Source organism: Caretta caretta, chromosome 23 (assembly GCF_965140235.1).
Source record: "Caretta caretta isolate rCarCar2 chromosome 23, rCarCar1.hap1, whole genome shotgun sequence".
NCBI classification, from domain to species: Eukaryota; Metazoa; Chordata; order Testudines; family Cheloniidae; genus Caretta; species Caretta caretta.
The window spans coordinates 8,267,004-8,327,951 of NC_134228.1; the positions used below are offsets into that span (position 1 = coordinate 8,267,004).

General features: G+C 53.6%; 1 protein-coding gene and 1 long non-coding RNA gene across 2 annotated transcripts; both read right to left on the reverse strand.

Annotated features, from left to right (window-relative positions):
- Nucleotides 1-13,131: 13,131 nt before the first annotated feature.
- On the reverse strand, nt 13,132-41,079 carry LOC125629922 (maestro heat-like repeat family member 5). Its single transcript, XM_075122434.1, has 18 exons — nt 40,781-41,079; nt 39,428-39,528; nt 37,655-37,780; nt 36,339-36,418; nt 35,666-35,789; nt 34,955-35,041; nt 32,634-32,738; nt 31,315-31,450; nt 28,550-28,659; nt 27,297-27,446; nt 26,833-26,987; nt 26,305-26,452; nt 23,273-23,449; nt 19,474-19,629; nt 17,771-17,872; nt 17,464-17,566; nt 16,955-17,014; nt 13,132-13,492 (listed from the first exon to the last, which is right to left on the reverse strand). The coding sequence occupies exons 1-18, from the start codon at nt 40,914-40,916 to the stop codon at nt 13,305-13,307; spliced, it is 2,244 nt and encodes a 747-aa protein (XP_074978535.1). The 5' UTR covers nt 40,917-41,079; the 3' UTR covers nt 13,132-13,304.
- A 6,967-nt stretch (nt 41,080-48,046) lies between these two features.
- LOC142069845 (uncharacterized) lies at nt 48,047-54,738 on the reverse strand. Its single transcript, XR_012665810.1, has 2 exons — nt 53,512-54,738; nt 48,047-50,589 (listed from the first exon to the last, which is right to left on the reverse strand). It is a non-coding gene; the product is annotated as an uncharacterized LOC142069845 (long non-coding RNA).
- Nucleotides 54,739-60,948: the final 6,210 nt, after the last annotated feature.

Here is a 60,948-nt window from a genome sequence, read left to right on the forward strand (position 1 = left end):
GTGCTGAGGAGCTACGGCCGGCTGGCCAGCAGGGAGGAGGAGCAGCACCCAGCTGTGGAGGGCCCAGCTGCAGCTCCACACGGGGCGCTGCCAGAGCCTGGCAGGCGGCTGGCTGAAGTGGCACTTTGTGATCTGGCGCAGGCGGGAGCTGGCTCCCCACATCTGAACGCTCTGCAGCACAGGCGGATTCACATCTAAACCCGGATCTGGCTCCCAATTCACAGCTGGCCCCTCCCCCCGATCTGGAGTGGCTGAGACTCCAGCGCTCTGGGGAAGAGGCCAACAAATGCCAGGTCCTGGGGTGGGCTTCCCCCAGAGACAACCCCGTGCTGGGAAGGGAGGTTCCAAGAGCCGGCAGCTCCACCACTCACACTCCCAGCTTCCTGGGAATGAGCCAGGAGCAGAGTCCCAGTCCCCGTCCCCTGGCATTAATCCAGGGACTCCGCACTGGGGATGTGCACCTGGCAGCACGCAGCCTCCTGAGAACACACAGGCCAGGGTGCAGGGCGAGGGCTCCCAGAGAGAAACGGCAGGAGGGCAATGCTGGGAACCCCCAGGCCGTCTTCAGCTCAAGCATGAGGGCACCCCAGCATCCTGGAGAGCATGAATCTAGCTTCAGCTCAGCCTTTATGTCCCCCCATTCTCTGTGCTAGATGGGTTGGTCTCCCGGAGGGACGAAAGTGCCCATCAGGAGTTCCTGGCTTATCCAACGTCAGTTTCCCGCTCTTGTGAAAAAAACGGTGACTTCCCTTACACAGGAGCTGGTGTTCTTCAGGCTGGGCTGGGCCTGTACACGTTCCTCTGTAGGGCTGTGTGCACCCAGGGCCCGTGAGTCGCAGACGTTTGCCAACGAACATTTGCCAACAGACGTTTGCCCCCTGCTCTCCCCGTATGCTCAGGGACCACCATCAAAAGGGCACGTCTGCCACCACCCTCTCAAGTCCTTCGCACCTGCATACTGCCAGGGGAACATCCCCATTTCTACTGAGGCCTCAGGGACAGGGTTTATGATGAACCGGCTGGAGTTGATCTCCCCGCCCGCCCCCTGTGTTGCACCCCAACGGCTAGCTGGAGATCCAAACTGACACTCCCCGGTTTGAGCCCCTGCCTAGCCAGGCCCTGTTCCCTCCCCCAGGCAGTTGTTGGCCCTGAACTCCTGCAGGCAGCTATGACACACAGGTGCTTGGGGGCTTGAGAGAAGGGCTATCACCAGCTGAATGACCCCTGCCTGTATGGTGGGGACTGAGGCCACTTTGCCAGCAGGTGCCCCCCAAGTCCTGTGCTATGCTGAGTCTGGGGAGATGGGCAGGTTCAGGCTCATTAGAAGGGATCGGCCAGACAGAAAGGCAGAATCGGGTCCCCGCACGGAGCCCCTCTACTACCTGCCTGTGTCCTAACCACCAGGACAGTGGCCAATCCCACCTTCAGGTCAGGTTCCAGCATCGGGCCCTGTCCATACCCACAGCGTGTGGCACCCAGCATGCGCTGATAGACTCCGGTACATGCAGTAAGTTCACAGACACTAGAAACTGCCAAACGCCAGGCTGGGGGCTGGGGATGTGTAGGGTACAGAGCACAGCACCCCCTAAGGCCGGGCAGGAGGGCTGGGAAATGCATATGATACAGAGCACAGCGCCCTCTAACACCTGGCAGGGGGGCTGAGAGATGGGGGGTGTAGGGTACAGAGCACAGCGCCCCCTAACGCCGGCCAGGGGGCCTGGAAGCTGGGGGAACATGTAGGATCCGGAGCACAGCATCCCCTGACACCAGGCTGGGGGGCAGGGAGAGGGGGGATACGTGGGGTACAGAGCACAGCGCCCCCTCACACCAGGACATGAGGTCTCGTCCGTCTCAGGGCGGAAATGATCACACCCTTCAAATGGGGGATCTGCCACGGGCACTGGCAGGAGCGCGCTGCTTTACATTAAGGTTCTCTGGCTGACGGGCGAACCTCACCCCGCCCTGCGTTTTGAGTGTGAACAGCTGTGGATGGAAACCCAGATGGCAGAGATGGAGCAGGACTAACCGGGATCACTGGGTCTCGTCCTCACCCCGTGTCTACACTGTACGAGGGTGGGAAATAGCAGGTGCCTTTTCTTGCCCTGATACGATTTTGGAGATGCTGACGCTTGCGACAGCTTTCTCCCTGTGTGGGTTGTGGGATCCAGGGGAGCCGTCTGTGTGCTCTGTACAGGACAAGGCGTGTAGATCGTTTATACCTCAATGTATCACTGTAAATACAGTTATTTAATATATCAAATAAAAGCAGAACAATACATCAAAAAGCATCAAAATGAAACAGAGGATTGCTATGTACAGGGGGGATTGCTATGTACAGAGGGGTTTGCACGTGACTAGTTAACTGCTCGAGAGCTTTCATCACCGTGTACTTTCTGACAGATTTCTGCGCCCTGTGTAGGGTTTACGTCCCGCCCTCCGTCCCCGTTTCCGGTCGTGTATGCTTTTGGCGCCATCGGCCCTTTTGAACATTTCTTTTGTATTGTTTTCTGAGTTTGGCCGGGGGAAGGTTGCGTTCTTGTGTTTTGACATATTTAGAGAAAAAGTATGAACAAGTAGTAAGAAAGGCTGTAAGGGGTTCGCGGCTCCCTCCCCGTCCATCAGGGTGAGAGACCACGCCCCTGGCTACGATACTTCCGGGGTACCTTGGTTCAGAGGAAAATTAGCCCAGTGTTAATGGTTCAGGCCTGCAGTCAGGCCGAGCAATGGTAGAGAGTCTGTTTGCCTGGGGCCCTCATTCAGGGCAGGGCTGCAGTCAAGTAGGGGCTCTGGCCTACAGCCAGGCAGGCAGAGCAGCAGAAGGTCCATTTGCCTGGCCCGTGATCAGGGCGGGGCAGCAATCAAGTAGGGGGGCTCTGGCCTACAGTCCGGCAGAGCCGTCGCCGTCTAGGGGAGGTTAGCTCTCTGGTGGGAGAGTCAGCACAACCGTCTGGCGTCCTGATTCAGGCGGGTGCCAGACCAATGAGGCCTCCTGACAACCAGGTGGGGAACCTGCCACTCCTGACGGTGGCGTGGCGGTGGTAGGGGAACCCAGGCCTTCCCGCTCCACTGCGTCCCCACCCAGGGCCCTAAACAGCAGTGGAGTGGTCCGCCACTGGGTCAGCGGAGAAAATCTGATCACAACACACTGGCCGGCTTGTAGTTAATAATACAGCTGAACCCGATTCGGCTGCCCTGGGCTCCTTCCTACACACCCATTCCGTGTGTACATGGGTCCCAGGGTTGTTGTTCTCTTCGCTGGGGTAGACGGCTAGTGGCAGCCCCACCAGCTCCTTGGAGTCCCTGGCGTCTGGCAGCGCCGGCAGCCCCTCTGGCTCTCTGTCAGGATAGCGCTCTCCATTAGGGGAGCAGGGAAGAGACGTCCTGCTCCTCCAGCAGCTTTCTCCCAACTCAGCTGGAGGGGCGGCCTTTTATAGTTCCGCTTCCTGTCCCGCCCCTCTGCTTCCGGCAGGGTGGCATGCGGTGGGAGACAAGCCTGCTTTCTGCAACCCTCCTGCCCCCAACAACCCACTTCAGCGAGTCCCAAAATCAAATCCACTTACCAGGGGCCTCCTCTCCTCTTTGCGCTTCGCCAACATCCGGGGTAGAAAAGAGCTCCTGGCCGCATGCATCTCTGACCTCCGAGTCATCTTCTGCCTCTGGGTCCCCCTCCACATCCTCGTGCAAGATTTCCTCCTCCTGGCTCGGTCCACTCTCAACTGACATGCGAGCCACCGAAGTATCCACAGTGGTGTTAGCAATGGAGGTGGGGTCGCCGCGGAGTATCATGTCCAGCTCTTTGGAGAACCGGCAGCTCATAGGCGCAGCACCGGAGTGGCGGTTTGCCTCCCGCGCCCTGTGGTCGGTGTTCCGCAGCTCCTTCACTTTGATCCTAAACTGCCGTGTGTCCCGGTCATTGCCCCTTTCTGTCTTGCATCGTGAAATCTGTCCGCAGGTGTAATGATGCTGGTTCTGGCGGGACCCAACTGAGAGTGCCAGTTCAGGACAAACTGCTTCAAGCAGGGCAGTTACAGCCGAAGGCTGGGGCTTTTCCACCTCTAAGGCAAACCAAACCAGCCAAACAGAGCAGACTTTGGTCTCACCCCACTGGCTCACCACAAGTCACACAAGCAATTCCCTTAGACACTCCAGTTTCCCAGTATCACCAATTGTTATGGGGACAAATGGTTATGAAAACCAATACCCCAGGAAAAGAAAAAAGGCTCTCTTGATCCCAAAGGACCAAGCCCCAGACCCAGGTCAATATACAAATCAGATCTTGTCCCAAATCACGCTCTTGCCAATCCTTTAGAATCTAAAATCTAAAGGTTTGTTCATAAAAGGAAAAAGCTATAGATGAGAGCTAGAATTGGTGAAATGGAATCAATGACATACAGTCATGGCCAAGTTCTTGGTTCAGGCTTGTGGCAGCGACAGAATAAACTGCAGGTTCAAATTAAGTCTCTGGAGAACATCCACAGCTGGGATGCGTCTTTCAGTTCTTGGTTCAAAGCTTCAGTGTAGCAAAGTCCCTCCAGAGGGATGAAGCAGGACTGAAGACAAGATGGAGGAGCTGCAGCAGCTTTTTATATTCTCTTGCCATGTGGTCTTTCTTTCTTTGTCCCAAAACAAGCTGTCCATCACGTGGCCTGGAAAAACCTCCGAGTTCTGTCCATAGGCAGGTCCCTGCACACCGTGCTGAGTCCCAAGGCTTGTCTGCCTTCTCTCAATGGGTCAATTGTGTAGCTGATGGTCCTTAATCGGTTATCAAGCAGGCTAGGCATTGCATCCGATGAAGTGAGCTGTAGCTCACGAAAGCTTATGCTCAAATAAATTTGTTAGTCTTTAAGGGCCACAAGTCCTCCTTTTGAACTTGTCTGGGGTGTCACCCAGAAGCATAGTACAAGTTTGAACCACAGACAGTATCGAGTCAATACTTATAACTTAAAATACAAAAATGACACAAACATATAGAGAGCATAATCATAACCAGCAAACCACAACCTTGCCTTAGACACCTTATTGGACCCCCCTTTATACAAGATTTGGTGCCACTACAGGACCTTGGTTGCAACAATGATCTATATGGTCCCAGTTCAAGTCAATAACGTCACAGTAGGTATCATAATTGCTACGTCCAGAGTGCAGCTGGGACTGTACAGCCTCCTCTCCCCAAATGCTGATGAGGTCCAGCAGCTCGGCATAGCTCCAAGCAGGGGGATCGCCTGGTGCGTGGAGCAGGCCTGGCCACCTGGAAAGATGCGCTGCACTCATCACCGAGCAAACAGGAAGGGGACTTTCAAAATGGCAAAGGAGTTTATGGAGTGGGGATGATGGATGGTCACCTGAGGGCCGGGCAGTAGAGTGCAAACCGATGACCAGAGAGGCGAGAGCAGGCATTGTGGGACACCTCCCGGAGGCCAATCGCAGCGCCGTAATCGACCTCGGTGTCTACACTGGCACCGCAGCCTGTAGCCCCGGCGCAGAAAGTTTTTTAAACTGTGCAGTGCTTTTTTTAAAGCGCTGCAACTGCCCTGTTTCCGCGCCCTGAGTGGCGTGGCCGTGCGTACACCTCACCAGTTGCAGCGCAGAAAGCTGCTTTACCGCGCTGCAACTTGCCAGCGTAGACAGGACCTAAGGAAACAGTGCCATGACTTTAAACCTCCTGTTTACCGGAAAAAAACAAGGCTGTGTTTTGGAATGGAATAAAAATGCACCTTTTAAAAATGCAGTAACAGTTTTAACACATGATGAAAGTTATATTAAGCTTATTAAACATTTTAGATTTTTGTTGCATTATCAGACTGCTTTTGTTCTTAAATGTTTGCAGCCCAAGGGCTGAGACATAGATACATGCTTCTGTGTTTGTTTTGGGTCTAGAGGCTGTATTAAAAGTAATGCTTTATAAAAGCAAAAAGGCTTTTTCATTTGTACTTTGTGTTTCTAAGAAGACAAAAAGCATTTTAGTAATAAGTTTAACAGGGGCATTTTTGAATTAGCCAGTTTGTTTTCCAAAGATGTCTAGTTACCATTAAGCAAAAGCCAGGGCCGTAAAGTTAATTAAAGGAAATGTAGATTTCAAAGCCTCCTGGTTACAGAAATGGGAATGGCTATATTACCATTTACAAAATCTTTTTCTTAACTGTTTAAATAAACTTACTATATAAAAGAATACAAAAAGAGACCCAAACCAAAACAGCTTTACCTTTAAATTGTAAAGAAAGCTTTAAAAATCAGGGTGCAGTTAAAACCCTCATGTTTTTAAGGTTTGGATTCAGACAAAAAAGAAGAAAAAGCAGCTGATGTGAAAAAGTTCTGACAGAGATAAGGGGCTTGTTCTGTTCCCAACATACACACACATACGTTCTCCTTTTCTCATGTTTTTCTGAAATGTAAACCAGGACACACAAGTTTGCTTTAGGCCTGTCATAGAAAATCTGCATGAAGCAGGATTTAAAAATAACTCCCTTCCCCTGTTTAGCTCGCATGTCCTGTGACCAAAGTTGTTTCACTGTAAAGATGGCCAGAACATGTATGAATTTAAAACAAACAAGAACCCACAGCAGATTCCTTTTCAAAAGACACCCTTTGAACTTATTAAGAGTGTGAAATAAAGAAGCACTTCGGGGTTAAAACCACAGGCAGTTTACAAAAGTAATTTGTTAAAGTTAAATTAAGTTTTTATTGACTTAGGGATTTTAGTATGATTTTTTGTTGCATGATCAGACTGTCTTTGTTTCTAAATGTTTGCAGTCCGTGTGCTGAGACCCAGGTACAAGCTCTTTTTTAACTGTTTAAATGGACTTAATATATCAAAGAATGCAAAAAGAGAAAGTTGTTTTTTTTTTTTTTTGGTTACCTTGAAATTGTAAAGAAAGCTTTAAAAATCAGGGTACAGTTAAAAACCTCATGTTTTGAAAGTATGGATTTCTACAAAACACGAGAAAAAGCAACGTATGTGAACCAGTTAGCTTTTTTTTTTTAAACGAGAGATAAGGTATTGGTCGCCCCCCTTCCCCCCCGCCACATTTTTCTTTTCTAGTGATTTTTTAAGTGTAAACCAAAGGCCAAATTTGATCTATTTGAAGCAGGCCCTTCTGCTTTTAAATTTCTTTTGCAGGAAAGGCAGAGGATTAAAACTAAATGTAAACCTAAGGGGCTGCCAAGTTTTACTGAACACTAGTAAGATCAACACCTGTTTACAGGAACGTTAATGGTAAAGAGAAAGCAATATTACCATTCACAATCTATTTAACACATTTGTAACCCTTGAAATGAACTCCCTTGTTCTGTAGTGAAATAAAGAGGCCCCTTTGTAACACGAACTGGTTTAAACTCTTAAGAAGGTGTCTACACTGCCCACGTGAAATCGCTGCCGCGACAACGCTTTAAGGTGGCAGTGTCCTCGCGGCTCCAGCTGAGGAGGGTGTTTTTTCACACCCCTGAGCGGGGCAAGTTTCAGCGCTGTAAGTGGCAGTGTAGACAAGCCCTAATTGAACAGTGACATTTTAAAACAGGGAACACTCTCTAAAAACCCCGAAAATTATTTTTGTTGTTTGTCAGCCCCAGTGGGAAAAGTCCCATAAAATTTAAAAGGCCTTAAAGCCAATGGGATTATCTATCTATCTATCTATCTATCTATCTATCTATCTATCTATCTGTCTAGTGGGAAAGGTGCTTGGGGCCTGTTTTTTTAGATAAGAATGAGGCAGTTAAAGGGGGTGGGTAGTGAGGGGAGGGGCGGGGAGGGGAGGGAGAGGGCTCTTGTTTAAAAATCTTGGGTTGATAGGATTGGTTCAGGAAAATGCATTCTATGATGCAGCTGTAGAACAGTTTCTGATTGGTCCGCCCGAGAGGCAGAGATAACCATGCTGGGGGCTGTGAGCCTTGGGAGCTCCCTCTTTTCCCCGGGGGCAGCCGCAAGGGAAGAATTAGTAGGGGAAGCAAAAGTGGATGGGAACCTGGGAGGCAGTGACCATGAGATGGTCGAGTTCAGGATCCTGACACAAGGAAGAAAGGAAAGCAGCAGAATACGGACCCTGGACTTGAGAAAAGCAGACTTTGACTCCCTCAGGGAACTGGTGGGCAAGATCCCCTGGAAGAATAACATGAGGGGGAAAGGAGTCCAGGAGCGCTGGCTGTATTTTAAAGAATCCTTATTGAGGCTACAGGGACAAACCGTCCCGATGTGTAGAAAGAATAGTAAATATGGCAGGCGACCAGCTTGGCTTCACAGTGAAATCCTTGCTAATCTTAAATACAAAAAAGAAGCTTACAAGAAGTGGAAGATTGGACAAATGACCAGGGAGGAGACAAAAATATTGCTCGGGCATGCAGGAGTGAAATCAGGAAGGCCAAATCACACCTGGAGTTGCAGCTAGCAAGAGATGTTAAGAGTAACAAGAAGGGTTTCTTCAGGTATGTTAGCAACAAGAAGAAAGTCAAGGAAAGTGTTGGCCCCTTACTGAATGAGGGAGGCAACCTAGTGAGAGAGGATGTGGAAAAAGCTAATGTACTCAATGCTTTTTTTGCCTCTGTCTTCACGAACAAGGTCAGCTCCTAGACTACTGCACTGGGCAACACAGCATGGGGAGGAGGTGACCAGCCCTCTGTGGAGAAAGAAGTGGTTCGGGACTATTTAGCAAAGCTGGACGAGCACAAGTCCATGGGGCCGGATGCGTTGCATCCGAGAGTCCTAAAGGAGTTGGTGGATGTGATTGCAGAGCCATTGGCCATTATCTTTGAAAACTCATGGCAATCGGGGGAAGTCCCCGACGACTGGAAAAAGGCTAATGTAGTGCCCATCTTTAAAAAAGGGAAGAAGGAGGATCCTGGGAACTACAGGCCGGTCAGCCTCACCTCAGTCCCTAGAAAAATCGTGGAGCAGGTCCTCAAGGAATCAATTCTGAAGCACTTTGAGGAGAGGAAAGTGATCAGGAACAGTCAGCATGGATTCACCAAGGGCAAGTCATGCCTGACTAATCTAATTGCCCTCTATGACAAGATAACTGGCTCTGTGGATGAGGGGAAAGCGGTGGATGTGTTGTTCCTTGACTTTAGCAAAGCTTTTGACACTGTCTCCCACAGTATTCTTGCCAGCAAGTTAAAGAAGTATGGGCTGGATGAATGGACTATAAGGTGGATAGAAAGTTGGCTAGATTGTCGGGCTCAACGGGTAGTGCTCAGTGGCTCCATGTCTAGTTGGCAGCTGGTATCAAGTGGAGTTCCCCAAGGGTCGGTCCTGGGGCCGGTTTTGTTCAATGTCTTCATAAATGATCTGGAGGATGGTGTGGATTGCACCCTCAGCAAGTCTGCAGATGACACTAAACTGGGAGGAGAGGTAGATATGCTGGAGGGTAGGGATAGGCTACAGAAGGCCCTAGACAAATTGGAGGATTGGGCCAAAAGAACTCTGATGAGGTTCAGCAAGGACAAGTGCAGAGTCCTGCACTTAGGATGGAAGAACCCAATGCACAGCTACAGATTAGAGACCGAATGGCTCGGCAGGAGTTCTGCAGAAAAGGACCTAGGGGTGACAGTGGACGAGAAGCTGGATATGAGTCAACAGTGTGCCCTTGTTGCCAAGAAGGCCAATGGCATTTTGGGATGTATAAGTAGGAGCATTGCCAGCAGATCGAGGGACGTGATCGTTCCCCTCTATTCTACACTGGTGAGGCCTCATCTGGAGTACTGTGTTCAGTTTTGGGCCCCACACTACAAGAAGGATGTGGAAAAATTGGAAAGAGTCCAGCGGAGGGCAACAAAAATGATTAGGGGACTGGAACACATGACTTTTGAGGAGAGGCTGAGGGAACTTGGGATGTTTAGTCTACGGAAGAGAAGAATGAGGGGGATTTGATAGCTGCTTTCAACTACGTGAAAGGGGGTTCCAAAGAGGATGGCTCTAGACTGTTCTCAGTGGTAGCAGATGACAGAACAAGGAGTAATGGTCTCAAGTTGCAGTGGGGGAGATTTAGGTTGGATATTAGGAAAAACTTTTTCGCTAGGAGGGTGGTGAAACACTGGAATGTGTTACCTAGGGAGGTGGTGGAATCTCCTTCCTTAGAAGTTTTTAAGGTCAGGCTTGACAAAGCCCTGCTGGGATGATTTAGTCAGGGATCGGTCCTGCTTTGAGCAGGGGGTTGGACTAGATGACCTCCTGAGGTCCCTTCCAACCCTGATATTCTATGATTCTATGATTCTATGAAGGGTAAGTTCTCTTCCCCTTCCCCCTCCCCCCCCTGCAGCTTGCTATACTTTCCTTGTATAATGACAGGTTTCAGAGTAGCAGCCGTGTTAATCTGTATTCGCAAAAAGAAAAGGAGGACTTGTGGCACCTTAGAGACCAACGCATTGGATGCTCATGAAAGCTTATGCTCAGATAAATTTGTTAGTCTCTAAGGTGCCATAAGGACTCCTTTTCTTTATACTTTCCTTGTCTCACTAACCAAAAAGGATCTCTTCCTGTTTTCTATATTCTCCTTCTCCCACTAACCAAAAAAAAAGGATCTTTCTCTCTTTTACACAGCTCTGTGTTCTGCTTAGTAACAAAAAAGGATCTTTCTCTCTCTTTCTGTTTTCTGTACTTTACACAGCCCTGTGTCACTGACACAGGATCTCTAGCTCATTTTTCGGCCTTGTGATTTCTTTCACCTGACCTTCTCAACCTTCCTTTAGAGTTTCCTCTTTTCTTTAATGAGCCTTTGCTTTTTAAAATTGATTTCAATTTTTTTACTCTTATTATTTTTTAGTCCCAACAACAATAATCTTTTACCACGTTCTTACTAATCTATAAAACACACTCCTCTCTCTTGTTGCTTTCTATAGTTTCCCCTCTTCCTTCTATTTAAAATCACCTTTCTTTCCTTTTTTCTTCTAAGGCTAAGCAATCTTTCTTTTTTTAAAACTCCTTTCCTTTAAAACTCCTTTAAGGCCTCTGTCATGAGGGGGCGTGGTCTCCTGCCCTGGCAGCCTGGGAGGGAGCTGCGAACACCCCCTGGTGGGCAGAACCGGGACACCCATGGCAGCAGAGGGGCGGGGCAGGAAGCGGCACTATAAAAGGCTGGGCCTCCAGCTCAGATGGGAGAGAGCTGCCAGATGAGCAGCACCTCTCTTCTGCGCTGTGGAAGCACGGACTGAACAGAGAGCGCTATCCTGACAGAGACCCAGAGGGGCTGCCAGATGCCAGGGACACTGAGAAGCTGGTGGGGCTGCCACTCACTGTCCTCCCCCAGAGCTCGCTGTTGCCGGCAGGGAAAGGGCTGGGGGGAGTCCTCCTCTCTGGCCCCTATCCCAGAGCAGCCTGCCTGCACCCCAAACTCATCCCCAGCCCTGCCCCACCCCAGAGCCCACACCCCCAGCCAGAGCTTTCACCTCTCCACCACACCCTTAACCCTCGCCCTGAGCCCCTCCAACACCCCAAACATCTTATCCCCAGTCCTAGCCAGAGCCCTCATCCCCCCCATACCCCAACCCTCTGCCCCAGCCCTGAGCCCCCTCCAACACCACAAACCCCTCACCTCCAGCCCTAGACAGAGCCCTCATCTCCCCACACCCCAACCCTCTGCCCCAGCCCTGAGCCCCCTCCAACACTACAAACCCCTCATCTCCAGCCCTAGACAGAGCCCTCATCCCCCCACACCCCAACCCTCTGCCCCAGCCCTGTGCCCCTTCCAACACCACAAACCCCTGATCTCCAGCCCTAGACAGAGCCCTCATCCCCCCATACCCAACCCTCTGCCCCAGCCCTGAGCCCCCTCCAACACTACAAACCCCTCATCTCCAGCCCTAGACAGAGCCCTCATCTCCCTACATTCCAATCCTCTGCCCCAGCCTTGAGCCTCTCTAACCCCCCAAACCTCCCAGCCCCAAACAGAACCCTCACCCCCTACACCCTGACTCTTGCCCTGAGCCCCTCCCAAACCCCTCAGCCCTGCACCCCCTCCCTCTGCACCCCCTCCCATCCCCAAACTCCCTCCCAGAGCCTGCAGCCTGCACCCCAATACTCTGCCTAAGCCTAGGGCCTGCACCCCAGGCGTCCTTCCTCACCCAAACTCCCTCCCGGAGCCTTGGGCAGGTGGGGGGCGAAGTAGGGGCGGGTTCTGGGCACCACCAAAATTTCTACAAACCTGCCACCCCTGAACCCATGTACACACGCAATGGGCGTGTAGCAAGGAGCCCAGGGCAGCCGAATTGGGTTCAGCTGTGTTATTGACTACAAGCCGGCCAGTGTGTTGCTGTCGGATTTTCCCCACTGACGCAGTGGCGGACCGCTCCACGGCTACTAGGGCCCTGGGCTGGGACGCAGTGGAGCGAGAGGGCCTGGGTTCCCCTACCACCGCCAACCCACCGTCAGGAGTAGCAGCCTCCCCACTTGGTTGTCAGGAGGCCTGATTGGTCTGGCACCCGCCTGAATCAGGACGCCAGACGGTTGTGCTGACTCTCCCACCAGAGAGCTAACCTCCCCCAGACTGCGACGGCTCTGCCGGACTGTAGGCCAGAGCCCCCCTACTTGATTGCTGCCCCGCCCTGATCAAGGGCGAGGCAAATGGACCTTCTGCTGCTCTGCCTGCCTGACTGTAGGCCAGAGCCCCTACTCGACAGCAGCCCTGCCCTGAATGAGGGCCCGGGGCAAACAGACTCTCTACCGTTGGTCGGCCTGACTGCAGGCCAGAACCATGAACACTGAGCTATTTCCCCTGAACCAAGGTACCCCAGAAGTATCGTAGCGAGGGGCGTGGTCTCCCGCCCAGACGGATGGGGAGGGAGCCGCGAACCCCCTACAGCCTCTCTTTCTACTCGTTCATACTTTTTCTCTAAATATGTCAAAACACAGCACGCTGTTAGGGGCCTGGGCGGGGACGCAGTGGAGCGGGAGGACCTGGGTTCCCCTATCCCCGCCACCCCACCGTCAGGAGTGGCAGCCTACTTGGTTGCTGCCCCGCCCTGATCAAGGGCCAGGCAAATGGACCTTCTGCTGCTCTGCCTGCCTGACTGTAGCACAAGCACGCAACCTTCCCCTGGCCAAACACAGAAAAATAATACAAAAGAAATGTTCAAAAGGGCCGATGGTGCCAAAAATGTACACGACCGGAAACGGGGATGGAGGGCGGGATGTAAACTCTACACGGGGCATGGAAACCTGTCAAAAAGTACATGGTGATAAAAGCTATTGAGCGGTTAACTACTCACGTGGCTGGGCAGGGCAGGCGGCCAATGGGGAGAAAGCCATGGTGCGGCATGATGTGTTCCACCCTACTCCAGGCGGGCTCTGGTGCACCAAACCCCCAGAGTAGGGAGGCTGGCTTTTACTGGGGCAGCTGGGCAACTTCAATGTCTGGGTTCTCCCTTGTATGCGTCAGTCTCATCCTGTGCAAGAGTGTCCGTAGGCTGGCGCGGGCTGGACGGTGTTTCTTGCAGGCCTTGAGGATCAGCATGGTCTGCAAAGCCAGGCAACTGACAGAGGACTTGCTGTCCTGCTGGAAGCCTTTGAGGACTAAGATTGAAAGGAAGGAAATGGAGGTCAGAGCCATGGTGCTCTGGAAAGCCCTGGCAGAGCAAGCCAGCGCTGTACCTCTCAGCCCGTGACAAGAAGGCAGCAGGCTGGGAGGCGGGAGGCAGGGGACTAGCAGGAACAACCACCAACCCTCACTAAACATCCCCACTGCCCTTCATAGCTGGGGGAGCCCCCAGACACAGGCAAGAAGTCACAATGAACCCCATTCACTCAAAAAGAAAAGGAGTACTTGTGGCACCTTAGAGACTAACCAATTTATTTGAGCATAAGCTTTCATGAGCTACAGCTCACTTCATCGGATGCATACTGTGGAAACTGCAGAAGACATTATATACACAGAGACCATGAAACAATACCTCCTCCCATCCCACTCTCCTGCTGGTAATAGCTTATCTAAAGTGATCACTCTCCTTACAATGTGTAAGCCCTCTACACCAACATTCCACACAAAGATGGACTACAAGCCGTCAAGAACACTATCCCCGATAATGTCACGGCTAACCTGGTGGCTGAACTTTGTGACTTTGTCCTTACCTATAACTATTTCACATTTGGGGACAATGTATACCTTCAGATCAGCGGCACTGCTATGGGTACCCGCATGGCCCCACAGTATGCCAACATTTTTATGGCTGATTTAGAACAACGCTTCCTCAGCTCTTGTCCCCGAACACCCCTACTCTACTTGTGCTATATTGATGACATCTTCATCATCTGGATCCATGGAAAAGAAGCCCTTGGGGAATTCCACCATGATTTCAACAATTTCCATCCCACCATCAACCTCAGCCTGGTCCAGTCCACACAAGAGATCCACTTCCTGGACACTACCGTGCTAATAAACAATGGTCACATAAACACCAACCTATACCGGAAACCTACTCACCGCTATTCCTACCTACATGCCTCCAGCTTTCACCCTGACCACACCACACGATCCATCGTCTACAGCCAAGCTCTGCGATACAACCGCATTTGCTCCAACCCCTCAGACAGAGACAAACACCTACAAGATCTCTATCAAGCATTCTTACAACTACAATACCCACCTGCGGAAATGAAGAAACAGATTGATAGAACCAGAAGAGTTCCCAGAAGTCACCTACTACAGGACAGGCCTAACAAAGAAAATAACAGAACGCCACTAGCCGTCACCTTCAGCCCCACAACTAAAACCCCTCCAACGCATTATTAAGGATCTACAACCTACCCTGAAGGATGACCCAACACTCTCACAAATCTTGGGAGACAGGCCAGTCCTTGCCTACAGACAGCCCCCCAACCTGAAGCAAATACTCACCAACAACCACATACCACACAACAGAACCACTAACCCAGGAACCTATCCTTGCAACAAAGCCTGTTGCCAACTGTGCCCACATGTCTATTCAGGGGACACCATCACAGGGCCTAATAACATCAGCCACACTATCAGAGGCTCATTCACCTGCACATCCACCAATGTGATATATGCCATCATGTGCCAGCAATGCCCCTCTGCCATGTACATTGGTCAAACTGGACAGTCTCTACGTAAAAGAATAAATGGACACAAATCAGATGTCAAGAATTATAACATTCATAAACCAGTCGGAGAACACTTCAATCTCTCTGGTCACGCAATTACAGACATGAAGGTCGCTATCTTACAACAAAAAAACTTCAAATCCAGAGTCCAGCGAGAAACTGCTGAATTGGAATTCATTTGCAAATTGGATACTATTAATTTAGGCTTAAATAGAGACTGGGAGTGGCTAAGTCATTATGCAAGGTAGCCTATTTCCCCTTGTTTTTTCCTACTTCCCCACCCTCAGACGTTCTGCTTAATTTTGGATTAATGCTGGAAATGGCCCACCTTGATAATCATACACATTGTAAGGAGAGTGGTCAGTTTGGATGAGCTATTACCAGCAGGAGAGTGAGTTTGTGTATGTATGGGGGTGGGGGGGTGAGAAAACCTGGATTTGTGCTGGAAATGGCCCACCTTGATTATCATGCACATTGTAGGGAGAGTGGTCACTTTGGATAAGCTATTACCAGCAGGAGAGTGAGTTTGTGTGTGTGTGTTTTTTTTGGGGGGGGGGGGGGGTTAGAAAACCTGGATTTGTGCTGGAAATGGCCCACCTTGATTTTCATACACATTCTAAGGAAAGTGGTCACTTTGGATAAGCTATTACCAGCAGGAGAGTGAGTTTGTGTGTGTGTGGTTTTTGGAGGTGGGGTGGGGGGTGAGAAAACCTGGATTTGTGCTGGAAATGGCCCAACTTGATTATCATACACATTGTAAAGAGAGTGGTCACTTTGGATGGGCTATTACCAGCAGGAGAGTGAGTTTGTGTGTCGGGGGGCGGAGGGTGAGAAAACCTGGATTTGTGCTGGAAATGGCCCAACTTTATTATCATACACATTGTAAGGAGAGTGATCACTTTAGATAAGCTATTACCAGCAGGAGAGTGGGGTGGGAGGAAGTATTATTTCATGGTCTCTGTGTATATAATGTCTTCTGCAGTTTCCACAGTATGCATCCGATGAAGTGAGCTGTAGCTCACGAAAGCTTATGCTCAAATAAATTGGTTAGTCTCTAAGGTGCCACAAGTACTCCTTTTCTTTTTGCGAATACAGACTAACACGGCTGTTACTCTGAAACCCATTCACTCACTATTTCTAGGACTGCCCCGTCCCTGCAGTATCTGATGGCCTCATCCCTGCCTGTATTTACGGTCCCCCTTTCCCCCAGTGCACAGATGGGCACTCAAGCCCAGAGAGGGGGAGATTCACAAAGGGGGCTTGGGCATTGTTAGGCTACGCCTAACTTCCGGTGCCCTGCTGCCCTCCAGCAAATGCCGAGGAGGGAGCTCAGCCATTCTCTAGCTCTGGTTGGGGCCCAGCTATGAACCTGCTCTGGGAGTGAGGAGCCTGAGCTATGTCACCCCCCCATCCCCCTTCTCCCCAACAAATGTGGAGGAGACGCTGCCCTGCCCTGCACTGGCCCAGGGTTCCGGGCACGCAGCAGGGAGGTAGATGACCGGACGTCACCTCAGTCTCCTTTGGAGCAGTGGCTTGACACCAGGCACCCCACTTGGAGGTGACTGCAACAAACCCTGGGCTAGTGAGTGCAAGGGGGGGAGGCAGGACCCCAACTTTGCTGTGTTGCGGGGGCGGGGAGGGGACAATCGTCTGCGAAGGCCAGCCAGCTCAGGCCCAGTTTGGGGATTTGCCAGGCCACAGCTCTGAGGTCAGGGCTAAGTGCCTGGGCACATGCCAACCAGCAGACACCACAGGGTGAGGGGGAAGCTGATCAGGGGTTTGGGGATCTACAGTTTGCCACCCTTTGTGGCTCTCGCCCAAGATCATATTGCTGGCGTTGGAGATTGAACCCAGCTCGCAGCCCTGGGCCATTCGTCCCTCTAGTGCTCAGTGCTCAAAGCAGATACCACTCACCCTTGCAGATGGCATCCAAATTCTCCTGGCTCTGCTGGTCCAGCTGCCGGGCAGTGAGCCCTACACACACAAACAGCTCGTCACATCCCCGCGTCCCCAGCGAGGGTATCAAAGCGTCTGTCACCCTCCAAGCAGTGGGGCTTTCCCCTGCCCCTCGCTGTCCAGGACGCACTCCTGAGTCCCCAGGGGAAAGGGTGAGTCCCCAGGGATGGCTGTGGGGCTGGTTGCCAAAGGAGAGCATAGCGCCTTGAGGTTCCACTACCAAGAGCCCATGGTGGGGTGGGGGTGTGGGGGATGGGGACTGCATGAGGAGCAGTGGGGTTCGAGGGGGCCCATCAGCCGATCAGGGCAGTTTGGGGTGAGCTTGCTCCTGCGGGTTTCTGACACCCCTGAGCCTTCATTCGGCAATCAGGAGCCCAGGGGTTACTTCTCGCTGCCGGCAGGGACTGAGGAGAGCCTGGGACTGGATCCAGCCCCCTGCTTAAGGGACCTCTCTGCTCTGTGGTTACCTAGAAACCTGATGGCCGCTTCTCTAATGGGAGCCTGCGGGTTTTCCACAAAGGCCATGGCCTGGCAGAGGAAGGTTTCTGCCCTCCCCTTGTAGCACGCCACCTAGGAGCCAGAACAAGGGAGCACAAGGTTATTAAAGGCCTTTCCATCCTGCAGGCCAGGTTCCAGATCTGTGGAGTTTCCTGCTTTCAGCCCTCCTTCCTGTGCCGGGGGGATCACGCAGAGGGACTACAGCCAGGGCCAGGTGTGGTCCCGGGGCTGGGGCTCGGTGTGGGAATGGAGCCAGGCAATGGAGGGCTCACTCACCAGGCAGTCACAGCCTCGCCAAAGCTCCTTTTTCTGGATGAGAGCACTGAGCTGGCTCCACCTTAGAAATTCCACCGCACTCCTGAGGGTATCCCAACACACCTGCAAAACAAGAGGGACAATGGTTACAGGAGCTGGAAGCCAGGGCCGTCCCTCGGCATACACGCCTGCGTAGGGCACCATGAAATTTGGGGCTCCAAATTGCCCCAAATTTCATGGTGCCACTAGGCGGCTGCATGCTGCACATGCAGCAGCCCCAGCCCCAGTGACCCGCCCTATACCTCAGCCAGCCCCGCCGCAGGCTGCACCCACTACAAAGGGCAGGGCCGTCCCTGGGGGGGGCCCAGACAACTCCCTCCGCCCTGCCTCTTCCCCTTCCCCCCTGCTCCATCCCCAGCCCGCCCCCATTCCACCTCTTCTCCGCAAGCCTCTTCCCCCAGCGACCCCACACTCACTGGCAGTGGCAGGAAGTGGAGTAACCTGGTCCCAGCCCGCTCTCCTCCAAAAGGATTGCCCCCCGCACTCACCGGCGGTGGGAAGCGGAGTGCTGCGGCTGGGAGCTGGCAGAGTAGAGCGGGCTGGGGCCAGGCTGCTCCGCTTCCCGCTGCTGTCAGTGAGTGTGTGTGTGGGAGGGATCCCTTTCCCCAAACCCCCTCCTTCGAGCCACACGGCTGGAGCCGGGGCGAGGGAAGCAGAGCGGGCTACTCCCAGCTCTCCGCTAATCCTCCAGGCCACTCTGGGCCTGTGGGCCCCCCAAAAGTGGCCCCACACAGCTCCTACCTCCCAGACCCTGGTGGGGAGGAGGGGGAGGCCTGGGACCCCACACAGCCCCACTGTGGGGGGGCTGGATAAGGCACCCAAATGGCTAGGGACAGCCCAGCTGGAAGCCACTAACATAGTTACTGGAGGCCTTGTGTGCTGAACGGTTCCCGGCCCGCGGCTGCTCGCGGAAGGGCGGAGGTTTGGCTAAGGCAATGGCTGGAGACCTGACTCAATTCCCAGCTCTTCCTGCAGGAACTCAGGCAAGTTTCTTCGGCCCAGGGCTACAAAGGGATTTAGGTGCCTAATGCCCATGGGCATTCAATACTTTTGAGGCACTAGGCCTCATGCTGTGCCTTAGTTCCCCACCTCATGGGGGGTAGGAGGGTGAATTCATTACTGCCGGGGGCATTTGGCTCCCAAGTGATGGGGGCCATGAGAGCGAGCGTGTGCACAGGCACCTGGGGCGGGGCGGAGGGGGGGCTTGGGCATGTCATGGCTAGTAAGAGCTGTCCGGGCTGCTTGGCCAAGGGCACATTGGGTCTTGGGCACCATCCGGAGGCTGGGTAGCTCTGCTCCTGGTAGGGACCATGGCCAGGGTTGTGCTCTTCCCACCAGCACAGCCAGGGGAATGTGCGGAGGCCAGTGGCTGTAGGAGTGGTGAGCTGACCCCTCCGCCCACCCATTCTCTCAGCCTGGCTGCAGGGGGGGAGTGTTAGGTTCAGAGGAGGCAGGGAAGACTCAGCAGTTGGGTGGGGCGCCATGGTCATGACGCTACTGGACTCAACGTTCAAGTGGTTTTGAGCACGTGATTGTCACAGCACTGAGCACCTGCCCTCTGCCGGCCAGACCTTTTAAAGGGGAGTGTCACATGTTGGCCCCCCCAACAAATTCCTGGTCACTCTGTAACAATCTCAGCTGCAGGCTCCAGCTCGTGGCCTCACCTGGGACACATTGGGACGCTCATCGTGCAGGAGGAGGAGCAGAGGGACCAGGCTGCGGAGGACGTGCTCCTTCATCTTCCTCCTGCTGGGCCCCCTTACAAGCTCCAGCAGGTGTTTAAAGAGGGTGATGGAGAGCACCCGGAGTTTGCTGGACTCCTGCAAGAGAGGATGTGGGGAGGAGACGCTGTGACGGTCGTGCCCACCCAGCTGGGTGAGTGCTCACTGTGACAGAGATGTCTGCCCTGCAGGGGGTATTGCTCACTCACCCCCAGTCATACAGGCACAACTGGGGGCCGCAGTCCCATAGGCATAGCGCCATTGAAGGCAATAGAGATGCAGGTTTCCACCAGCTGAGGGGCTGGCCTGGTAACTTCTTGGCCAGAGAGAGCCGTAAGGTGGGGTGAGACAGCCCCTGGGATCTCACAGCCAGCTCTGGGCACACTGACATCAGCACCCGCCTGTCAAGCCAAGGGGAAACGCTCTGGGCAGAGCAGCATCAGGACAGGGGCGGCAGAGAGGGAGCGATGAGGAAAGATTCAAAGAGCGAAGGGATGTGTGTACTTTGTCCTCCTGCTTTGCGTGCCCGACTCACACTGGAGCTGACCCACAGTGACCCTCGAGCGAGGCCAGGGGGGCCAGGCATGGGGGGCAAATTCCTACACTGGTGTTTGTTCGGGCCACGCACAGGGACCTGGGGGGGATTTAACCAGGAACAAGGGGTGGTAAATGTGCAGGAGCTCCCAGATAGGGGGCCTTGGAAGCCATGACTGGAAACCACCCAGCCTCCAGGGGCTTGGGGTTCGGCAAGGGCTGCCCCACTCCTACACATGGGTTTCTTGTTAACTCAGGGTCAGCCCCACTTGGTCACATGATGCCCCCTCGCTGCATGGCAGCTGGCAGAGCCGGACCAGTCCAGTGACCTGGGAGGCCGGGCGAGCTGTGCCCAGCAGGGAGAACCAGGAGCAATAGCTGGGGGCTGTAGGGAGGGGCCACTGCGTTCTGGGAGATGAGGTTGAGGGTAAGGGGGGGCAGCCTGGGGGGCGGGTTGACTTGAGCTGTTCTGAGAGTGGCTGAACCTTTAAATGGTGCCCCCCCCAATCAGCAGTTACATGTCGCCTCTGGGCACCAGGTTCTAGAGCAGGCAGTTCTCTGAGTGACGTCTGTTGTAAAAGTGTTTCATAATGGTGAAATCCTAGCGGATCTTAAACATAAAAAAGAAGCTTACAAGAAGTGGAAGGTTGGACATATGACCAGGGAAGAGTATAAAAATATTGCTCGGGCATGTAGGAATGATATCAAGAGGGCCAAATCGCACCTGGAGCTGCAGCTAGCGAGAGATGTCAAGAGTAACAAGAAGGGTTTCTTCAGGTATGTTGGCAACAAGAAGAAAGCCAAGGAAAGTGTGGGCCCCTTACTGAATGAGGGAGGCAACCTAGTGACAGAGGATGTGGAAAAAGCTAATGTACTCAATGCTTTTTTTGCCTCTGTCTTCACGAACAAGGTCAGCTCCCAGACTGCTGCGCTGGACATCACAAAATGGGGAAGAGATGGCCAGCCCTCAGTGGAGATAGAGGTGGTTAGGGACTTTTTAGAAAAGCTGGACGTGCACAAGTCCATGGGGCCGGACGAGTTGCATCCGAGAGTGCTGAAGGAATTGGCGGCTGTGATTGCAGAGCCATTGGCCATTATCTTTGAAAACTCGTGGCGAACGGGGGAAGTCCCGGATGACTGGAAAAAGGCTAATGTAGTGCCCATCTTTAAAAAAGGGAAGAAGGAGGATCCTGGGAACTACAGGCCAATCAGCCTCACCTCAGTCCATGGAAAAATCATGGAGCAGGTCTTCAAAGAATCAATCCTGAAGCACTTGCATGAGAGGAAAGTGATCAGGAACAGCCAGCATGGATTCACCAAGGGAAGGTCATGCCTGACTAATCTAATCGCCTTTTATGATGAGATTACTGGTTCTGTGGATGAGGGGAAAGCGGTGGACGTGTTGTTCCTTGACTTTAGCAAAGCTTTTGACACGGTCTCCCACAGTATTCTTGTCAGCAAGTTAAGGAAGTATGGGCTGGATGAATGGACTATAAGGTGGATAGAAAGCTGGCTAGATTGTCGGGCTCAACGGGTAGTGCTCAATGGCTCCATGTCTAGTTGGCAGCCGGTATCAAGTGGAGTGCCCCAAGGGTCGGTCCTGGGGCCGGTTTTGTTCAATATCTTCATAAATGATCTGGAGGATGGTGTGGATTGCACTCTCAGCAAATTTGCGGATGATACTAAACTGGGAGGAGTGGTAGATACGCTGGAGAAGAGGGATAGGATACAGAAGGACCTAGACAAATTGGAGGATTGGGCCAAAAGAAATCTGATGAGGTTCAATAAGGATAAGTGCAGGGTCCTGCACTTAGGATGGAAGAACCCAATGCACCAATACAGACTAGGGACCGAATGGCTAGGCAGCAGTTCTGCGGAAAAGGACCTAGGGGTGACAGTGGACGAGAAGCTGGATATGAGTCAGCAGTGTGCCCTTGTTGCCAAGAAGGCCAATGGCATTTTGGGATGTATAAGTAGGGGCATAGCGAGCAGATCGAGGGACGTGATCGTTCCCCTCTATTCTACACTGGTGAGGCCTCATCTGGAGTACTGTGTCCAGTTTTGGGCCCCACACTACAAGAAGGATGTGGATAAATTGGAGAGAGTCCAGCAAAGGGCAACAAAAATGATTAGGGGTCTAGAACACATGACTTATGAGGAGAGGCTGAGGGAGCTGGGATTGTTTAGCCTGCAGAAGAGAAGAATGAGGGGGGATTTGATAGGCACCACGTTCTAGAGCAGGCAGTTCTCTGAGTGACGTCTGTTGTAAAAGTGTTCATAAGTTCTTTTAGTCTGTTTATCTGATTTGGCTGCGCTCTCCTGTCTGGCCACTTTGGAGACAGGCTCTTGGAACAGTAGTTCTCAGTTGTCTTTCCATCAGGAGCGGGTGCTGGACTAGATGCAGGAGCTGCTCTTGGTGTTGATCTTTAGCTGGGCCTGTGCCACTGCTTAATAAAGAGCGGCCAGGTCCCAGCAGAGTTTGGGAGGGCTGAGGGTAGGATTTAACGTTGTGAGAGCTGGGGAGGTGGGTGGTCCCTCCAGGAGCCCCCACTGGGGCGTTACCCCTGGAAGGCAGTAATGGATGGGTCCCTTTCTCCCGCCCATTTTGCTGGCTCTCGCCGTGCAGTGGGGGACTGAACATCAGTCTGGTGAACACGCTGGCAGGGGCTCGTTTGTGGTTAGAAAAGGCCTGGGGAGAACTAGCCCCTCCTTTGATGCTGCCCTGCCATGAGAACGAAGGGGAGAGGAAAGGGCGGTAGCTGCAGAACCTACAGACGGAGCCGTTTCCTTATGGAGCTGACAGGCCAGCTGTGGGATTCCTGGCCAGGGAGGGGAGGGGCAGGATTTTCACCAGGGTACCATCACTTGTTACCCTGGAAGGCAGCAGGAGCATTGCGGCACCCTGTGCTGCAGAGGCCCCCTCGCTCCATGCAGGCTCAGGAATGCATGGCCTTCCCTCAAGGGGAGCCTCGTCCCCAGGCTGCCCTGATCCTTGTCAGCAGGCCTGCAGGACACCAGGGTTCCCACCCTTACTGCCATATGCTCTGATGGAGAAGGGGGTAGCAGAAGAAGGCGGGAATGGGTTCATGTCATTTACGACAATCCTTTTTCTGGCTAGGACCATAGCATAGGTCCCGCTAGCCCACCCGCCAGCCCCCATTCACACGTCTGTGGCTTGAAGGGTCTCCCGCGGGCCCCCAGGCCTTACATCATGAAAGAACGGCAGGAGTTTCTCAGCCACTCGCACAGCCACGGGGCTGGCGCTCTGCCTGTCCATGCCGGCGAGGATGTCTCTCAGCACGGTGATGGCGTTGGAGATGACGTCCCTGTCTGCCTCGTGTAGCTGCTCCACGACGACTGGCAGTTGATGCTGGAGTTTCCCCACCTGTGTGAAAGGAGGAGCTGCTTTACGAAACACCCTCCGGTGACCCAACAAGCCATTTCCAAAACAACGTCTGCCTCCCCTGCAGACAGAGCCACGGGGACTAGGAGTGCAGGGGGTGCTGCAGCACTCCAAGGTTTTTCGCGGGGCTCTGCTCCTGGCCCCATACACAAGGTCCCAGCTGCCGGCCCTGCGCCAACTCCCAGCTGTGGCCCCAGCCTCGGCCCCCTTGCCCCATCCATCTCCCGCCCCCCTGGAGCCATGGCCCTGCTCCTGACCCCAGCTCTAGGGGGGGTGGGGTGTGTGGACAGGTGTAAGGGGGTGCTCAGCACCTCCACTATAAAAAGTCTTCTAGCGCCCCGCCTCCAGATGACATGTTAGAGCCTCAAAGCCCTTGCACAGCCCCAGCTAGGATCGCAGGCAGCGGGGCCGGCTACCTGCAACATAAGCAGCTGCTTCGTTGTACCCCCGATCGCAGGGGGTGGTATTTATTAGCAGGTATCATCTGTGGAAACTTCTCTGCACAACACCTTGACCCCGAACAAATCAAGTGTATTATTGTTAGAAGGGTTAGAATAGCACCTCCAGCACCTATCTGCAATCAAGGCGTGTGCTGGGGGCTTTCCAGGCACAGAAAGAGACATTCCCTAGCCTAGAGCTTACAGGCTAGATACACAAAGGAAGGATTTCTATCCCCGTTGTACAGACATGGAACTCAGGCACAGAGAGGCGACGTGACTCACCCATGGTCACCCAGGGAGTCTGGCAGAGCCCGAAACTGAACTTGGGTTCTCCTGAGTCCCGGGCCTTACAGCCCAGCCTCGGCGAGGGAGCCGATTTTGTACATGAGTTCTAGGGTTGGTCTGTTACTAAAAGCCAGATTCAATCATTTCTGTATTTGGCTGTTCAAAGACAGCCCCACAAAACCTCGGCGAGGGAGCCGATTTTGTACATGAGTTCTAGGGTTGGTCTGTTACTAAAAGCCAGATTCAATCATTTCTGTATTTGGCTGTTCAAAGACAGCCCCACAAAACCTCAACCGGGATGAGGGGAAAAAGTGTCCAATACAGGCTTACCGGTTCCAGAAGGAAAAATAAAACACAAGCAAGTGAAAACCAGGCTGAGGACATGGAACAATGGGAATGGTGGATAACAAAGAGAATTACAGTCATGCCCTCTCCATGTCTGATCGATTCATCGTCCGCCTTTAATAAACCGGACTGACCTGCTATTCTCAGGGTAAGTAAATTATCATTAGGGAGAGTTGCCTTCAGATGGTCTCCTCTTTGACCAGGCAGCCAGATCTGTGTATTTAAGTCCCAAGGGTTTTCTCTGCCTTCACTATACCGTGTCTATCACACTTGGTATGAGGTCTGAGCAGCAAAAGGCCTTTCTCGAGCTCTTCAGAGGAGCGAGTGCTGCGGGACAGAGCTGTGACATCAATAGTTAAAACCTACGAGGCTCAAAAAGGGGATTCGTAGAAAAAAATGGTTCCAATTGAAGCAAAATGGCTCTGTCCGGGCGTCCCGGATCACTGGTGTCACCAGCATACCCTGGAGGTCTAGAGTCCACAGCTCTGCTGCTACTCTAGTGCTAGGGTTCCTTGGATCACACACCCAGAGACGCCCCCTGCAGGAGCCAGGCCCTGCCCTGCAGAACAACAGACAAAAGCCAGGCAGGGACTTGCCCAAGGTCACCCAGCAGGTCAGTGGCAGAGCCAGGAAGAGAAACCAGGGCTCCTGACTCCAGGCCAGGGCCAGGTCCCCTGGGAAGCTTTCAATGACCCCTGCCCTGTATCAGCTCCCTGATGAAGGAGTTGCCAAGACTTTGAAGGAAAGAGCTCAAATTCAGAGGGATCATGGTAAATTGGAGGACTGGGCTATAGACAACAAAAGGAAACTCACCAAAGACAAAAGTGAGGTGCTACATTTAGAGAAGAAAAAGCAAATGCACAGAAACAGAATGGGGGATAACCGGTTGTACTGCTGAGAAGGATCTGGGAGCTGCAGTGGATCACAGCCTCAGCATGAGGCAGCAAAGCGATGCTGTTGCAAAAAAAAAAAAAAAAAGCAAATGCAATCTTCGGTTGCATTAACAGAGGTATAGCCTGCAAGTCATGGGAGGTGATAGTACCACTCAACTCAGTGCTGGTTAGGCCTCAGCTGGAGTACAGTGTCCAGTTTTGGAGTTTTGGTCACCAATGTCTACAAAAGATGTGGAGAAACTGTAATGGATCCAGAGGCGAGTGACAAAGATGATCAGAGGGATGGAACACAAGCCATACGAGCAAAGGTTGAAGGAACTGGCTATGTTTAGTTTGGAAAAGAGGAGATTAAGGGGGGACGTGCTAATGGTCTTCAGATTCTTCAAAGGCTGCCAAAAAAAAAGATGGCGAAAAGTTGTTCTCTCTTGCCACAGAGGGCAGGACAAGAGGGGATGGGTTCAAACGACAGCACTGCAGATTTAGATTAAATCTCAGGAAAACCTTCCTAACTGTAAGAAGAGTAGGACAATGGGACAGACAACTAGGGAGCTTGTGGAAGCCCCTTTGCTGGAGGTTTATAGAAGGAGGCTGGAGCCATCTGTCTGGGCTGGGATAGACACAACAAATCCTGCATCTTGGCAGGGGGCTGGACGAGCTGACCTTGCGATCCCTTCTCACCCTGCGGTTCTATGAGAGGTGTCCCAGAGCACCAGGAGAGGGTTTCGGCGTGTTCTGCCTCCACTATAGCGCTGGCTAGAGTCACGCTCTCTCTCTTCGGCCCAATGGCGATACCCGGTGGGAGACTGAGAGACACCCTCAGGCCATGGTGGGGACACACGGCGCTCCTTCCCTTGCTGCAGGGGCTGGAACTTACGGCCAAGGGGGCGACGCCAGCCTCTTGCTGAGAGACGTCGTGATGCTGGCGCAGCGGCCGCTCCTGCAGCCTGTCGAGCAGCTCCCGTAGGACCTTTCCTGCGGTCTTGGGGTGGGATGTCAGCACCCTCCACATCTCCACAGCAACGCTGCAAAGGGAGAGAGCCGATTTCACCTGGCCAGAGCCCTGCCAGCCTCCAGCACCCACCGCCACCCGCACCCGGCTGAGTCTCCCGCCCACGGCCGGCCCTTTGTTGCCCTCCTGCTGCAGCAAGGGCCCCCACTGCCTGGCGCAGGCTGCATGGGGGCCGGGTCTGAGTGTCAGCCCCGGGGGAGGCCGAGGGCTGCCATATGGGGTTTTGCAGGCTGGCCTGTCTCCACGGCATGTCAGCCTGCAAAACCCTCCAGAACAAGCAGCAGCTCTGCAGGGAGCAGGAGGTCTCTGGAAGGTTCTGCACGCCCCTGTCCCTGGCAGCGGGACCAGTCTGGGGGACCCGGAGCGCAAGCGGCAGCAGCCCCAGCCCCGTACCTGTCACATGACAGCGAGCAGCCCAGCAGGGTTGTGACCACCTCCTTGCTGTCCTGGTTGCCCAGCACGACAAGGGCCTTGAGCAGCTGCTGCTGGGCCAGCGGCTCGCTGATGGAGTCCAGGTTGTGGTACACGCTCATCACAGCCTCCGACACCTGGAAGGGAAGTGGGGAGATGGGAGCCTTGGCTTCCTCGCACTGCTATTGATCTGGGGTGTCAGGGACCTGCCCTACCTGACAGCCATCTGCCCTCCCACATCCTCTTCTCCAGCTCCAGGCCTAGAACACGGGGCCAATTCCCGGCCTATCGATTCATAGACTGCAAGACCACAAGCGGCCATGGAGATCACCTAGACTGACCCCCCGCATTGCACAGGACCTGCCCCCCAGTAATGCCGAGCGCCCAGAGACAGAGTCTCCCACGGATGGGCTCCCCCAGCAGCCTGTTCTCACTGCAGCTCTTACCCTCTCCAAGCTTGGGCTGGGGACCCACAGGATCACATGCAGCATGTGCCTGGCCGCCACCGAGTCATGGACGCTGGTGTCTCTCATTCCCTCGATAGCAGTGAGGAGGAAGTCCATGCGCTCGGATGGGTTGAAGTACTTCCCAAACATCTGAAACAAACCTGCCAGTGAAACCCCTTTTGCTGCCCAGTGCGGTTCCAGTCGGACCGAGCAGCCAGGACTGGCCCAGCCAGGAGTGCAGGCAAAGCCCGCTCTGCCGGGACAGGGCTGGGTTACTGCACCTGGGACGCACAGTACCCAGCCAGCAATCAGGAGCTGTCGTGCACGGCACAGGCCAGCGTGGCAGTGCACGGGGGCACAATACTGCACAGCACGGATACACTCTCTAGTGCTCAGCAGGGGCTGGCACTGGTGTGTGGACGCAATGATGCCTTGGAGAGCATTAATCTCTGGGGAAGCTGCCACCACACCTGACAAGGAGCTGGGATCAGGTTTGGATGAGACCCAGTGCATCTTGGGATGTGGCATGGAGGGAGGCATATTGGCCCGCAATAGTAGAAGCCTTGCCAGCAGATTGAGGGAAGTGATTATTCCCCTCTATTCGGCACTGGTGAGGTCACATCTGGCCCCCCACAAGAGAAAGGATGTGGACAAATCGGAGAGAGTCCAGCAGAGGGTAACGAAAATGATTAGCGGGCTGAAGCACATGAATTATGAGGAGAGACTGAGGGAAGTGGGCTTACTTAGTCTGCAGAAGAGCAGAGTGAGGGGGGATTTGATAGCAGCCTTCAACTACCTGTAGGGGGGCTCCAAAGAGGATGGAGCTCGGCTGTTCTCAGTGGTGGCATGTGACAGAACAAGCATCAGTGGTCTCAAGTTGCAGTGGGAGAGGTCCAGATTGGATATGAGGAAACACTATTTCACTAGGAGGGTGGTGAAGCACTGGAAAGGGTTACCTAGGGAGGTGGGGAATCTCCATCCTTCGAGATTTTTAAGGTCAGGCTTGACAAAGCCCTGGCTGGGATGATTTAGTTGGGGTTGGTCCTGCTATGAGAAGGGGATTGGATTAGATCTGAGGTCTATGATTCTATGAGGTGGAGTGGGCCATAGGCAGGGCTCCGGCCCAGCTGGATGGGGTCAGTCACACGCCTGGGTCTGTCCCTTCCCCCTGACTCCTAGGGTGTTAGGGTGTAGGGTTCTCTCTCCTGATAACTCTGGGCACAACAATCGCAGGAAGCATTGAAAGTAGTTACCATGGCGATATTGCTGGTGTTGGTGAACCAGGTGACCCAGAAGCTGTTCTCCGCTCGCCACTCCCTGAAGACCTGCAGATACTCTGCACTCTGCTTTGCCAGCGTCGTGCCTGAACCAGGGAGGGGAAACAGACAGCAGGCAATATAAATCAGAGGTTAGCTTTGGAAACGGGAATTTTGCAAGGAAGTTTAGAGACAAGTACATCTAAGAAACATACCGTAAATTCAGGCCAATAAACTCCCCCACCCCCCAACAAAACTAAACAAACTAACCCCCCTGGAAGAGTAAAAATAAACCAGGCAGAAGTGCAGCAGCAGTGTGAGGCTCTCCAGTTGATTGCACTGAACGCAGCATGTAGGATTCCCAGCCCTGTGGGCGGGAAGCACATCTGGGCATTTGGCCCAAGGAGCTACTGCCCTCGGAGACCAGGAGGCCAGAGGATCTGAACTGGTGGAGCCAAGGGAGACAGCGAGGTACATAGAGGAGACTTTTAGGGATGCAGTAGAGTGGTCCCACCCCCAGTCTGACAGCCTCTGTGCTGCTGAGGAGGGTGAAAGTTTCTGGGAAGGAGAACATCGAGCTGGAGCAGAGGGAGACGATCCCATAGTTGGGACCCACCTGCCAGATGAAGTCAGGATATCTTCTCACACTGAGGCTGCCCCTCCTGAGGCGGGAAGCCCAGTTACAAAGAAAAGCCAGGTAATAGTAATGGGGGATTCAATCAATAGACATATAAGAAGGTGGATTTGTGATGAGTGGGAGAACCGCATGGTAAATTGCCTGCCTGGTGCAAAGGTTGCAGCTCTCACGAGACATCCAAACAAACTTACGTGCAGTGCTGTGGTATGTAAGCTAATGTTTAAATCGGCCTCTGTACGAGATAGTGAATGTGACAGTGAATTTTATAAAAGTTTCCAGATGTGATCCCTGGCAAGCCTGACTTCAGTATCAGGCAAATTGTTGAAATGATAGGAAAGAACAGAATTATCAGACACATAGGTGAACACAATTTGTTGGGGCAGAGTCAACATGGCTTTTGGAAAGGGAAATCATGCCTCACCAATCTACTAGAATTCTCTGAAGGGGGTCAACAAGAATGTGAAGAAGGGTGATCCAGTGGATATAGTGTACTTGGACTTTCAGAAAGCCTTTGACAGGGTCCCTCACCAAAGGCTCTTTACCAAAGTAAGCTGTCATGGGATAAGAGGGAAGGTTCTCTCATGGGTCAGTGGTTAAAAGATAGGAAGCAAACAACAGGACTAAATGGTCAGTTTTCACAGTGGAGAGAGGTAAAGAGCGGGGCACCCCAAGGATCTGTGTTGACACCAGTCTAGTTCAACATAGTCATCAATGATCCAGAAAAAGGGGTAACCAGTGAGGTAGCAAAATTTGCAGATGATACAAAATGACTCAAGATAGTTAAATCCAAAGCAGACTGCGAAGAGCTACAAAGGGACCTCACAAAACTGGGGGACTGGGCAACAAAATGGCAGATGACATTCAATATAGATAAATGCAAACTGGACACCACAATCCCAACTATACATACACAATTATGGGGTTTAAATTACCACTCAAGAAAGAGATTTCGGAGTCATCGTAAAGAGTTCTCCGAAAACATCCACTCACCGTGCAGTGGCAGTTAAAAAAGCCAACAGAATGTTGGGAACCATTAGGAAAGGGATAGATAATAAACCAGAAAAATGTCATAATGCCTCGATACAAATCCAATGTGCGCCCTCACACCTTGAATACCGCGTGTAGTTCTGGTCGCCCCATCTCAAAACAGATGTACCAGAATTGTAAAAGGTGCAGAGAAGGGCGACAAAAATGATGAGGGGTATGGAAGAGCTTCCATATGAGGAAAGATTAAAAAGACTGGGGGCAAGTCTACACTTCAACCACTCTATCGCCATAGCTGCACCGGCGCTGTAGCGTTGAAGAGAAGATGGTCCTCTGCCAACAAGCTCTTAATCCACCTCCCGGAGAGGCGCTAGCTATGTCAGTGGGAGGGGTGCTTCTGCCAACAGGGGTGTGGATTTTTCACAGCCCTGAGCAATGGAGTGATAACAATATAGGTCTACAGTGTAGACCTGGGACCATTTAGTTTAGAAAAGAGCTGACTAAGGGGGGATATGACAGAGGTCTATAAAATCATGACTGGTGTGGAGAAAGTGAATAGGGAAGTGTTATTTACCCCTGCACATAACACGGGAACTAGGGGTCACTTTCTGAAATTAATAGGCAGCAAGTTAAAAGGGATGTTGTGAAGACTAAAAGTATAATTGGGTTCAAGATAATTAGGCCATGCAACCCCAGACTCTGCATGACCCTAAACCTCTGACTACCAGAAGTTGGGACTGGATGAGAGGGGATGGATCACTCAAAATTTCCCTTTTCAGTTCATTCTCTCTGAAGCATGAGGCACTGGCCATTATCAGAAGACACAATACTGGGCTAGATGAACTGATCTGAGTCAGTATGTCCATTCTTATGTGAGTTATGAAGAGTAGAATACGGACAGGGGAAGCTAAAGACATCAGGGGAAACTCCATGGCTTGAAGGACTATGGATACTAAAGAGGTTTTTTTAAAAAAGTGTATTAGGAACAAAAGAAATCCTAGCAACGGTGTAGGCTCATTACTAGATGGAGACTGTTTAAAAGGATGCAGAAAAGGCAGAAGTGTTCAATAAATATGTTTCCCATGTTTGGAAACCCCATGTCAATGTATTTAGGAAGGACAAGGGTCTCCAGTGCTCTTACGTTTTTGCCACAGCATGAAGGCGTAGAGGTGGTGAAGTCCCTCCATAGCCGATCGGCAGATCTCCTGCTCCTGCTCAGCACTGCACAGGGTGAGACAGCCCACCAGCTGGCCCAGGACTCTGAACTCCTCCACTCCCTGACGGAGAGAGGGAGCAAGGGGAGTCACTCGCCCCTGCAGGCCCAGCGCAGCATGTCCCCCTGGCATTGCACTAGCAAGGGTCTAGAACCGGGGGAGGCAGAGCCCAGCGCAGAGAGACTGGGGACAATGAGAGCAGGAGAAGCCATGGGGCCCATCACCAGGGACTGAGGGAAGCTCAGCAGGGACGGGAAGTCTGGGTAGCAAAGTCAGCAAACGTTGCCCTCGAGTGGGGACCTGGGTAAGGAATGAACTAACGTCCAGTCTCCATCTCAAGGGCAAGCTCCTAATCCCAGCCCCTTCTCCCATCCCCCTCCCTCCACTGACCTCAGGTCCAGGAGCGTGAGGTCACCTTGGACTCCTCTTCTCTGCATTCCACCTCTCTCACTCCATCCTGGAGTTCCCCACAACCCCCACTTTCTGCGCCGCACCCAGCCTGCCGGCTCTCTCCTGCCGGCTCTCTCCTGCAGCCTTGTCCTCTAGCCTCCCCCTCCTGCCAGACCTTCCCTTGCCCCTCCTGCAGCCCCTGCGCTTGCTCCCTGCTCTTCCCCACGTCGCACCAAGCCCCTTGCCCTCCTCTCCTGGGGTCTGCACGACCTCCCCTGACCCACTCCCCATTGCTCTGGCTCCTTTGGCCCCTCCCATCCCTTTCACTGTGTCCCCTCCCACCTCCCTCCTTCTATTCTGCTGCCCCAGCCTCTGGGGGCATATAATGCAAGCGCCCCCCTCCAGCTGCTGGCGGGGAGACCCTGCCACAGGGGGGATGGAGCAGCTGGAGCAGCTCAATGGCCCTGAGCACCCAAGGCAGGGGGTGTTCATCTGGCAGCCTGGCAGGAGCTGATGCCAAAGCATCCCGGGGGCAACTGAGAAAGGGGGTGAAGAGACACCTGGGTTCAGATGGTGCTCTCAGGGCGATCCTGTGTAAATCCGCTGACCCTGCAGAGCAGACTTTGGTCCTAGGGGAACAGCGGGGAGAGTCCTTGGAGATAGAATTATGGGGCTCCACCCAAGGCCCACTGGAGTCAGAGGACAGACCTGTCCACATCAGGACTCATTAGGTTGGACTCCAACCGAGGATCTTGCTGAGTCACTATTCCAGGCCCAGGTTTTCCCTGCCAGGGAGCGCTGCACCGTGAGGCTGCTCAGTGCAGTTAGGAGACGGCCAGAGTCACAGGCTGCTCACCTTGAATTTGTGTTGACCGGAGATGAGTTTGGTCAGCCAGGTGATTCTTCCCACTGCCCTCAGCCGCACATGCACCTCCTTGGATGCGGTCCAGGGGAGCAGGACCTGAGAGAAACAGATTGAGACAAATTGAGAAGGAGAAGGACCAAAAAATAGCACAAGCACATAGAGTGAAAATCAGAAAGGCTTTGGCAAAAATGAGTTCTAACTGGCAAGGGACATAAAAGGCAATCAGAAGCAGCTCTGTAAATGCATTAGGAGAAAGACAAAGGAAAGTGTGGGGCCACTACTCAGCAGGGAAGCAGAGCAAATAATGGATGATACAGACAAAGCCAAGGTGTGTAATGCCTTTTTTGCTTCAGTTTTCACTAAAAAGGTTAATGGTGACTAGATGATGAACACAATATTAACAACAGGGGGGAAGAAATACAGGCCAGAGTAGGAAGAGAACAGATAAAAGACAATTTAGGTCAGTTAGATGTATTCAAGTTGGCAGAGCCTCATGATATTCACAGGAGATGGAGCTAGACAAAGCAATCTCTGAACCTTTAGGAGGGCTGAAGGTCCCAGAGGACTGGAGAAGGGCAGCCACAGAGCCTATCTTCAGAAAGGGGAACAAGGAGGCCCCAAGGAATTATCCACCTGTCAGCCTATCTTTGGTACCCAGAAAGATTATTGAACAAATTATTAAAGAGTTTGTAAGAACCTAGAGGAGATAATAGGGTGATAAGGAATAGCACCATGGATTTGTCCACAACAAACCATGCCAAACAAATCTAACTTCCTTCTTTGACCGGGTTACTTGCCTAGTGGATGGAGGGAGGCAGTATATGATGATGTATATGAAGTTTTGTAAGGCTTTTGACACAGTTCCACAAGACATTCTCATAAGCAAACTAAGCCAATATGATCCAGATGAGACTGCTCGAAAGTGGGCGCACAACTGATGTAAAAGCAATCCTCAAAGAGGAGTTATCACTGACTCGCTGGCAACCTGGGAGGGTGTCTGAAGTGGGGTCCCCCAGGGGTGTGCCTGGGTCCAGTACTGCTCAATATTTTCATGAAGAACTTGGTTAACAGAGAGGAGAGTATGCTTGTCAAGATGGCGGATGACACCAAGCTGGGGAGAGTTACATGCACTTTGGAGGACAGATTAGAATTCAGAATGAGCTTGCCAAATTGGAGAGTTGGTCTGAAGTCAACAAGATGAAATTCAGTCAAAACCAATGTGACGTAACGCACTTAGGAAGGAAAAATCAAATGCATAAAAAGAAAGTGGGGGATGACCGGCTAGGTGGCAGGACTGCAGAAAAGGATCTGGGGGTTATCGTGAATCTCACACTGAATAGGAATCAAGAGTGTGATGCTGTTATGAAAGAGGGAAATGTCATTCTGAGGTGTATTAGCTTGGAGCACTGTGTCCAGTTCTTGGCACCCCGCTTTAAGAAAGATGTGAACAAACTGGGGCCCGTCCAGAGGACAGCAACAAAAATGATCAGCGGTTTAGAAAACCTGACCTATGAAGAAAGGGTGAACGACTTGGGCATGTTTCGTCTTGAGAAGACAGAGGGGGCACCTCCTAACACTCTTCAAATATGTTAAGGGCTGTTTCACAGAGGATGGTGACTAATTGTTCTCCACATCCCCTGAAGGTAGGACAAGAAGTAATGGGCTTAATCTGCAGCAAGGGAGATTGAGGTTAAATATTCGGAAAAAGTCTGAGGGTGGCTAAGCACTGGAACAGGTGACCTAGGGCAGTGGTGGACTCCCCATCATGGACGTTTTAAAAAAAACAGGCTGAACAAACACTCCTCAGGGACGGTCGAGGAATGTTTGGCCCTGCCTCAGTGCAGAGGGTGGAGTAGATGACCTCTTGAGATCCCTTCCAGCCCTGCACTTCTGTGATTCCCTCTTCCCAAGCTCTGGGATCGAGAAGACCGAATATCTGCCGAGGACATTTCCCTCTTTTTGGAGCACAAACCACCCACAGAATCGACTTCCTGTGGCCCCAGAACTAGAACGTTGGGGGAATCTAGCTCTGGGCTCTGGCCAGTATGGTGAACACAGATGAATCCCGGGGTCAGATGAGGCTCAGTGGAGAACACGGCAGATCCCACACTCCTGCACCCCCACCCAATGCAGAGGTTTTTCATATATAGCGGGGGCACTTGGTCCTCCAGCCCAAGAACCTTTATATAGAACGTACTCTGAGGAGCAGAAGGCACGGGGGTGTCCCATGCTTGGGATTAAATGAAGCCTTGGTCCCAGAGCCCCACCCCCGCTACAGGACTCATCCCCTTCCTGCCCCCATGCCTCCACACCTCCATGATGTTTTGCAGCACCCCAAGGTTGGGCTTCTCATCCTCGCACACCAAGGCCTTCAGCAGCTCATCCATGGTGTTCAGAGTCTGCGTGCAGAGCAGAGGAGAAACCACAGCAAGTGGCGTTACCCAGCCAGGCGACGAACCAATGCCCTGGCATGTGACACGCCCCAGGCCATGGCAGCCCCTGCTATTCCAGCTCACCCACTCACTTGTACCCGCAGGGGACCGACTGCAAACTCCTCCTGGCAACAGGACCCCACCTGCTTTTGTTGTCCCCAGGGAGGCCACTGCACACAGTCGAACGCATTAGAAGAGTCAGGAAGGACTCCGCATTTGAGGGGGAGGGGAGATTTCCAGCCAAGCTTCACTTCCCCTGGCCTGTGTGCATCTCAAGCAGCCGATCTCAGGCCTGTGCTCCCAGCCATGCACTGGGGATGAATGTGCTTGTGAAGGGAGTGTCTGTTCCCCACTAATTGCCGGTGAAGGATAAATGCCTACTACTGCTACCCTATGAGGGAGTTACTCCTTTATCTGTGGCGGTGGGCCTTGTGCTTTGGTACTGCAGGTCCTGAGCTGAAGCACTGCCAAGGAGCTGTGATCATTACACTCTTATGCCAGCGCCAGGTAACCCAGGGGGCAGGGACATGAGCGACTTGCAGGATTCCCCCTCGGTTTGGGGCAGCTCCTCATGGCTAGTTTGGGGCTTACGTTGTTGTATAGAGCAGCCTCCACGCCCTGGTTGGTCTCTGCTGGAGGCAGGGAGAAGACGCTGGAGAAGCAGACGGTGAGCATGCTGGATAGTTCCATTCCCCGCAGCAGTGGCTTCACTTTGCTAAGAGAAGAGACACGCGCGGATTGGAGGGCTGAGGCGAGACTGATGCACTGATGTTGGCCTCAGGCTCCCAGGACATGATGGGCAGGCTTCTGGGAAGCTGAGAGCAGGGCGCCAGCGGCACTGAGAGAGAGCCCCCCCTGGCGCAGGCTGTGCCACGTGCCAGGGCTCAGCCTGCCCAGCCTCTGAGCCACAGGGAGTCGCTGAGCTGCCGGTGGGATGCAGCTGGCACAGCTGGCGGTGACTCCGGTGGCTCCGCTCCGGCAGTGCCCAACTGCCCCTCTCCCCCCGGAGCCATCGCCTGCGGGTCCCAGAGGGGACCGGTCCAACCCCCTCGCTCCCTCCCCACATCTTCACACGGCCACTTGGAGAGGTCGCCAGGCACCGAAGGATCCTCCACCACCAACCCACGGGTGCCACGTGCCCGGGGGAATGGGAAGACGGGGGAGGAGCAGAGGGGGCAATGCCCTGGAGAACTGGCCACGCCAAGAGGCTGGCGTGTCTGGCTGCACACAGCACTAGCTGGGGCTGCGCGGGCAGGCCGGGTACCTCAGCTCCATGATGGCGAGCATCGCTTGCTGACGCACCCCGCTGGTCAGGGAGTCGACGGACTCAAGATCAATCAGCTCCTGGGGAGACAATGTGGGGAAGTGCCAGCCGGGCTCCGAGCTCCCGTAAGGCTCCGACTGGGGAGCAAAGCGCAGGGCCTGCAACACGTGGCCTCGGCAGACAGGTCGTCCTGCTGTGGGCTTGACGGTGTGCAGGGCTCCAGCTGGGGAGCGCAGTGCAGGGCCTGTGGTCACTGCCCCAGCGTCACGCACCAGTGCACTGCAAAGGCTCCATCAGCATTAGCACCCAGGGACTCCACCTGAGATCAGGCTCCTTGTGCCAGGTGCTGCACACACATGGTGAGAGCCAGTCCCTGCCCCAGAGAACTCACGAGCTAACTGGACGAGACAAGGCATGGGAGGGAAACTGAGGCACAGAGGGGGAAGTGATTTGCCCAAAGGTCTCACTGAGGAACTGAGCCCCAGCCCACTGGACCACCCACCAGCACACGTTGTCCCACGTTCAGGGAAGGGAGGTAAGCTCCGGAAAGCTTTCTGCAGCGCCGCAGAGCAAAGACTTTCCAAATCTACGGAGCAGATTTGTTGCTAGTTCCCTAGTGGGCACTGACTGCGGAGTGTTGGGGCTCTGTGCAGGGAGACTGGTGTATACAGAGCGACCTGGTGACTTGGGAAGCTGGGTGCAAGGGAAATACCTATGTTTCAATACAGTGACATGTTCAGGAACAAAGAACGCAGGCCACACTCACAGCATGGGGTCTCTAACCTGGGAAACGGTGACTCTGGAAAAGACTTGGCAGTCATGGTAATCAGGTGCACAGGAGCGCCCAGTGCGAGGCTGGGGCCAAAAGGGCTTATGCCATCCTGGGCTGTGCAAACAGGGCAATCTCCAGTTGTTAGAGAGGTTATTTTCCCTCGGTATTTGGCAGTGGTGCGACCTCTGCTGGGATCCTCTGTCCAGGTCTGGTGCCCACAATTCAAGGAGAATGTTGATAAATTGGAGAGGGGTCAGAGAAGAGCCACAAGAGTGACTGAAGGACTGGGAAACATGCCTTATAGTGAGAGACTCCAGAAATCAATCAGTTCAGCTTCACAAAGAGAAGGTTACAGGGTGCCTTGATGATAGTCTGTAAGTACCTACACAGGGAGCAAATGCTTGATAATGGGCTCTTCAGTCTAACAGACAAACGTCCAACACGATCCAGCGATTGGCAGTTGAAGGTAGACAAATCTGCAGAGCTCTCCAGGCCAATCACTAAACCCGCCAAGTAACATAGCCCGAGTGTGTGTTTTACTCACCTTTATCTTCTCCACAAGGAGGGCTTTGCAGAGAAAAGCTGCCAGGTTTTGTTCTGGGTGCCTCGTGAGGGCGGCCCTGCTGATGGTGATGACACGATCCAAGAATTCAAGTTTCTTGGCCTCCTCCTATGCCCCGCAGAGATTAGACAAAAACAGGAAGGTTAGTGTGGAAAGGAGCTGCCAGTGGGAGAGATGTCAGAAAGCTTCCCCCCAGCGCTGCTCAGGCTTTGATATGCTGAAGGCCAGAAGGCCATTCATCTCCCAACAGGAGAGACTATGTGGGGAGGGCAGGGCAGCTCTGTGTGAAACCAGACCAGAGAGGGAGCAGATCTCACGGGGTAGGTGTCCAAAGAGGAACTGCAACATGGGGGCTAAGCATCCAGACAGTCTTACTGGGGGGCTTGCTAGAGTGGGAGGAACATCTGGGTGTGACACCCTGATACCCCAATATTCACCACGGTCATATAATTAGGATATGTTTGGTACCAAGTATGTCTTGTAAGGTATCAGTCTAAAAGTCTTTATCTGCTAGACATTACTGTCTCATTGGATTGCATGTGCTATTGTTGTATGTGACGTTCTGAAGTTCAGCTGTGTATGTGTTCCTGAAAAACACTGTGAGGTTCAAAACAGCCTTTCAGGTAGAACAGCAAAAAAGCCAAACACTGGCTCCTGGAGGAAATGCACAAGCATTAGGGCTACCCCAGGAACTGTGTGCAACAGAAACCTCCCCGAGATAACGTGACAGAACGGGACCTGTTGGATCCAGGTCACAGCAAAAGAGTTATCCAGCAGGTGGGAAGAGAAGATAAAAGAGGAACAATAAAATCGCAGGGGAGACGGGACGGGACCTCAGACTCCCTGCAATAAGATACCTGGAAACACCTGAGAGACAAAGATTGAACCATGAGAAGTGATGGTCCTAGGCTAGAGAGAGAAACCTGGGAAATCCAAGCTGCAAAACCAAGGCAGCTTCTGCCTTAAGAATCTGCCAACCTGTTTGTCACTCGGGGAGAATTTGCTAATGGATATCCTATCTATCTGGTGTATAAAGCTTCGTTTGTGTGTTTTCTTTATTTACTAGGGTAATCTGCTTTGTTCTGTTTGCTATCTCTTCTAACCGCTTAAAATCTACCTCTTGTAGTTAATCATCTTGTTTCTTGTTTATACCACAACCCAGTTTGTAGTATAAATTAGTAACTGGGAGGAGGGGCAAAGAGTTGTTCATACCTCTCTCGACATCGAGGGAGGGGGCGAATGTCATAAAACCTTTGGGTCCGTACTCCAAAGGAGGTGGGCACCAGAGAACTGGGACAAGGCCCTTCAGCTGAGTCTTCCCAGAGCTGATCTCAGTGTCTGTGTCTTTCTGCAGCTGGGTGTGGCCCTGCCTGTGTGTATGGCTGGAAGAGGCTTGTGAGCCGAACCCAACAAGACAAGGTAACGGGGGCCCAGGCTGGCAGAACAGGCGGGCTCAGTGATAAGCCAGTACATCAGATGGCACCTCAAAGGGGGGCAACCCATCATGCTGGGGACTGGCCAAATCCAGTGGGCAAGGGGCATGGTGGGTGCCTTTTGTAACTCAAGAGAGGATGTTTTTAAGATGCTCTAGTTTAAACAGGAATTATTTGGGGGCAGGTCTCTGGCCTGTGTTATACAGGAGGTCACAGTGGGGAGGTCCCGTCTGGCCTTAGAATCCATGCCTCATCCGGAGAAGGACGGATACTGCATGTGGACAGGGCAGTAGCTGAGAGATCAGAGGAGGGCTCTTGGTACCTGTTCATTGCCCTTGAGAAAGGTGTTGATGTAGTCTAGGGTCTCTTTCTCCTGCGAGTCTGGCCCCATAAAAAAGGAGGCATTCCCAGGTGATGGTGAATCTGATCAAAGACAGAGCAGTGGTCATACCTGGGGCTGCCAAGCTGCAGGCTGGGTGACAGAGATCTTAGCAGAAACCCTTGCCCCCCGCTCCCACCCCAGCTGGGTAGCAGCCCCGATGCACAACAGGGTCTGGCACAGCCATCCTTGGTTTCCCCAACTCTTTGCTGCTCAGCCCAGCAAAGATCCAGTCAGAGCCCTGGTTCCCAGCGGCCACCCCACTTCCCTGCCCGCACCCAGCATGCAGGCTGAGCCTGGGGATTTGGGGAGCGCCACACCTGGAAGGAGGCATGATGTCAGGCTCTGAGTGGTGTCCCCGCTCTCCGGGCCATTGCTGGAGGGGGCACAGGGACTGGCAGTGAATCGCTCTCCTCCGTGCTGCGGGAGAGGGAGGAGCTACCCAGTCTGCGTGGGATACGGGGACCCAGGGCCTGCCCGTTCTGCTTCCTCTGACTGCCTCTCCTGCCATCGACAGTCACGGGGTGTAACCTGGGCAAGCCCTGGGCTCCCATCATCAACCCCCACACCCAAATGCCCTGTGCTGTGCCATGCGTAACCCCCCTGCAAAGGAGCCAGCAGATGGGGCTGCAACATCAGGGGACATCTCATGCTTTGGCCGGCGCCCTGCAATCCTAGGCTTAGAATCATAGAATATCAGGGTTGGAAGGGACCCCTGAAGGTCATCTAGTCCAACCCCCTGCTCGAAGAAGGACCAATTCCCAGTTAAATCATCCCAGGCAGGGCTTTGTCAAGCCTGACCTTAAAAACCTCTAAGGAAGGAGATTCTACCACCTCCCTAGGTAACGCATTCCAGTGTTTCACCACCCTCTTAGTGAAAAAGTTTTTCCTAATATCCAATCTAAACCTCCCCCACTGCAACTTGAAAACCCACCGTGCACAAAGCATCCCCTTCGACTGGTGGAAAACATCTTCCGACCCTGTGTGTGACGGATCGGGGTGGGCAATTCAGTCAGTCTCCACCTGATGCTTCTGCTGCCGCCCCTAATGCCCCGATCAGATGTAGGGGCTGCAGCTGCTGCCAGCAGGAGGGGCCATTCCCCCCTGCCTGGGTTTTCCTGTCTCTCCATCTCATGGCAGCCCAGAGTTGTACAAAGGTGATAGAGTCTTCTCCCGCCACTGACACCCTGGTCCTGCAACCCCAACCCCCAGAGGGGCAAGCCCCACCGCAATGCAGGGCCATGGCCCCTGCCATTTTTGCAGCCCCTTCCGCCCACCCAGGTGGCACCCACTCACCAGCATGGAAGGGCTGAGGCACACACAGCTCCTGCTGCTGCTGTGGGCTCTTCTGCGGACTCTTCCTTCGAGGAGGTCTCGTCTCCTCCCAGGCAAGGATGGGCTTCAAGGGGACCTTGGGGACTTCCTCAGCCATCCTGCAAGAAGCCAGGACAAGGCATTGCTTGTGAGAGATGAGAGGCGACTGCCCCGTTCAGCATCAGAGCCAGTCCACGTATTGCTATTCCACCAGTGCCTACAGCTGCCAGCAGGGAAACAAGCCAATGGATGTGCTCAAAGTCACCCAGGCAGTCAGCAGTACAGGCAGGATTAGAACCCAGGTCTCCGGACTCCCAGGCCCATCCCGCAGGCCAAACGGGTCACTCCCGCCTCTCCTTCTGCTGGTTCACAAACTGCCCAGCAGACAGGCTGCATCCAACCACTCAGGATTCTTCCTTCCCAGGGAAATTACCCTGATCCCTTCCCCCAGGAATATTGGGGCTGTGGCAGGTCCCAGGTGGGGGAGGGAAGCGGGGTGGGGTGTGGGGGGCGAGCTGGTGAGCAGCAGGAGTTGCTCTGACCCCACCGTGAAGGGGAAGGAGCAGAAGGCGGGAGAGCAGCGGGCAGGCAGGCTGTGCCGGGGCAGAGCTTTGTGGCAATTTCGCAGCTCGTCTCTCCAAGGCCTGTGTGGCAGCAGCCGCTGCAGAGAATCCCAGGCCTGATTCCCCCCACGCTGGGTCTCCTGAATGGCCCCTGCCCTGGGGGGCTCCATTCCTCACCCAGTGTCAACTGCTGACTCTGCAGCAGCTGCACGGCAGGCGTCCTAAGGCACCTCTAGTCCTCTCCAGAGCTCAGGGGGACTGTCCTGGCATCGGACTGTCCTGGTGAATGGAACAATGGCTCCGGGCAGTCGGAGAATGCCTGTTCCCCCGGCAACCTCAGTGCCATTCCCTCTGGAAGTGATGGTGTCAGCAAAGGTGCTGGAGGTGGTCAGGCCTCGTGGTTGGAGCTGGACTCAGGAGGCCGGGGCGTGGGTGGAGCGAGGCTGGAGCGAGAGCAGGGCTGGAGTAGGACGAGGGGCAGGGCCACCAGCTACCTCCCGGTCTGGGCACTTACCTGGCCCCACCATGCCAGTGGCTGAGCACACGGGTATTGTGGTATTTAGGCTCTCAACCCCCCCGCAGAGCAAGGACCTTCTCTCCCTCATTAGCTGAGGCCTAGGGTGGCGGGGACTCATCTGATCTCATGCAGAAGACTTACAGAGGAGCGGGGAACTGAACACAGCTCTCCTGGGTCCCAGCCCAATGCCTCATCTAACCACCTGTGCCCCCTTCCCGTGCCATGCCACCAGCCCTGCCAAACCCTCCTCCTTGTCTCCGTCCCCTCCGGGCTCGACTGGTGCGACCCCTTCTGTCGAGCCGCCCCGGGCTCCCTCCTGTGTGCATGCCGGTGCCCACTTCCTCACTGGCACCAGGCTAGACAGCCGGCACCGGGGCACTTGGCAGACATGCACCGCCCAGCCAGGAGCTCGGGGAAGGCTCGGTGTGGTTGGCGATGCAATGGAAAAGCAGAGGTGGGCAATAGAAGATTCTCCTACCTGGAGTCAGGAGTGGGCAGAAACCTGCGCGTAAATGGGCCACCCACTTTCTGCTGCCGGTGGCGGAGCTGGATCTGCTGGCTCAGCGTTCCCCAGGGGCACCTGCTAGCTCTCGCTCTGCCAGAGCCAAGCCTGGCAGTGAGGGGATGAGGCTGTGCCAGCCAGCAGGGGCGTGTCACAATGGGCAGGCGAGTCACAGACCAGCCAATGTGTGACTCCCCAGCCATGGGATGCCCCAGCCCAGACTTGCTCTGGCCTCGCCAAGGCTTTAGAGCTTGTCCTTCCCCACCGGGGCCATGGCAGGGACCTTCCGCTCCCCACAGTCACAGACGTTAGGCCGGAAGGGACCGCTGGGCTCCTCTAGTCCCAGCTCCTGCAGACCCCAGGCCAGAGCCCCTCCCTGCATCCATGCTATTGGAGCCAGGGGGTCTCTGGATCCCCGAGTGGGAGAATCAATTCCATCCCGGTTCCTCCTTCTCGTAACAGTGCAGAACGGGGATTCATGAACTCTCCCCACCCATAGCTCCCAGCCCACATGGGAGGCTCTTTCCACTTTCCCAAGCTGCCGGGTGCTTTGGCCATAGGGTGTAAAATGGTCCCATCTCTGCCTCCTCTCCCACCGCTGCAACGACGCAGAAACTGCTTTAATAGCAGCCTCCTCCTCCCGCCCAACTGAGTCTCAGACCTTGCTAATGCTCAGTGCCATGACAGCCCCAGGAGATGATTGCTGTGGCATGTGACGAAGTGGGACTGTTCTTAATGTTTCCTCTGAATAGTGTGTGGGTGCCTCAGTTTCCCCTATGCAGTTCTTAAGTATCTAGGTGGTGGGGTAAGGGTGTATGATCATTGCAGAGCCCTAGAGGGCAGGTATGTGCAGGGGTCTGGACACAGAGAATGGCCGACACCCTATTTCCTGGGTGCTGATGGCCTGGCCCTTCCCCCCTACAAGGTGAGAGCTAAAAGGGTTGGAGAAAAAAGGAATCAGGTGACCTCCTGGCCCGGGAAAGGGACAAAGCCCAGAGGAGGAGGGGCTGGAGAGAGTTTCAGTTCAGGCTGGCTGGGGACATGGAGTGAAGTACAGACGTGGTTGTCTGGCTCACTACCTACCAAAATGGACTCAGCTGAGGGGTTCTGTTCTCTGCACCTACATGCTCTGTGTTAGACCATGTTCCTGTCATCTAATAAACCTTCTGTTTTACTGGCTGGCTGAGAGTCACGTCTGACTGCGGAGCTGGGGGGCAGGACCCTCCGGCTTCCCCAGGAGCCTGCCTGGACGGGCTCACTGTGGGAAGCTCACGGAGGGGCAGAGGATGCTGAATGCTCAGAGGTCAGACCCAGGAAGGTGGAAGCTTTGTGAGCTGTTTGCCCTGCAGACAGGCTGTTCACAGAAAGGAGACTTCCCCAGAGTCCTGACTGACTTCGTAGGGAGCAGTTCCAGAGCGTCGCCCGGGGACTCCGTGACACGGGGGTCTCGGCCAGGGGGAGGCAGTGACTCCTAGAAGCAGGGAAAGCAGCAGCACCGTAGATCAGGGAGATCTGGCAATGCCAGTGGCTGTCTGGGGTCTGGCACCCCAGGCACTCAGAGCAGATTGTCAAAGGCCAAACCCCTCTCACCACTGGCTCTGTAGCTCCCCCTTGCTTTCGGTCTGTCTTAGGCACCATCCTGGCCCTCATCCCCCTGGCATCCGAGCACTGCCCAACCTCGATTGCATTTATTCTAACTGCCCCCTTCAGGGCAGGGTCTGGGAGCTACCCCCACTGCACAGACAGGGAACTACAGCACAGAGGGAAGAAGGGACTTGCTCAAAGACAAACAGAGCATCTGTGGCAGAGCTGGGAAATGAACATGGGTCTCCTGGGTTCCAGGATGGCACCTTCTCTTTCAACCTCCTGCCCCCTTCGTCCCTGGTTCAGTGGGAGCTGTGGGAGCTCTCTGGGGCACAGGAGCTGGCTGGTGCCCAGATGGAGCTACGTTGCCTATTGCACAGATCTCGCTTTTCCCCAACATTGAAAATGCTGTTCCAACCATACCAGGGCCCGCCAGGATCCTTGCAGCTGGTCCGTGCTAAATTGTGAACTGTGCTCTGGCCTCCCAGAGCGGGGCAATGGGAGAGGGTGGGGCTGGCGCAAGGCCCTACTAGATTGCGGCTCACGCATACGGGGTCCCAGTGCTACAGAGCTCTGTGCCGGGGCAGCGCTTTCTGGGGCTTTCACAGCTCCTCTCTCCAAGGCCTGTGTGGGATCAGCCGCTGCAGAGAATCCCAGGCCTGATGCCCCCCACGCTGGGTCTCCTGAATGGCCCCTGCCCTGGGGGGCTCCATTCCTCACCCACTGTTTCCTGCTGACTCTGCAGCAGCTGCACGGCAGGCGTCCTAAGGCACCTCTAGTCCTCTCCAGAGCTCAGGGGGACTGTCCTGGCATCGGACTGTCCTGGTGAATGGAACAATGGCTCCAGGCAACCGGAGAATGCCTGTTCCCCCGGCAACCTCAGTGTCTGGGCACTTACCTGGCCCCATCATGCCAGTGGCTTAGCACACGGGTGTTGTGGTATTTAGGCTCTCAACCCCCCCTCCGCAGAGCAGGGACGTGCTCTCCCTTGTTAGCTGAGGCCCAGAGCGGCGGGGACTCACCTGATCTCACGCAGAAGACTTACAGAGGAGCGGGGAACTGAACACAGCTCTCCTGGGTCCCAGCCCAATGCCTCATCTAACCACCTGTGCCGCCTTCCCGTGCCGTGCCACCAGCCCTGATAAACCCTCCTCCTTGTCTCCGTCCCCTCCGGGCTCGACTGGTGCGACCCCTTCTGTCGAGCCGCCCCGGGCTCCCTCCTGTGCGCATGCCGCTGCCCACTTCCTTACTGGCACCAGGCTAGACGGCCGGCACCGGGGCACTTGGCAGACGTGCGCCACCCAGCTTGGGGAAGCCTCGGTGTGGTTGGCGATGCAATGAAAAAGCAGAGGTGGGCAATAGAAGATTCTCCTACCTGGAGTCAGGAGTGGGCAGAAGCCTGCGTGTAAATGGGCCACCCACTTTCTGCTGCCGGTGGCGGAGCTGGAACTGCTGGCTCAGCGTTCCCCAGCGGCACCTACCAGCTCTCGCTCTGCCAGAGCCAAGCCTGGCAGTGAGGGGATGAGGCTGTGCCAGCCAGCAGGGGCGTGTCACAATGGGCAGGCGAGTCACAGACCAGCCAATGTGTGACTCCCCAGCCATAGGATGCCCCAGCCCAGACTTGCTCTGGCCTCGCCAAGGCTTTAGAGCCTGTCCTTCCCCACTGGGGTCATGGGAGGGACATTCCGCTGTTATACCAATAAAATAAAAACCAACAGGATCTCATGAAAGGGAAAAAGGCAAAATACCACATTTATTGTGAATACAGAAAGAATCATAGTTAGCAGTTAGTTATAGCTATAACATTCCATTCAATCTCATATTTAGTCACACATTCATTCATACAAACACACACACACAGGTTCTGCAAGGTTGTTATCATAGTTACCAGCCTTAGAGTTGCTCATGCCAAGCCACTGGCCAGGTGGCCTGGACATGAGGAGAGAGCAGGGCCTTGTCAGATGCTCATGTGATGCTCCTGGAAGTTGGTTTGCAGAATCAGACCCCAAAGTTCTCACTTTTTAGAGTCTATTTTTATAGGAATTTCTTCCTATGCCAGTCTATGGGAATTCCTTCATCATGCTGTTGCTGAATCAATCAGCAGATAGCACATTCCTGAGGGCTCCGAGCTGCTAGATGTTATCTTGTTCTTTGGTTCTCCCATTCTTGAGGCTGTTGGGTGGATTCCAGTCTGCCCTCCGGGGGGTCCTCTGGTTATTTCCACTTGACGCCTTCTTCAGCGGATGGACACTGGATTCTTAAGCTGGCACCTCCCTGATCATTCAGTTATTATCCACACCAAGCATCCATCCACATACATCCTCTATCTCTATTTTAATCACAATTGTTAATACAACAAAAGGGCAGGCAGTCTCTGGGTGCTGTTTCTGTTGTTCGAGTATTGCTTTGAGTCTCTCTCTCTGTGAATTGCTTTGAGAACAGACTCTGTCTTAGAATGTACTAACACAATTAGCAGCTTGCAGGTTTCACACATAGAGGGAGAGAAACAGCACCAAAAACCAAGAGACCTTTTAATTAGTATTACCCTGGACTTTAAACTATTGGGAATCAAACTCATTTGTGATTTTAATACAGAACTTCTTTAATATGATCCAACACCGCTCCCCACAGTCACAGACGTTAGGCCGGAAGGGACATCTGGGCTCCTCTAGTCCCAGCTCCTGCAGACCCCAGGCCAGAGCCGCTCCCTGCGTCCATGCTATTGGAGCCAGGGGGTCTCTGGATCCCCGAGTGGGAGGATCACTTCCATCCCGGCTCCTCCTTCTCGTGACAGTGCAGAACGGGGATTCATGAACTCTCCGCACCCCCGGCTCCCAGCCCACCCGAGTGGTTCTTTCCACTTTCCCAAGCTGCCGGGTGCTTTGGCCACGGGATGGAAAACGGTCCCCTCTCTGCTTCCTCTCCCACCGCTGCAATGACGCAGAAGCTGCTTTAATAGCAGCCCCCCCTCCCCCGCCCCCGTACTCTGTCCCAGGCCTTGCTAACGCTCAGAGCCATGGCAGCCCCAGGAGATGATTGCTGCGGGGTTCTCGGCCCGGGGAGAGGCAGTGACTCCTAGAAGCAGGGAGAGCAGCAGCAGTGTATATCAGGGAGATCTGGCAATGCCAGTGGCTGCCTGGGGTCTGGCAGCCCAGGTACTCAGAGCAGATTGTCAAAGGCCAAACCCCTCTCACCACCGGCTCTATAGCTCCCCCTTGCTTTCGGTCTGTCTTAGGCACCATCCTGGCCCTCATCCCCCTGGCATCCGAGCACTGCCCAACCTCGATTGCTTTTATTCTATCTGCCCTCTTCAGGGCAGGGCCTGGCTGCTACCCCCACTGTACAGAAAGGGAACCACTGCAGAGAGAGAATAAGGGACTTGCTCGAAGACAAACAGAGCATCTGTGGCAGAGCTGGGAAATGAATTTGGGTCTCCTGGGTGCCAGGATGGCACCTTCTCTTTCCACCTCCTGCCCCCTTCGTCCCTGGTTCAGTGGGAGCTCTCTGGGGCACAGGAGCTGGCTGGTGCCCAGATGGAGCTGCGTTGCCTATTGCACAGATCTCGCTTTTCCCCAACATTGAAAATGCTGCTCCAACCATACCAGGGCCCGCCAGGATCCTTGCAGCTGGTCCGTGCTAAATTGTGAACTGTGCTCTGGCCTCCCAGAGCGGGGCAATGGGAGAGGGTGGGGCTGGCCCAAGGCCCTGCTGGATTGCGTCTCACGCGTACGGGGTCCCAGTGCTATAGAGCTCTGTGCCGGGGCAGCGCTTTGTGGGGGTTTCGCAGCTCCTCTCTACAAGGCTGTGTGGGAGCAGCCGCTGCAGAGAATCCCAGGCCTGATTCCCCCCACGCTGGGTCTCCTGAATGGCCTCTGCCCTGGGGGGCTCCAGTCCTCACCCAATGTCTCCTGCTGACTCTCCAGCAGCTGCACGGCAGGTGTCCTAAGGCACCTCTAGTCCTCTCCAGAGCTCAGGGGGACTGTCCTGGCATCAGGCTGTTGCTGGCACCCAGTGCCGAGAGGCTGAACAACAGCTTGAATGGTTCGTTTCCTGGTGTGCTACACCCAGTAATCACAATGGGGTGGAGAAGCAGAAAAGTTCATTTGAAGCTTCAAATAGGTACAGGGAGATTTGAATCTCAAATCCTGTACACAGAGCAGGAAGTTACACAGGCTTTTATACATTCTTTTTCCCAGCATACTTATCGAATAGCAAGCTGCCCCAAGTATCCATATAGCCAGCCAATCCAGTTCCCAGCTAGTTCCCTGATTCTCTGTATCATTTGTTAAACTCTACATAAAGCTGCTTTATTCAGCATTGTTCTTCCATATCTCCCCTGTTTGGCCTTGCTTAGTTTCAGGCAGTCTGACTCTGCAACATACTGTTGCAGATTCTCAGCATAACTGCTGTGTGTGCCTCCAGGCAGGGGGGCCAAGGACACTTGGGCCTAGTACGCAGAGCTGCTGCGAGTGCCTCCAGGTGGGACGGGGGGCCAAGGACACCTGGGCCTAGTGCGAGGGGGCTTCATCGCCACTCGTGGTCTTCCATCCCCTCGAGTTACCTAGCGGCCATACCCCAGTGTCCCCAACAACTCCCCTCTTTGAGAACACTCAACAGCCTTGGCTCTGAGTTTTCTCACTTGGGCTACTTATTTCTTTACAATATGACTTTGCATAAGCACTTTGTGATAGCCCTGAAGAGAATGTGTGAAGCCCTGAAGAGAGTGTGATAGCACTTTGTGATAGCCCTGAAGAGAATGACTTATTAACGTTTGCAAAAGGGCCCTGACACATGATACCGCACAGCATAATACCAGTAATACAAGCAATACAGGAAAGAGAAGTTTCAATAGCAGGCTAAATAAACCACCCAGCCAAGACGACAAACCCCAGCCTGAAAACAAGGTTTGCAACCAATCGTTCTCTGGGGCAGTATCGGCAACCTGTGCTCCGGCTCGGGCATGGGCCTCAGCCTGCACCACCTTTTCATAGATCTCATAACTGCTATCATTTACATATACACACCATCGGGGCGCGACGAGGGCACAAACCCCTCCTTGGGATGCCAAGATAGTCCAAAGCCAGCCTGTTTTGGAGGGAAAACGTCCTGAGCTGCTGTACCTCTTTATTTAATGTTTTTACTGCTGACCCTAAATCACTAATCGAGTCCTCTAACTCTAAGGCCACCTTCTCAAGTACCATCTGCAGCCTTATAGTATAGCGGCCTATGCATGCCATGGCTGGTCCGGTAAACAGTGGCGCTATTCCCAGTACAGAGCACCCTACAAGCTTCTCGGTTGTGAGGGGATTCTTCATCTTGCCCTCCAATGCCTTAGTCAGTCGCCGCAGGGTCTTTTCTCGTGACTCAACAGAGGTGTCTCGGGCATTTCTAATCTTTCCTTTGGGCAGTGTGGCAGTTATGGAAAGATGAGGAACTCCATGAGCTATATAACAGCTACCTGTCCAGTTGGCTGGCAGCACCTTGTAAGCCTTTCGGCCACATACAAAATAGTGACCCTGTAGGGCCCAGTAAGGACTGTTTCTTAAGGGGATTCCTGGGATATTTAAGGCTGCTTTGGCGGCTTTTTTCAACAATTTATATGCCCCTAAGGGGGCATCTTATTTTTTTGATTGGGTACAAATGGGGGCATTTCTAATTGTGCCGTTCAAATTACATTCGCCATAGGGACCACTACAAACCCACCATTGGCTTGCTACATTGGAGATATTAACTGGACGGCAAGTTATATTTCCAAACCTTTCTTTTGTGGTACGATTATTTGTAAGAGTTTCCCTAAAAGGGGAGGAACCATTACACCCACACTGTTGGCTTCCCCTTTTGGTCTTTATCCAATACCCATCAGCCCACTGTGTAATAACACAGGAGCTCTTTCCCACAGGATGCCCATAGGGATCAGATTGGTTTCCGGTAAAACATAACACTCCCTCAGTGAGTACTGCAACTGAATACTCCTGGTCCTGATAGGTGGCTTGCTGTAAAGAGGTCTTGTTCCAGAACGGTGAGTCCGTTCTTTCCTGCTCTTTGGTGGTGGCTAATTCTGCTAGGGTCAAGGGCAGCATGTCAAGGGGCATTCCCGTTTTGTGGGATAGTGGAGTTGGAGCACATACCCAGCAATCAGTCTGGTTTGTTAAAGTAGCAACATGGTGCGCAAGCAAAACAAAGGAGTTATGCTCCCGATATGCACAATTTGGAAATACCAATACAGAGAATAACAATGTTACCCAATTAATTATGACCAGAGTCTTCCCAACCCAGGATCTCCAATACCTGGGTGGGCCCATTTTAGCATTAAGGTGCCCGCTATTTGTGTCTTTTAAACAGTAGCTTTAGCCCGAGATTGTCACTAGATGAAGAGTCAGCAGGTTGGACGGTCCACTGTTCTGCTGACGAGGGGGCAGGTACTGCCTTCAGACGAGAGTGATGGATCCAGTTCTTGTGGCCCTCGATCTTTGCCGCTGTATGGGAGATCAGCAGGACGGTATAGGGTCCTTTCCACTTTTCCTGGAGAGGCTCGTCTTTCCAGGTGCGAAGAAGCACAGAGTTACCGGGCTGTAAGGAGTGGACGGGAGAGTCCAAGCGGAGAGGCTGGGAATCCTTGGTATACCTGTGAAGAGACAAGAGAACAGCAGACAGGAAACACATATACTGTGACAAAAAAAACATTACCCAACTCCCATTCCCCTGACAGAACCGGGGTGCCATTCATAGGCCATGCCCTTCCAAACATAATTTCAAAGGGACTGAGCCCTAATCTACCCTTTGGGAGAACGCGGATACGGAGTAGGATGAGGGGCAAAGCATCAGGCCATCGCAGTGAGGCTTCTTGGCACACTTTTGAGAGATGCCGTTTAAGGGTCTGATTGGTACGCTCCACTACACCACTGGCTTGCGGTCTCCAGGGCGTATGGAGTTGCCAGGGGATCTGTAAGGCATGTGAGATGCTTTGAATGATTTTTGACGTGAAGTGTGTCCCATTGTCAGATTCCATCCACAGGGGGAGTCCAAAGCGAGGAATGATCTCCTTAACAAACTTGAGGGCCACTGTCCTGGCAGTGCAGTTACGGCATGGGAAGGCTTCTGGCCATCTGCTGAACCGATCCACTATAACAAGGAGATATTTGAACCCTTGGGTCCGGGGAAACTCGGTAAAGTCTATTTGCCACACTTGACCAGGGCCCGGAGTGGGTTCTAGGGCAGCTGGTGGCACAGGATGTCCCGGTCGGGGGTTATTCTTTTGGCAGACTAAGCAGTCCGCCTGTACCTGGGCAGCCAGGGGTCAGAGTCCGGAAGTGATAAAGTATTTTCCCATTAGCTGGATAAGTGCTTCCCTGCCAGCATGAGTGGTTTGATGTAGTTTCTGCAGCACTGGCCGGATTAGGCCCTTTAGTAAGAGGATTTTCCCTTCTGGGGAATGGAGCCATCCCTCCTTTTCCCGGAGACCGAGTTTGTCAGTTAGCTGTCTCTCCTCCCCGGAGTACTGAGGGGTTGGAAGCTCCCCTACTGATGGGATAAGGGCATGTATATGGGCGTTCTCAGCCTGAGGGGATGGCAGGGTGGCAGCATGCTTAGCCTCTCTATCTGCCCGGGTGTTACCTCTGGCCACATCTTGATCCTCCCTTTGATGGGCTTTACAGTGTACCACCGCCACTTCTGAGGGGAGTTGTACGGCTTCTAGGAGCCAGAGGATTTGGGCCCCGTACTTGACTGGGGAGCCTTGGGCTGTCAGCATTCCCTTTTGCTTCCATAGGCCAGCATGAGCATGCAGCACACCAAAAGTATACTTTGACTCAGTAAAAATGTTGACCCGCTTTCCTTTTGACAGTTCAAGTGCACGGGTCAGGGCTATTAGTTCGGCAAGCTGGGCAGAGGTCCCAGCAGGCAAACCTTCAGCTTCCACAGTGTCATGGAGGGTCACAACAGCATAACCCGCCCTCCTTTGCCCATCTATTACAGTACTGCTACCATCAGTGTACCACTCATAATCTGCATTTGGGAGGGGTACATCCTTTAAATCCGGATGGCTGGAGAACTGGACATCTATGATCTCTAAACAGTCATGTTTCTGTTCCTCTGTTTCTGGCAAGAGGGTGGCTGGGTTAAGGGAGGGGCAAGGCTGTAGGGTGACTTCAGAGTTCTCTAACAGCTTAGACTGGTACCGAGCAATCTGAGCCTGGGTGAGCCAAAGCCCTCCCTTTGCATCCAGTAAGGCTCAGACCATATGGGGAGTATAGATTTGCATAACCCCTCCCAATGTTAGCTTCTCCGCTTCCTCAAGCACGAGGGCAGTAGCTGCGACCGCCCGTAAACATGCCGGCCAACCCTTTGCAACCTGATCCAATTGCTGAGAAAAATAAGCCACGGGATGTCTCCATGCTCCTAACAGCTGTGTGAGCACTCCTAGGGCCACCCCCCTTCGTTCATGTACATACAACTGAAACGGCTTAGAGAGATCCGGCAGGTCCAGAGCTGGGGCTTCCATCAATTTTCTTTTCAGGATTTTAAATGCCCTGTCAGCCTCTGGAGTCCAATAGAAGGGGTCATGATCCGCTCCTTTTACACTGTCGTACAGGGGTTTAGCCCACAGTCCAAACTCTGGGATCCAGATCCTGCAAAAGCCTGCCATACCCAGAAATGTCCTGAGCCGCTTACAATTACTTGGAGAGGAACTTGACAGATAGCTTCCTTTCTTTTTTTTTTTCGCTTGAACGCTGATGCTCCCCTTGCCTTAGCTGTAACCTGATCCCTCTCCACCTCAGACAACAGGGTTCTCAGGAGGATATTACAGTCGTCTCAATCGGCTTGTGACTATGGAGGCACCCCTCAAAGACTGAAATAAACCTGCTTGCGTTCGTTGAGAATTCCCCAGCCTGTGTTTTAAAAGCTGCTAAGTCTATTGGATTGAATGGCACATGGATGTAAACTTGCATAGTGGTAGCCTGACGTCCGTCTGCCCCTGGGCAAGCCACAACAGTCTCGGTAAGCAAAGGATAGAGTACCACCGAGGGGACAATCTTTGAAACCCGAGGCATCCTACCCTTATAAGGTGGGGATGTGGGGGCCGAAGGGGACACCGGCTCTGCCATTACAGTGGGGGTGGGGGTCTGGGGACTAACATTAGCTACTACCGAACCAGTCGGAGTCAAATTACAACTTTGCAGAATTACAGCTCTTTTCTATTTCTTAAAGCCATAAACGCTTGTGCATACAAATATTCATTCCATTTACCCATTCACTGACAAAACAAAACTAATCGGAGGATCGTGTTGTAATTAATTGACCCTCCTGGTGGCCACCACTCCTGGTCCTCTAGTTGATATTGAGGCCAGTCAACTGTACAGAATCGTTTTAATTGGCTCTTTAGTCATTGGATCTGCACCAAATATCTTCCAGTTTGCTAGAATGCACTCTAGGGGCGTACACCGTGCCCTAACCTCTGAGCTCTGTCCCTGTCCCATACCTACAGGGTAACTCTGGGCGTCCCCAGGTTCCAACAGAGCATATAATCCGGATTTTAAAAGGTTCCTACCTTATCCAAGGGACCGGTTCTTCACCGTGGCCTGCAGCTGCTCCTCCCCCACGTCTAAGGGACCGGTTCTTCACCGCTGTCCACAACTGCTTCTCCACTATATGAGTGCGTTGCACCGTTGTGCCCTCCGGGGTTGATCAAATCGTGTCTCCTCTGAGGCCCCCGATGAACTCACCGGTGCGCGCTGGGCGTCGGTTCTCGCCGCAATCCTCGACCTCCAGGAGGGGTCCGGGCAAGGCTAAATTGCAGCCTCGTCGCCCACCCAGGGATGCCAAAAGCTGTTGTCGGCACCCAGTGCCAAGAGGCTAAACAACAGCTGAAGTTGGTTCGTTACCCGGTGTGCTACACCCAATAATCACAACGGGGTGGAGAAGCAGAAAAGTTTATTTGAAGCTTCAAAAAGGTACAGGGAGATTTGAATCTCAAATCCTGTACCCAGAGCAGGAAGTTACACAGGCTTTTATACATCCTTTTTCCCAGCATACTTATCCAATAGCAAGCTGCCCCAAGTATCCATATAGGCAGCCAATCCAGTTCCCAGCTAGTTCCCTGATTCTCTGTATCATTTGTTAAACTCTACATAAAGCTGCTTTATTCAGCATTGTTCTTCCATATCTGCCCTGTGTGGCCTTGCTTAGTTTCAGGCAGTCTGACTCCGCAGCATATTGTTGCAGATACTCAGCATAACTGCTATGTGTGCCTCCAGGCGGGGGGGCCAAGGACACTTGGGCCTAGTACGCAGAGCTGCTGCGAGTGCCTCCAGGTGGGAGGGGGGGCCAAGGACACCTGGGCCTAGTGCGAGGGGGCTTCATCGCCACTCGTGGTCTTCCATCCCCTCGAGTTACCTAGCGGCCATGCCCCAGTGTCCCCAACGGGACTGTCCTGGTGAATGGAACAATGGCTCCGGGCAGCCGGAGAATGCCTGTTCCCCCGGCAACCTCAGTGCCATTCCCTCTGGAAGTGATGGTGTCAGCGAAGGTGCTGGAGGTGGTCAGGCCTCGGGGTTGGAGCTGGACTCAGGAGGCCGGGGCGTGGGTGGAGCGAGGCTGCTGCTGTGAGACTGAAATACTTGCTCCGGGAGTCACGGGCCTGTTCCTGGCTTGTGGATTGGCGGGAGCCCGGCACAGGAGGGACTCAGGGCCTGACACATGGCTCCAGGGGGCGCTTGGCTCCCGGCCCCGCTGGGCACTGACAGGCCAGGTGCAGGGGGCCAGGCACAGCACCAGGAAGGACATTGGGGAGGCAGGAGCGCTGAGGTGGGGCTGAGCGGGCAGGTGCTGAGGAGCTGCGGCCGGCTGGCCAGCAGGGAGGAGGAGCAGCACCCAGCTGTGGAGGGCCCAGCTGCAGCTCCACACGGGGCGCGGCCAGAGCCTGGCAGGCAGCTGGCTGAAGTGGCACTTTGTGATCTGGCGCAGGCGGGAGCTGGGTCCCCACATCTGAACGCTCTGCCGCGCCGGCGGATTCACATCTAAACCCAGATCTGGCTCCCAATTCACAGCTGGCCCCTCCCCCCTGATCTGGAGTGGCTGAGACTCCAGCGCTCTGGGGAAGAGGCCAACAAATGCCAGCTCCTGGGGTGGGCTTCCCCCAGAGACAACCCCGTGCTGGGAAGGGAGGTTCCAAGAGCCGGCAGCTCCACCACTCACACTCCCAGCTTCCTGGGAATGAGCCAGGAGCAGAGTCCCAGTCCCCGTCCCCTGGCATTAATCCAGGGACTCCGCACTGGGGATGTGCACCTGGCAGCACGCAGCCTCCTGAGAACACACAGGCCAGGGTGCAGGGCGAGGGCTCCCAGAGAGAAACGGCAGGAGGGCAATGCTGGGAACCCCCAGGCCATCTTCAGCTCAAGCATGAGGGCACCCCAGCATCCTGGAGAGCAGGAATCTAGCTTCAGCTCAGCCTTTATGTCCCTCCATTCTCTGTGCTAGATGGGTTGGTCTCACGGAGGGACGAAAGTGCCCATCAGGAGTTCCTGGCTTATCCAACGTCAGTTTCCCGCTCTTGTGAAAAAAACGATGGCTTCCCTTACACAGGAGCTGGTGTTCTTCAGGCTGGGCTGGGCATGTACACGTTCCTCTGTAGGGGTGTGTGCACCCAGGGCCTGTGAGTCGCAGACATTTGCCAACAAACATTTGCCAACAGACGTTGGCCCCCTGCTCTCCCCGTGTGCTCAGGGACCGCCATCAAAAAGGCACGTCTGCCACCTCCCTCTCAAGTCCTTCGCACCTGCATACTGCCAGGGGAACATCCCCATTTCTACTGAGGCCTCAGGGACATGGTTTATGATGAACCAGCTGGAGTTGATCTCTTCCCCCCGGCGTGTTACACTCCTACGGCTAGCTGGGGATCCAAACTGACACTCCCCGGTTTGAGCCCCTGCCTAGCCAGGCCTCCCCCCAGGCAGTTGTTGGCCCTGAACTCCTGCAGGCAGCCATGACACACAGGTGCTTGGGGGCTTGAGAGAAGGGCTATCACCAGCTGAATGACCCCTGCCTGTATGGTGGGGACTGAGGCCACTTTGCCAGCAGGTCACCCCCAAGTCCTGTGCTATGCTGAGTCTGGAGAGATGGGCAGGTTCAGCCTCATTAGAAGGGATCGGCCAGACAGAAAGGCAGAATCGGGTCCCCGCACGGAGCCCCTCTACTACCTGCCTGTGTCCTAACCACCAGGACAGTGGCCAATCCCACCTTCAGGTCAGGTTCCAGCGTCGGGCCCTGTCCATACCCACAGCGTGTGGCACCCAGCATGCGCTGATAGACTCCGGTACATGCAGTAAGTTCACAGACACTAGAAACTGCCTAACACCAGGCTGGGGGCTGGGGATGTGTAGGGTACAGAGCACAGCACCCCCTAAGGCCGGGCAGGAGGGCTGGGAAATGCATATGATACAGAGCACAGTGCCCTCTAACACCTGGCAGGGGGGCTGAGAGATGGGGGGTGTAGGGTACAGAGCACAGCGCCCCTTAACGCCGGCCAGGGGGCCTGGAAGCTGGGGGAATATGTAGGATCCGGAGCACAGCATCCCCTAACACCAGGCTGGGGGGCAGGGAGAGGGGGGATATGTGGGGTACAGAGCACAGCGCCCCCTCACACCAGGACACGAGGTCTCGTCCATCTCAGGGCGGAAATGATCACACCCTGCGAATGGGGGATCTGCCACGGGCACTGGCAGGAGCGCGCTGCTTTATATTAAGGTTCTTTGGCTGATGGGCGAACCTCACCCCGCCCTGCGTTTCGAGTGTGAACAGCTGTAGATGGAAACCCAGATGGCAGAGATGGAGCAGGACTAACCGGGGTCACTGAGTCTCGCCCTCACCCCGTGTCTACACTGTACAAGGGTGAGAAATAGCAGGTGCCTTTTCTTGCCCTGATACGATTTTGGAGATGCCGACGCTTGCGACAGCTTTCTCCCTGTGTGGGTTGTGGGATCCAGGGGAGCCGTCTGTGTGCTCTGTACAGGACAAGGTGTGTAGATCGTTTATACCTCAACGTATCACTGTAAATACAGTTATTTAATATATCAAATAAAAGCAGAACAATACATCAAAAAGCATCAAAATGAAAGAGAGGATTGCTATGTACAGGGGGGATTGCTATGTACAGGGGGGATTGCACGTGACTAGTTAACTGCTCGAGAGCTTTCATCACCGTGTACTTTCTGACAGATTTCTGCGCCCTGTGTAGGGTTTACGTCCCGCCCTCCGTCCCCGTTTCCGGTCGTGTACGCTTTTGGTGCCGTCGGCCCTTTTGAACATTTCTTTTGTATTGTTTTCTGTGTTTGGCCGGGGGAAGGTTGCGTTCTTGTGTTTTGACATATTTAGAGAAAAAGTATGAACAAGTAGAAAGAAAGGCTGTAAGGGGTTTGCGGCTCCCTCCCTGTCCATCAGGGTGGGAGACCACGCCCCTTGCTATGATACTTCCGGGGTACCTTGGTTCAGGGGAAAATTAGCCCAGTGTTAATGGTTCAGGCCTGCAGCCAGGCCGAGCAATGGTAGAGAGTCTGTTTGCCTGGGGCCCTCATTCAGGGCAGGGCTGCAGTCAAGTAGGGGCTCTGGCCTACAATCAGGCAGGCAGAGCAGCAGAAGGTCCATTTGCCTGGCCCTTGATCAGGGCGGGGCAGCAATCAAGTAGGGGGGCTCTGGCCAACAGTCCGGCAGAGCCGTCGCCGTCTAGGGGAGGTTAGCTCTCTGGTGGGAGAGTCAGCACAACCGTCTGGCGTCCTGATTCAGGCGGGTGCCAGACCAATGAGGCCTCCTGACAACCAGGCGGGGAACCTGCCACTCCTGACGGTGGCGTGGCGGTGGTAGGGGAACCCAGGCCCTCTCGCTCCACCGCGTCCCCACCCAGGGCCCTAAACAGCAGCGGAGTGGTCCGCCACTGGGTCAGCGGGGAAAATCCGATCACAACACGCTGGCCGGCTTGTAGTCAATAACACAGCTGAACCCGATTCGGCTGCCCTGGGCTCCTTCCTACACACCCATTCCGTGTGTACATGGGTCCCAGGGTTGTTGTTTGCTTCGCTGGGGTAGACGGCTAATGGCAGCCCCACCAGCTCCTTGGAGTCCCTGGCGTCTGGCAGCTCCGGCAGCCCCTCTGGCTCTCTGTCAGGATAGCGCTCTCCATTAGGGGAGCAGGGAAGAGACGTCCTGCTCCTCCAGCAGCTCTCTCCCAACTCAGCTGGAGGGGCGGCCTTTTATAGTTCCGCTTCCTGTCCCGCCCCTCTGCTTCCGGCAGGGCGGCATGCGGTGGGAGACAAGCCTGCTTTCTGCAACCCTCCTGCCCCCAACAACCCACTTCAGCGAGTCCCAAAATCAAATCCACTTACCAGGGGCCTCCTCTCCTCTTTGCGCTTCGCCAACATCCGGGATAGAAAAAAGCTCCTGGCCGCATGCATCTCTGACCTCCGAGTCATCTTCTGCCTCTGGGTCCCCCTCCACATCCTCGTCCAAGATTTCCTCCTCCTGGCTCGGTCCACTCTCAACTGACATGCGAGCCACCAAAGTATCCACAGTGGTGTCAGCAATGGAGGTGAGGTCGCCGCAGAGTATCATGTCCAGCTCTTTGGAGAACCGGCAGCTCATAGGCGCAGCACCGGAGTGGCGTTTTGCCTCCCGCGCCCTGTGGTCGGCGTTCCGCAGCTCCTTCACCTCGATCCTAAACTGCCGTGTGTCCCGGTCATTGCCCCTTTCTGTCATGCATCGTGAAATCTGTCTGTAGGTGTAATGATGCTGGTTCTGGCGGGACCCAACTGAGAGTGCCAGTTCAGGACAAACTGCTTCAAGCAGGGCAGTTACAGCCGAAGGCTGGGGGTTTTCCACCTCCAAGGCAAACCAAACCAGGCAAACAGAGCAGACTTTGGTCTCACCCCACTGGCTCACCACAAGTCACACAAGCAATTCCCTTAGGCACTCCAGTTTCCCAGGATCACCAACAGTACCACTTGTTATGGGGACAAATGGTTATGAAAACCAATACCCCAGGAAAAGAAAAAAGGCTCTCTTGATCCCAAAAGGACCAAGCTCCAGACCCAGGTCAATATACAAATCAGATCTTGTCCCAAATCACGGATGTTGCCAATCCTTTAGAATCTAAAATCTAAAGGTTTGTTCATAAAAGGAAAAAGCTATAGATGAGAGCTAGAATTGGTGAAATGGAATCAATGACATACAGTCATGGCCAAGTTCTTGGTTCAGGCTTGCGGCAGCGACAGAATAAACTGCAGGTTCAAATCAAGTCTCTGGAGAACATCCACAGCTGGGATGCGTCTTTCAGTTCTTGGTTCAAAGCTTCAGTGTAGCAAAGTCCCTCCAGAGGGATGAAGCAGGACTGAAGACAAGATGGAGGAGCTGCAGCAGCTTTTTATATTCTCTTGCCATGTGGTCTTTCTTTCTTTGTCCCAGGACAAGCTGTCCATCACGTGGCCTGGAAAAACCTCTGAGTTCTGTCCATAGGCAGGTCCCTGCACACCGTGCTGAGTCCCAAGGCTTGTCTGCCTTCTCTCAATGGGTCAATTGTGTAGCTGATGGTCCTTAATTGGCCATCAAGCAGGCTAGGCATTGCATCCGATGAAGTGAGCTGTAGCTCACGAAAGCTTCTGCTCAAATAAATTTGTTAGTCTCTAAGGGCCACAAGTCCTCCTTTTCAACTTGTCTGGGGTGTCACCCAGACGCATAGTACAAGTTTGAGCCACAGACAGTATCGAGTCAATACTTATAACTTAAAATACAAAAATGACACAAACATATAGAGAGCATAATCATAACCAGCAAACCACAACCTTGCCTTAGACACCTTATTTGACCCCCCTTTATACAAGATTTGGTGCCACTACAGGACCTTGGTTGCAACAATGATCTATATATATGGTCCCAGTTCAAGTCAATAACGTCACAGTAGGTATCATAATTGCTACGTCCGGAGTGCAGCTGGGACTGTACAGCCTCCTCTCCCCAAATGCTGATGAGGTCCAGCAGCTCAGCATAGCTCCAAGCAGGTGGATCGCCTGGTGCGTGGAGCAGGCCTGGCCACCTGGAAAGATGCGCTGCACTCATCACTGAGCAAACAGGAAGGGGACTGTCAAAATGGCAAAGGAGTTTATGGAGTGGGGATGATGGATGGTCACCTGAGGGCCGGGCAGCAGAGTTCAAACCGATGACCAGAGAGGCGAGAGCAGGCATTGTGGGACACCTCCCGGAGGCCAATTGCAGCGCCGTAATCGACCTCGGTGTCTACACTGGCACCGCAGCCCTGTAGCCCCGGTGCAGAAAGTTTTTTAAACTGTGCAGTGCTTTTTTTAAAGTGCTGCAACTGCCCTGTTTCCGCGCCCTGAGTGGCGTGGCCGTGCGTACACCTCACCAGTTGCAGCGCAGAAAGCTGCTTTACCGCGCTGCAACTTGCCAGCGTAGACAGGACCTAAGGAAACAGTGCCATGACTTTAAACCTCCTGTTTACCGGAAAAAAACAAGGCTGCGTTTTGGAATGGAATAAAAATGCACCTTTTAAAAATGCTGTAACAGTTTTAACACATGATGAAAGTTATATTAAGCTTATTAAACATTTTAGATTTTTGTTGCATTATCAGACTGCTTTTGTTCTTAAATGTTTGCAGCCCAAGGGCTGAGACATAAACATATGCTTCTGTGTTTGTTTTGGGTCTAGAAGCTGTATTAAAAGTAATGCTTTATAAAAGCAAAATGGCTTTTTCATTTGTACTTTGTGTTTCTAAGAAAACAAAAAGCATTTTAGTAATGAGTTTGACAGGGGCATTTTTGAATTAGCCAGTTTGTTTTCAAAAGATGTCTAGTTACCATTAGGCAAAAGCCAGGGCCATAAAGTTAATTAAAGGAAACAGGCATGTAGATTTCAAAGCCTCCTGGTTACAGAAATGGGAATGGCCATGTGACCATTTACAAAATCTTTTTATTAACTCTTTAAATA

What these genes read in the sequence shown, in the direction of transcription:
- LOC125629922 (XM_075122434.1), bottom strand. Translation starts at nt 40,916, where the DNA reads ATGGCTGAGGAAGTCCCCAAGGTCCCCTTGAAGCCCATCCTTGCCTGG. An exon ending in ACACCAGCAATATCGCCATG is followed by an intron (nt 27,447 to 28,549) that starts GTAACTACTTTC and finishes GGTTTGTTTCAG; the next exon opens with ATGTTTGGGAAGTACTTCAA. An exon ending in TGCTCGCTGTCATGTGACAG is followed by an intron (nt 26,453 to 26,832) that starts GTACGGGGCTGG and finishes CTCCCTTTGCAG; the next exon opens with CGTTGCTGTGGAGATGTGGA.